General features: G+C 46.2%; 2 protein-coding genes and 1 long non-coding RNA gene across 6 annotated transcripts; 1 reads left to right on the forward strand and 2 right to left on the reverse strand.

The window, feature by feature from the left end:
- Window positions 1-15,325: 15,325 nt before the first annotated feature.
- LOC139358224 (uncharacterized) lies at window positions 15,326-19,221 on the reverse strand. The gene is made up of 2 exons (XR_011612876.1): window positions 18,837-19,221; window positions 15,326-15,554 (listed from the first exon to the last, which is right to left on the reverse strand). It is a non-coding gene; the product is annotated as an uncharacterized lncRNA (long non-coding RNA).
- A 50-nt stretch (window positions 19,222-19,271) lies between these two features.
- Window positions 19,272-46,353, forward strand: LOC105463936 (zinc finger and BTB domain containing 34). Of its 4 annotated transcripts, none has more exons than XM_071078843.1 (3): window positions 19,272-19,372; window positions 22,231-22,351; window positions 38,061-46,353. In XM_071078843.1, exons 2-3 carry the CDS (start codon window positions 22,332-22,334, stop codon window positions 39,583-39,585), a joined length of 1,545 nt encoding a protein of 514 aa, XP_070934944.1. In that variant the 5' UTR covers window positions 19,272-19,372; window positions 22,231-22,331; the 3' UTR covers window positions 39,586-46,353. The 4 variants fall into 4 exon arrangements, with proteins under 4 accessions (XP_070934944.1, XP_070934945.1, XP_011709683.1 ...); XM_011711381.3 differs by lacking the exon at window positions 19,272-19,372 and adding an exon at window positions 19,610-19,859 and having other exon boundaries at window positions 38,061-41,262; XM_071078844.1 differs by lacking the exon at window positions 22,231-22,351.
- A 9,406-nt stretch (window positions 46,354-55,759) lies between these two features.
- LOC105496891 (neugrin-like) lies at window positions 55,760-57,491 on the reverse strand. The gene is made up of 2 exons (XM_071078357.1): window positions 57,311-57,491; window positions 55,760-56,899 (listed from the first exon to the last, which is right to left on the reverse strand). The coding sequence occupies exons 1-2, from the start codon at window positions 57,472-57,474 to the stop codon at window positions 56,278-56,280; spliced, it is 786 nt and encodes a 261-aa protein (XP_070934458.1). The 5' UTR covers window positions 57,475-57,491; the 3' UTR covers window positions 55,760-56,277.
- Between the last annotated feature and the right edge of the window lie 13,084 nt (window positions 57,492-70,575).

The raw sequence follows: 70,575 nt of genomic DNA on the forward strand, positions 1-70,575 counted from the left end.
GCATGCCTGGCCCCATTTCATTTTGAACTTAGGTCTGCTGTGGCACTTGTCACTTTGTAATTTTGTATATACCATCCATTCTTCACTCCCCTCCCTGCCACACACACCCACATGCCCCCTGCTAGACAGCGGGCTCCTCTGAAACAGGAACTATGACTTCATTGTCTGCCCGTTCCTGGCACAGTCCTGATCCACACTCAATCAATACTGCTGAATTTTTTTTTTTTTTTTAATGAATGCAGATTCACTCTTGAGTCTTTTATCTACCAGTTATAGCCATGGACTTTTTGCTTCCAAGATCTTAGGAAGTACAGGCACACGACAATCTTACAAAGTGCCCTCTTCCAACTGAATGTCACCTAAGTGTTGCCAAAATTGCCTGTTAGCTGAGAATTCTGAGATAAGTATGGGTCTTCTTTTCTAACCCAAATGAAAGATTTTATATCTCAGGAGACACTTAGCTGAAATACTGGTCACTGGTTTATGTAAGTCAGGCAGAAGAAGGCAGTGGGATTGATCAGAAAAGGGTTTCTGGTAGAGTCAGTGTGTGTCAAGAGAATGACAGTTGGCAACTAGCTTTGGAGGTAGAACAAATGGAATTGACACATTCTCTATTAAATATACCAGACCTATAGTTGTAAAAAGTGACTAATTTTGTTAATTTCTGCTGGGAAGCTTGTTCTAGAAGGGCATATTTTCAGTGAGGTTTTGGCACAATCTAAAGCAGATGGTTACATGTTATTTGGTGCTTCATCTAATACTGAAATTTGTGGCAATCGATTAAGGACCGAAAGTTGCTTTTGGACAACTTTCAGATTGTGATTTCACCAATCTGAGCTTCAACTAACAGTAGCACGTTGTAGTCAGGAAACACAGAATGTGGGCTAGATAACTTAGGAGGTTATACGTAATAAAAAACTGTTTCGTGTGAATCAGCTCTGAAGAGTATGGTGTGAGCCTGTTCAGACCACCCAAAGTTAGAAAGGGCAGGAGTGAAGTCTGTGACTCACACAAGGAGCTCTGCCAAGAAGATGCCATGCAGTTCTGCTGGCAGGGGTTTCAGAAGCATCTTAGGACAACTGTTTCCAGTCTTTTCAAGTACTGTAGAATGATGGATTTTTATTTATCTATCTATTTATTTATTTATTAATGAGATGGAGTCTCACTCTGTTGCCCAGGCTGGAGTGCAGTGGCATGATCTCGGCTCACTGCAACCTCTGCCTCCCGGGTTGAAGCAGTTCTCATGCCTCAGCCTCCCGAGTGGCTGGGATTACAGGTGCGCACAACCATGCCTGGCTTTTTTTTTTTTTTTTTTTTTTTTTGTATTTTTAGTAGAGACGGGTTTCACCCTGTTGCCCAGGCTGGTCTCGAACTCCTGAGCTCAGACAATCCACCCACCTCAGCCTCCCAAAGTGCTGGGATTACAGGCTTGAGCCACCGCACCCGGCCTGTTTTGGACATTAGAAAATTTTGCAGAGTGTCCCCTCCACCACATAATAGTTGGTCAAGAAAAATTCAAAATCACAAAACTATTATGAATTCAGTAATGCTTAATGCATTTATATTTGTTCTTCAAAAAAATATACAATTGATCAGTAGTAGTGCAAATATATGGGAGACCTCAAAAGTAGCTTTATATCCTTCCAGAGTCTGTTCTTTGGCTTAGTCATTCACTCCTTTATTTACCAAATATTTATTGACCGTCAGCTTTGACTCTGGGCTGGGTCTACAATGGCGATTCCCTGTCTTCAGGGGTTGTGAAAATCACTCCAGTACACAAAGGAGATAGGTCCTTTGCTGTCTGTGTCTCATAATTGGCTAAACCTTAAGACTCCAGACCTTAAATAAAATTTAACCATCAACTTAAAGAGAACAATTCTCAAACAAAGCTAACTGTGCTTGGTAACTAGGACACTCTTTTTTCTTTCTTTTTTTTTTTTTTTTTTTTTTTTTTTAAGACAGAGTCTCATTCTGTTGCCCAGACTGGAGTTCAGTAACGCGATATCAGCTCAGTGCAACCTCCGCTTCCCAGGTTCAAGTGATTCTCCTGCCTCAGCCTCCCTAGTAGCTGGGATTACAGGCATGCGCCACCATGCCTGGCTAATTTTTGTATTTTTTGTAGAGATGGGGTTTCACCATGTTGGCCAGGCCGGTCTCGAACCCCTGACCTCGTGATCCGCCCACCTCAGCCTCCCAAAGTGCTGGGATTACAGGCATGAGCCACTGTTCCCAGCCTAACTGGGACACTCTTAACTGTGAATGTGGTCCAAGCTACTGAACTTAATTGATCTGCAGGACAAGACCAAAGTTAAGGCCACTTCTTGTAATAGCTGTGTAGCTACCTTCAATCACATCTCCTTTGCTGGGCGCTTTCAGTTAACTCATAACTTATCACCTGACTTTGAAAAGGGGCAAAACTTCCCCATCAAAGATTTCTATTTCTGCCTCCTAGGCTTTTGCCATTCCCCTTTTTGAGCAGAACCTTTTTCTTATGTTTCACCTGCCATAGTTCAGCACGTCGACTTCACAAGGGCAGCATGGAAGCTGTAGAATAAATCAGACACTCAAACAGCACTATCCATCTAGTAGGCAGAGTCATGCTTTCAAAAAACCGTAAGAGCCTAATACTATGTGCTGTTCTAAGCACTGGAGATACAGCAGTAAATAAAATAGATTTTTTAAATCCCTGCTGTCCTGGAGTTCACATTCTAAAGACAGATAAGAGTGGTCCCTCTCCAATGCTAATGAGAAGTACCACGCACTCTCATGTAGGAACAGAATACCTAGGAAAGATGCAGGAAGAATGAATGGGTGGAATTCTGACCTTGGGAAATGTGGATTGGAGTGAAGAAGAGGGCATCCACCACCAACACCAAAGTGTGAAGAAAGGCACGGAGGTGGGAAAGTGTGGAGGTAGCTGCGGAAAGAGAGTAGGAAAGGTAGGTTGGGGGCCAGATTGTTACCATAGTAATGGATATCAACTTGCAAGCATTTACTTATGCCAGGCTCTGTGCTACCTTCCAGATGTGTAATATCATTAGGTCCATACTACAACCCAGCTTGACAGGTGTGGGGAAACAGGCTGAGACAGGTTAAGTGATGGAGCTGGAATTCTGAACTAGGTCGTCTGACACTAGCATCCCAGCTCACGATGATGACACCGCATTGCTGCACCAGGTCACGAAGGGCTGCAGATTCCAGGCTGAGGAGCAGTGGACTTGATATCATAGGAGCTCATCAGAGCTGCCAGGAAGATTAGCCTGAATGATAGGATCTAGGACGTGGTGTGTGCGCTGCATTCCCTACGTGGGCTGAGTGGCTAATAATAGGCTTACCAATATGGTCTCCTGGGTGTGGAACAGGTGCCTGGAGGGAGGAGCCACCAGGAGCCCAGGTAGGTCAAATTCAAAGTCAGTGATAAAATGAGGCAAACCCAACTCCTAGTAGCCTAATGGGGGGCTGTTGTTAGCCTAAGTAGGGCCATCTGAGAACAAGCACTGCAGAGGCTCCTAAATCTGGTTTTCTTCCATGGGACTTTTGCCTCTGGCAGTGGTCACCCAACCTTCCAGTCATGTATGCCAGCGAAACTCCAAGGAGCAATTCCTTTCATATAACCCAAGCATTGCTCCACCAGCATCCTCAGGATGAGCCATGCTCATGTCCTCCTTTCCATGAGGCTCACGTAGGGAAGCGCAGCTGGCAGGGAATGTCAAGAACCCCATCCCACACACATACTTCAGAGGTCCAGTCCTTCATACCTGGAAGGTGGCTGTCCCCGTCTATCCTCATTGTCTCTCGCCTGGATGATTGCTGCAGCCTGGCCTCCCTGCTCCACGTCATCCTACACATTCCTATCCGCCTCACTTTTCAAAAACCTCATGCCGCCAGGCTGCTCAGAAACCTCCACGGGTTTCCCAGTTCCTGCCAAAGCATACGTACTGTAGACCTATGCCTAGTCCAGACCATAGGCTTGGACTTTCTTTCTGGTTTGTTTCCTTCCCCACTTCTGCATCCTACTTACTCTACTCTGCAGCCAAATGTCATATTCCTTGAACGTTCCCCTGTGTCCGGAGGTAGGCATTGCTAATGCTGTACCCTTTGGGATGCCCCTTTGCCCTCTCTCCTCCTGCTAGAATCCTACCAGTTAGGCAAAGCTTTTTTTTTTTTTTTTTTTTTTTTTTTTTTTTTTTTTGAGACGGAGTCTCGCTCTGCTGCCCGGGCTGGAGTGCAGTGGCATGATCTCGGCTCACTGCAACCTCCGCCATCCAGATTCACAAGATTCTCCTGCCTCAGCTTCCTGAGTAGCTGGGACTACAGGTATGTGCCATGACACCTGGTTAATTTTTCATATTTTTAGTAGAGACAGGGTTTCACCATGTTGGCCAGGTTGTTCTTCAACTCCTGACCTCAGGTGATCCACCGGCCTTGGCCTCCCAGAGTGCTGGGATTACAGGCATGAGCCACGACGCCTGGCCTATTTTTTATTTTTTGACAGGGTCTTGCTCTGTCTCCCAGGCTGGAGTGCAGTGGCACCATCTTTGCTCGCTGCAACCTCCACCTCCTAGGTTCAAGTGATTCTTGTGTCTCTTCCCAAGTAGCTGGGACTACAGACGCATGCCACCACAGCCGGCTAATTTTTTTGTATTTTTAGTAGAGATGGGGTTTCGCCGTGTTGGCCAGGCTGGTCTCAAACTCCTGGCTTCTAGCAATCCACCTGCCTTGGCCTCCCAAAGTGCTGGGATGACAGGCATGAGCTACCGTGCCCAGCCTAGGCAAGGCTATTTCTCTTTCTTTTTTTTTTTTTTTTGAGGCGGAGTCTCGCTCTGTCGCCCAGGCTGGAGTGCAGTGGCCGGATCTCAGCTCACTGCAAGCTCTGCCTCCCGGGTTTACGCCATTCTCCTGCCTCAGCCTCCCGAGTAGCTGGGACTACAGGCGCCCGCCACCTCACCCGGCTAGTTTTGTTTTTTGTTTTTTTTTTTAGTAGAGACGGGGTTTCACCGGGTTAGCCAGGATGGTCTTGATCTCCTGACCTCGTGATCCGCCCATCTCGGCCTCCCAAAGCGCTGGGATTACAGGCTTGAGCCACCGTGCCCGGCTGGCAAGGCTATTTCTAATGCCAACTCCTCTAAGAAACTTCTGCCCTTCTAGCCTAGCATCATCTGTCCTTCCTTAGAACCCCGTAAAGCTTAGGTTGTGTCCTGCACACAGGCATCATTTAGAGCACATTTCTAGTTCTGTGAGGACCACAGGGCTGCGAGATCAGCTTACTTCTGTTTCCTTACAGCCTAGGGCCTGGCCCCCAACTGGTGCTTGTTCATTTGAGGTCACAGCGGGCTCCTATGGTCTTAAGGCAGGCTTGGGAGTGGCACTAGCAGGGTGAGAGAATGGGGAGATCAAAATACTCCCTGAGATCCAGAGATACCCAATTCCTCTTCTGGTGAGAGCTACAAATGTACGAAACTGCACCCTTACTGGTTGTGTTGCCTCTTGTAAATTCAATCATCCAGTAAATACAGATGTTTCATTACCAGCCACTCCCAAGCCAGGCAGGACCCGCTTCAGAAATTACTGGGTGTTGGCCGGGCGCCGTGGCTCACGCCCGTAGTCCCAGCACTTTGGGAGGCCGAGGTAAGTGGATCATGAGGTGAGGAGGTCGAGACCATCCTGGCTAACACGGTGAAACCCTGTCTCTACTAAAAATAAAAATAAAAAATTAGCCAAGCATGGTGACAGGCACCTGTAGTCCCAGCTACTTGGGAAGCTGAGGAGAATGGCGTGAACCCGGGAGGCGGAGCTTGCAGTGAGCTGAGATCGCGCCACTGCACTCCAGCATGGGCAACAGAGCGCGATTCTGTCTCAAAAAAAAAAAAAAAAAGAAAAGAAAAAGAAATTACTGGGTGTCGCAGGTCAGCTTTGTCACATTCAAGTTTCTCCCCTCTTGGGGACTGAAATGTGCTGAGCCACAAAGAAGCTCCTGCAGCTCCTCCACCAGCCTGGCCCGTGAGCATCTGTCACAGCTGGCGTGCGGCACCTGGGATCAGGAACTGATCACTGTTCACAAGCTAAAGTTGTCTGACCGGGCCGTCCATCAGCCACCCTATACTGCACCCCTAGCCGAGCTGCTTCTGCGCCTCCTGGTCTTTGCACCCTCTGCAAATGGAGGCCCATGGTCATTCAGGCTGGATTTGCTTTTGGAACTTAGAAAAATGACTGGCTTGGCTGACTTTAAAAACAGTCTCTTGTTCTTTGAGTCATCTTATCAGGGTCACAAACCTCCCTTTCAGAAGTCTGGACCCCAGATTGCCTCCCTCTACCTTGGGCAGGATGAAAGCCAACTTGTTATTCTACCAAATGCCTAGGAGGCAGCTTGTCCTGTGATCAGAGTTGGGGGCTGGGGGGATTCTGCCGGGTGGAAGGGCAGCCTCCTTTGTGGTTGGCAGCCCCTCCCCAGATATGACCCTTATCTGCTCCAGGCAAAATTGTTACATGCTCTTACAGATTTTCTCCTGTAACAGCTGCACTTTCCAGCAGCTACTGACCCCTGGCCTCCATCGGGGGTAATGATACGGAACTTGCACAGACAGTGATCCAAGGAAGAGACCCTGGATAAGCATTCCCCCTCCCCCCCACCCCTTATTCACTAGAAAAGGAAGGTTTTCTCTTGGTAGAGTTTAATGACCCCTATGGACACAAGAGAACTGGACTGAATGCACCATTCTTTCCATCGCGCTGTTAGTTTAAACTTAAAGAAATTTACACAAAAGCTTGCATTATCATTGTGTGATTCAGTTATGGACCTCAGGATTTCCTGCTGGCCACATTCACTTTTTTTTTAGTAACTGAAGTATGATCAAGCATAAAAGCACAAATCATAAATGTACAACTCAATGAATTTTCACAAAATGAATGTGCCCATGTCACCAAGTATCTAGATCAAAAAACATGAAGCTCAAAATTTCCCTCCTTCTTCTTTCCAAGGGTAACCTATCCTGACTAGTAGCACTATAGAGTAGTTTCACCTGTCTTTGAACTCCATATAAATGGGATTGTAGTGGCCAGGTGCGGTAGGTCACATATGTAATCCCAGCATTTGGGCAGGCTGAGGTGGGAGGATTGCTTGAGCCCAAGAGTTTGAGACCAACCTGGACAACAAAGGGAGACCCTGTCTCTACAAAATAACCTTTAAAAAAAGTTTGCTAGATATAGTGGTGTGTGTTTGTAGTCCCAGCTACTCAGGAGGCTGAGGTGGGAGGATCGCTTGAGCTCAGGAAGCCAAGGCTTCAGTGAGCAGTGATTGCACCACTTCACTCCAGCAACCGAGTGAGACCTCAACTCAAAAAAAAAATCATTCAGCAAATGCTGTTGCATCTGGCTTCATTTTTCTCAATGTTATGTTTCTGAACTTTGTCCGTGTTGCCTGTGATTGGAATTCCCCACACTCGTTCTGAATTCATTTGTCCTTTAAAGGGGGTGGCCCCCCAAGTTGCAGCTCAAGTTCCATTAGAGTGTCATACTCCACAGCAGACAGTTCCAGCTATGATTAAGATAGTTGTACACAATCTTCATCCTGCTAACCATAGCATTCCTGTCTACAGGAACATGACACAAGCAAGTAACCATAGGTATCTGGGGAGCTGCATGGGCAAAATGATATGGCTTAAACCGTAATGAGCAAAGAAAAGGCCACGTGTACAATTTTGCTTTAAATTCTTTCTCATGAGTTTCTGGGCCTCCATAGCCTCCTGATCAAGAAGGCTATGATCCGACTGTCTTTGGAGTGTGATTTAGAATTCAAGGCCTTTCTGCTGAAGAAGATTTTTGGTTTGTTTGTTTTCTGAGAGTCTCACTGTCATTCAGGCTGGAGTGCAATGGTGCCATCTCAGCTCACTGCAACCTCCGCCTCCCAGGTTCAAGCAATTCTCCTGCCTCAGCCTCCGGAGTAGCTAGGATTACAGGCATGCACCACCACACCCGGCTAGTTTTTGTATTTTTAGTAGAAACGGGGTTTCACCATGTTGGCCAGGCTGATCTCGAACTCCTGACCTCGTGATCTGCCCTCCTTGGCTTCCTAAAGTGCTGGAATTACAGGCATGAGCCACTGCGCCCGGCCTCTGCTGAAGAAGGTTAACTGGTAGAGGAATCTAAAGCTAAGATATCAGCAAACATGAAGAAATGCTCCATCCATTTCACTGAAAAGAATCGCTGTCCAGGCCGGGCACGGTGGCTCACTCCTGTAATCCCAGCACTTTGGGAGGCCAAGGCTTGACCTCCTGAACTCAAGCAATCCTCCCACCTCAGCCTCCTGAGTAGCTGGGACCACAAACACATGCCACTATATCTAGCAAACATTTTTTAATGTTATTTTGTAGAGACAGGGTCTCCCTTTGTCGTCCAGGTTGGTCTCAAGACCATCCTGGCTAACATGGTGAAACCCCGTCTCTACTAAAACTACAAAAAATCAGCGTGGTGTTGGGCGCCTGTAGTCCTAGCTACTCGGGAGGCTGAGGCAGGAGAATGACATGAACCCGGGAGGCGGAGCTTGCAGTGAGCCGAGATCGTGCCACTGCACTCCAGCCTGGGGGACAGAGCGAGACTCGATCTCAAAAAAATAAAAAGAAAAAATAAAAAGAATCGCTGTCCCACAAGTGGGTTTCTGGAACATACTGTGGGTACAAGAGTGATGATGGAGGAGAGGTTGTTGCAGGTGACTCTCCCACGGGGAGAGAGAACGGGGTCAGTTACACCCAGCCCCCCTGGTGCTTCACCGTTGGTTCTCTTACAAGTGGACTCTGCCTGTTTTTCAACTGTATGGAAACGCAGGGTGAGCAGCAGTTTTGAGATGATATTGGCATAAGCACCCAGGAAGGCTGGCGTGGTGGGAGATGGTCTGCCTACAGGCAGGGTGGTTGGAATGCTGCCTAATCCGGAGGGTGCCACGAATCTGTGTTCCCTGGTTCCAAGCCATCTCATCCTAGCGGGAGCCTGACCTCTTTTTGTCCTTCCTTTGTTCCTTATTTTAAAACATTTATTGAACACTTGCCTGTGCCCAGCTTGGTGCTACGCTCAGGAACCACAGTGGGAAATAAGACAGTCCCTGCCCTCAAATCGCAGGATGCCCGTGACAATGGGAGATGCTGGTAACTCCTAAGAACCACGAGAGAGCAAGACAAGGTCCCTGTTGTTAAGCTGCTTATGCCTGACAGCAGATGTCCAGGCTCAGTGTGATAGTTCCCAGGTAAGTTGGGCGTGATAGAGAAGCTGCAGGAAAATAAGACTTCACCTCAATAAACTCCAACCTGGATGTAAGAACTACTGTCTATTGCATGTTTATCACACACTAGGCACTTTGTAAAGCACTGTACAATCATCTCCTAGGGCTACTCCCAACAACCCTGTGGGATCAAACAATTATCTCCATTCTATAGATGAGGAAACAGAAGCTCAGAAAAGTTAAGCATCTTCTTTGTTCCGTGAGTTTTGGCAATGGAAACTGTGTCCTTAATTTATTGCTTGACCAGAAGTTGAACCACCCCTAACTAGACTTCAGGTCTGAAAGTTCTGTTGAAGAGAATGGGTGCAGGTTACCCATGTATCCGAATGTCCTGTGAGTCCTGGAGGCAGGTATTAGGGAAAGTCTTTTAGTATATTTTTGTCAGCTAAGCCAGGCTTCTCTGGGCTTGGAAATTAAAATCTGCTTTGGTTCCAGCCAGGAGGAGGGATTGAAGCACAGATACTGAGATTCTCTCTGCAAAAAAAAAAAGTCCTCTGGATGAATTTAACCTACTGACTAGTTTGGCAGTGAGCACCAAGGTTTCTGGAAGTTCTAAAAGCTACTTACTCTCAGGGAGAAAAACGGTGTCTTGCAAGCCAGGGAATTAGAAATAAAGGAAGAGCCAAGATACCCCAGTCTTCTGGAGTCTTGATTGACAAGGAAGACATCCTCCCCTTTGAACAGAGACAGCTCTTCAGGCTATGAGGTGGGAGGGAGGGAGGGAGCAGATCAGTTGAAGAGTTTTCTCATTGAGTGGCCAGAGGCAAAGATTCCACAGAGCTAAGCTCCATGATGAAAGGGGAGCCCAGAATGACAGCAAGTCAGGGGTGGAGTAGGGGAGGGGGAGGCTTGAAGGAGGGCAGGGGGAAACAAAGCCAGGAGGCATCTCCACACCATGCTGCTCCCTCACTGTCCCCTGCATTGCTACCATCTGCTCTGCCCCTCATATGCCAACAGCTCCTATTGACCCACCACCAACTAAGGGCAAGGTTCTGCAGACCCTTGACCTCTGCTATCTCCTGGGATTCTTCTAACAACCAGCTGGGACAGGTACTGTGATGATGCCCATTTTTACAGAGCAGAAACCTGAGGTTCAGAGAGTCTGATTAACTTGCCCAAAGTCCCATGGTTTTTACCACATGTGCCCAATCTTGGAAATGCAGTGAAAGAAATCAACTGAGTAACAGCAGAAGCACTCAATGTGAAAACAAGGCCAGTGAAACTCAGGCCAGGGATGGGGAGCAGGACTGCAGAGCTGGGACCGGGAGACAAAGGGCACCCAGGAGCTGATGAGGAGCAGATTCCAGCAGAGCCAGCAGAAGGGGACTGATCAGAGCAGGGCAAGTAAACAGGGCTCAAGTAAACCCCAGCTCAACATCAGCAGAGAGGAAGATGGTGAGGAAGGCAGGTAATGGTACCAGGGATCCCTGCTCCCCTGACATCCGTGAGCCTCCTCTTGTTTCATAGAGTAGGGCAAGACTAGAAGAAAAGTAAGAATTCAAACTAGTATTAAAACACCCTCATTGGCAATGTATTTCTTCTCCCGTGTTCCCCTTTCCCAGTTCATTTTTCCCACACCCCTTCTCACCATCTAGCATATCACACACGGTTACTCTATGCCTTTCCTTCCCATGAAAGCATGAGATAGCATGTAAGCTTAAGAGCATGGAGTCTTTCCCCTGTCTAGTTCTTTTTTTTTTTTTTTTTTTTTTTTTTTTTTTTTTTTTTTTTTTTTGGTGAGACGGAGTCTTGCTGTGTTGCCTAGTCTGGAGTGCAATGGCGCGATCTCTGCTCACTACAACCTCCGCCTCTCGTGTTCAAGCGATTCTCCTGCCTCAGCCTCCCAAGTTGCTGAGATTACAGGCATGCGCTACCATGCCCGGTTAATTTTTGCATTTTTAGTAGGGATGGGGTTTCACCACGTTGGCGAGGCTGGTCTCGAACTCTTGACCTCAGGTGATCCGCCTGCCTTGGCCTCCCAAAGTGCTAGGATTTACAGGCATGAGCCACTGCACCACCCTCCCCTGTCTACTTCTATATCCACATTCCTTCTAGAGCAATGCTTGGCCCTTAGTAAGAGTTCAATAAATATTTGTTGAATGAATAAGCATGCAACAGTAGTTTTCATGACAGGCTCTCCCTGGCACCGTAGGCCTCCCTTGCGCAGCAGGGTCTGAGTGCAGCATGGTGATCTCACCTGATTGGGACTCCTTCATTGACTATTTCACAGCCTGAACAAGCAAGGCAAGGATGCATGGGGACTCTAGGAAGCAGAGTTAAAACAGATGCTGAGTACTCTGTTCACGCTCAGCCAGGAAGAAAGGCAAAAGTCAAAAAAGCAAGGTCAGCCAGGCGCAGTGACTCACACCTGTAATCCCAGCACTTTGGGAGGCCAAAGTGAGCGGATCACCTGAGGTCAGGAGTTCGAGACCAGCTTGGCCAACATGGTGAAACCCCGTCTCTACTAAAAATACAAAGATTAACCGGGCATGGTAGCGCATGCCTGTAATCCCAGTTATTTGGGAGGCTGAGGCGTGAGAATTGCTTGAACCTGGGAGGCAGAAGTTGCAGTGAGCTGAGATTGCACCACTGCACTCCAGCCTGGGGAACAGAGTGAGACTCTGTCTCAAAAAAGAAAAAAAAGCAAGGTCATGGTGACAGTGAACAAATGTGTACATTGGTCAAGACTCATCATACCTCATTAAAGTTTATTAAAAGAAAAAAAGCAAAGACAGACTCTCCCTTCTTCACAGTGCTTGGGACAATGATCTCATAGCCCCCTGGGATTTTTATCCCCAAAGGGTTCCTCTCCATTCTGATTCTCTTGTAAGGAGGAAGGGAATAAAGGACTAGCAGAAGGAAAAAAAAAAAAAAGAAAAAGGAAAGAGATTAAAGAGAGACTCCCTCCCCTCCTACCCTCCAGATCCTCACATTTGAAATCTTTAGTGAGGTCTTCAAGCAATCAGATTCCATAACTTTTATTTTTAAATAGCTCTCAGCTCTAAGGAGAGCCCTGAAGTCATGTCTAAGGTCAGTGGAACTATTTGCTCTAGGGAAATTTACTTAGAGGGAAAAGGTTACATCTTCCCAGGTATCTTTATTTAAAAAGCCTTGGTCATCAAAGTCATCCTGCAAAGCCCTCTGACTTCTGAGCGAAGGCGAGCAGTGTTTCTGGTCTCATGTTTGATGGACAGGATGTTGGCTTTAGATTAAACACATGTGGCGGCGTGAATGCTGTTCACGTGCGGTTGGCTTCCTTCACTGAAATCCAGGGTGTGCTCAGCAGGTTTCTGCCTGGTTTCTAACACCTACAGCACAAAGTCACCGCTTTAAACCAGGCTAGATCTTTGAAGATGTCGTCACTTTTCTGACTGCCTGTGAGAAAATGCAATGTGAGTTACATCAGTCCACCCTGAGACATAGCTTTCAAGAATGCCATTGATTCGGAGCTATACTCTGGAAGTAATGACGGCCTTTGGGGCAAAAAACACAACCATATTAAATAGATGCATTGCTTGTAAGTTGTCCTCTGATTCCAGAACAGAAATTCAGTGACATTAGTCCCTGTTTTCAGATGAGTAAGAAAAAGTAAAAAAGATTAAGTGATGCACCCACGGCAACTTTAAAGACCCCTCCACCCTCTTAACCAGCACACAGCACTGCCCACCACAATACTGCGAGTGTGGTTGTGAAACTTTGCAATTAATGGCTCTGATGAAAACTGAGAGGAAACTGCCCTGTGTTGAAAACGTGGGTCCTGTTGAAGGCACCCTTTTTGACCGCGTAAGTGTGTCCTCTGCAGGAACTGGGGTGGAGAGGTCCATGCAGATTTCTTGAAAATCCTATTTTTCTTTTTTTTCTTTCTTTCTTTTTTTTTTTTTTTTTGAGATGGAGTCTTGCTCTGTCACCCAGGCTGGAGTGCAATGGTGCGATCTCGGCTCACTGCAACCTCCGTCTCCCAGGTTCAAACAATTCTCCTGCCTCAGCCTCCTGAGTAGCTGGGACTACAGGCGCCCGCCACCACGCCCGGCTAATTTTTGTATTTTTAGTAGAGATGGGGTTTCACTGTGTTACCTGGATGGTCTCAATCTCCTGATCTTGTGATCTGCCCCACTTGGCCTCCCAAAGTGCTGGAATTACAGACATGAGCCACCGCACCGAGCCTGAAAATCCTGTTTTTCTAATGAGGATTCCCTACAAATGTGGAAGGCATTTCTCTCTCTTCTTACCTATTATCATTATGTGTCAAGGGAAGCTTCCAGGTAGGGGCTGGTTAGGACCAAGAAAGCATTTACAGTGAGGGGAGAACCAGTCTTAAGTGTGATACAGGTAAAAGGGGAAGAGAAATGGGCTTCAGTCTCTCATTCATTCATTCACTTCATTCATTCATTCACTTCATTCATTCATTCACTCACTCACTTTGTTCATTCATTCATTCACTTCATTCATTCATTCACTTCATTCATTCATTCATTCACTTCATTCATTCATTCACTTCATTCATTCACTTCATTCAGCAAATAGTGTTGCCCGCTCAGTACCAGGTTCTCTGTAAGGTGCAGGGAAAATGGAACGATAAAGCAGTCCTTGCCCTCAGGGAACATAGACTTAGAAGAAAAACAGGTAGCCTCTTATTATCTGTTAATCCAACAAATATTTATTAAGTATCAAGCACTGAAGAAATGGCAGGAAAGAAGTCAGACAAGTTCTCATCCTCATGGAGTTTACCGGCTAGTGGTAGGAGACACAGCTATTAAACACATAATTGTACAAGTAATTAATTACCATTGTGATTACTACAAAGAAGTGCAGAGTGCCAGGACAGTCAGTTGCAAAGTGCTGGAGAACCAGCAGGAAACCACGAGGGAGTACACCAGGAAGAAAATTACAGAGGGGAGGAACTTCGGAGGCAGCACCTGGGCCCAGTGGGTGTCAGCAGGACTCAGGTCAGAGAGAGGCAGAACCCACATGGAAGCTGAACAGGGGAGACAGGCGGAGAGTAGAGGGCAAGCCATCTCTCCAGGAAGTGAGGAGTGGCCTCATGGAAATGGGTGGCGGCTCTTGAGACCATCCTTTCTCCTTTTCTTTCCTTCCCTTCCTCCTTTCCTTTTTCCTTTCTTTTCTTTTCTTTTCTTTCTTTTTTTTTTTTTTTTTTTTTTTTTTTTGAGACAGGGTCTTACCCTGTTGCCCAAGCTGGAATGCAGCAGTGCCATCACAGCTTACTGCAGCCTCAATCTCCCAGGCTCAGGTGATCTTCCCACCTCCCACCTCAGCATCCCAGAGTAGCTAAGACCGCAGGTGCTCACCACCATGCCTGGCTAATTTTTGTAGAGAAGGGGTCTTGCCATGTTGCCCAGGCTAGTCTTGAGCTCCTGTGCTCAAGCAATCCTCCCACCTCGGCCTCCCAAAGTGCTGGAATTACAAGCATGAGCCACTGCCCCCGGCCTTCCCTTGCTTTCTTGCTGATCAAAAATATTTATTGAGTATGTCATTCTGAAAACATTAAATTATTATCTTATTTGCCCACTGAGGTAAGTACCATCCCCGTTGCTACATAGACGAGGAGGTCAAGGCTCAGTAGGGTCAAATGTCTTGCCTCATCTCAGGTCACAGAGGTCTTGTGCGGCTGAGCTGGGGTTTAGACCCAGATCCGCCTCATTGCTTAGCCACAGGATTCTCTCCTGCCCGGTCTTGATTATGGAAAGGAAGCTCTTCAAATCACACCCCTCAGTCTCACCATCATCTAACACGTGAAGAAGAGAAGCTCTGAGGGGTCAACCAACCACCTGGTCCCCACTGCAAAGATGGTGAGTGTCAGAGGGTTCTCCAAGGAAGTGCTCTCCCTGAGCCAGGAGGAATGTTCACTCTCCTCTGCAGAGGTGGGCAGGTGGAAGGAACCCTGACCTACTGGAATGATCTGGAAGTCAGTGGACATCTTGGGACTGTTTGGAGAGACGGGCTTCCCCTTCGACGGTACTGTTCAGGTAGTGAGGTAGGTGGAAGAGACACATTAGTGGGTCCTGGTGAGAGGAGGAAGAATGAGGAAACCCCAAATAATTCATATAATATTTTGTTTAAGGGAGACACATGAGTTACATGTGTGTATAAAGACTAACAGGTGCCAACAGTCAACAGGTTTTGCCAAACTCTGAGGATTGCCAGGTGGACCAGAGCCAAGTCCTGCAGCCAGACTTCCGACAGAAAGCGTCCCTGGTGGAGGCCAGAAGGAGAAGCTGGGACCAGTTGTAACCTGGCTCTCTTGGCTCTCCAAGTGCTCAGGAATCTGGAATAAATGAGAAGCGGAGATTCAGGCCGCATCTGTCCAAGGAGGGGGAGAAGAGGAAAGAATGGGAAGGGAATTCACTTTTTTTTTTTTTTTTTGAGACGGAGTCTCACGCTGTTGCCCAGGCTGGAGTGCAGTGGCGCCATCTCGGCTCACTGCAAGCTCCGCCTCCCGGGTTCCCGCCATTCTCCTGCCTCAGCCTCCTGAGTAGCTGGGACTACAGGCGCCCGCCACCGCGCCCGGCTAATTTTTTGTATTTTTTTTTTAGTAGAGACGGGGTTTCACTGTGGTCTCGATCTCCTGACCTTGTGATCCGCCCGCCTTGGCCTCCCAAAGTGCTGGGATTACAGGCTTGAGCCACCGCGCCCGGCCGGGAATTCACTTTTACGGCAGACTCACACATGCCAAGCACCTCACAGGCTACCTCAATTAACACTTGACAATGGTGAGGAGGCTGGAGATGTGTTTTCACCATGTGCTGTGGAAGAAGAGAAGGCAGAACACAAGTATTGGTAAGCTATCAGCCATCACCCCCACATAGCCTGACCCCCACGATGGGAAGCCCCACACCTTTTTTTTTTTTTTTTGTAAGAGACACGGTCTTACACTGATGCTCAGGTTGGAGTGCAGACTGGTGATCACGGCTCACTGCAGCCTTGACCTCCAGGGCTCACGAGATCCTCCACCTCGGCCTCCCAAGTAGCTGAGACCACAGGCACATGGCACCACACTCAGCTTTTATTTTATTTTTTCTTTTTTTGTAGTGATGAGGTTTCACTATATTGCCCAGGCTGGTCTCAAACTCCTGGGCTCAAGTGATCCTCCTGCCTCAACCTTCCAAAGTGCTTGGGATTACAGGCATGAATCACTCTGCCGCCCAGCTAGAAAACCCCGCCTGGATTGAAGGGTAACCCCAAACTTCAACAAAATGTGAATTTGAACATTTCATAAGTGCTGCTGGGGAAAATGGATAACTGTGGAATAAATTAAAATGAGACTCGTGCATCGCTCCGTAGACTTCTTGATTTCAAGGGAGCTAACGGGTTAAATCATTCAAAACTGCCACAAAGATTATGGGAAAACAGAAACACATATGCACCTCAACTGTGGAGGAGTGACAGTTTTTTAACTAAAATTAGTAGAGACCATGACAATCAGCTAAACAACAAGAACAAAAAAAGCAAGGGGCTAGAAAAATATATAAATGATGAGTTTGGTAACCCAGTTAGGTGGGAGAGTAAATATAAACTATGAGGGGGAAATACCCAGCACCCAAAGGACAGACGGATGGCCAACAACTTTGAGACACTTGGCAGTGGAGGGTCAAAAACTCAGGAACTATTTTAGTCTTTTTTTTTTTTTTTTTTTTGAGTCGGAGTCTCCCACAGTTACCCTGGCTAGATTGCAATAGTGAGATCTCGGCTCACTGCAACCTCCACCTCCCCGGTTCAAGCGATTCTCCTGCCTCAGCCTCCCGAGTAGCTGGAATTACAGGCGCGTGCCGCCACGCCCGGCTAATTTTTTTTATTTTTAGTAGAGACTGGACTTCACCGTGTTGGCCAGGCTGGTCTCGAACTCCTGAGTTCGTGATCCGCCCGCCTGGGTCTCCCAAAATACTGGGATTACAGGCGTGAGCCACGGCGCCTGGCCTCTATTTTAGTCTTTACAGTCCTTAATGACATGCAAACACTGTATCACAGTCAAGAAGACCCTCTTACCAACAAATTTAGCAAAAATCAGTTAAAATGATGAGGCCCAAGGCTGATCTGTAGGAAAAACTCTGGGCATAAGAACCAGCTCGCCGGGCGCGGTGGCTCACGCCTGTAATCGCGGCACTTTGGGAGACCCAGGCGGGCGGATCACGAGATCAGGAGATCAAGACCATCCTGGCTAACACGGTGAAACTCCGTCTCTACTAAAAATACAAAAAATGAGCCGGGCGTGGTGGCGGGCGCCTGTAGTCCCAGCTACTCTGGAGGCTGAGACAGGAGGATGGCGTGAACCCGGGGGCCAGAGCTTGCAGTGAGCCGAGTTCGAGCCACTGCACTCCAGCCTGGGAAACAGTGAGACTCTGTCTCAAAAAAAAAAAAAAAAAAAAAAAAAAAAAAAAAAATTCAGCTCAGTAGTCCGGAGTAAACCTGACCTGACAAGATGATGTATTCCTGTGCCCTGGGTGCACACATATTTCACCCTTGGGGACAGATGTCAAGAAAACAACTTAAGTGCAATAGCAATTCAAGAGCGAGACTACCTGTCTGCCCAGGTGCCTGCAGTTGTAGGCGGGTTGCCTAAAATCTTATGCTTGGATGTTCTGTTGCTATAAGAAGGCAGAGAGACAAGGGAGTTCATCCCAAGTCTGCCATTTACTAGCTGTGTGACTTTGGATAAGTCACTCAACCTCTCTGAGCCTCAGTTCCCTCTTGGATTAAAACGGGAATAGATCGCCACCTCCTTAGGTTGTGTTAAATGAGGTCATGGCTGTCAAGTGTCTACACAGTGCCCTGCATGGAGTGTTTGACAAGGGGTAGCTGTTGTTATTGGAGGATGACCACTGGATGGATCCTGGCGAGACAGTTCCTGCTTGCAAAGGATGAAGTAACATCAGGACGTCTCAGCAGCTTTCTATCCTGAATAGGAGCTGGTATCTTTGCCTCCTAGTTTATTTTTATTACAAAGCCAGAAAAAGGAAAATAAACCTATGCCACAACTACTGAGTGCACCAAAATGCAACGGGAAGCTCTTCAAAGGCTGTTACGTTGATCTAAAGCTGAGAGGAAAATGCTGGGTGAGGTTCCCACTCCCACCCAACGGTTTGAAGACTGGGGTGTTCCCAAGGGTCTGGAAATGCACATTTTTTGAGGCATGATCTGTGAAATGGGTTTTATAACAGTGAGCTGGGAATTTTCACCGCCGTTTTGTTTTGTTTTTGAGACAGGCTCTTGCTCTTTCACCACTGCTGAAGTACAGTGACACGATCATGGCTCACCGCAGCCTGGACCTCCCGGACTCAAGCGACCCTCCCACCTCAGCCTCCCCAGCAGCTGGAACTACAGGCATGTGCCACCACGCCTGGCTAAGTTTTAAAAATTTAGATGGGGCCTCCCCATGTTGCCCAGGCTGGTCTCAAACTCCTAGGATCAACTGATCCTCCCGCCTCGCCCTCCCAAAGTGCTGGGATTACAGGCGGGAGCCACCTCCGTTTTGAGAGAAAACTGGCCCAAGGTCGTAAGTCAAGAGACCCCCTATGGCAGTTCCCCAGAGCCCTGCTGCTAACCACTGCACCTTGCTGCCTTCAGCTGCCCTGCCAGGTGCAGCTCCGGTGCGTGGCAAGAGCCTGAAGAGCTGCAGGAGCGAGGGTCTTGGAAGAGAGGGCTGGGCTGGGGGGTCGAGGGCCCTGGGCTCTCTCCCACCCCTTCGATTCCGGGAGCCCCTGAAACGCGCCCCACTGCGCCGCCCTCCTCCCGCCAGCAGGGGGCACCGAGGAGAGCGCGGGCGGAAGGCAGAGCCGACGCCGCTCCCCGGAGTCGGAACTCCGGGGTCCAGACCAAGGCTGCCGCTCGCCCACGGAGAGGCTCTGGGACGACAACCGGGCAGGACTCAGGATCCCAGCTCCTGGCGAGAGGTCCGCCTCGCAGCGCCGCCACCCGGGTCGGCGCCTGCCCGGAAGCGCGGGCGCCCAGGGGGCGGGGCCGGGAAGCGCTTCCGGGGGCGGGGGGCGCGGGCTGGGGCGGCAGCCGGAGCGGCGGGGACGGGCCTGGCGCCGGCGGCGGCGGAGGGGGCGCCGCGGGCGGGCGATGTGAGCGCGGCGCTCTGCGCAGGTGAGGCACGCTGGCCGGGGGCGGCGAGCAGCGGACTAGGCGCGGGCGGGGCCGGCGGGGCGGGGGGCAGTCCCCGGGCCGCTGTCCGGCTCCCTCTGGGTGCGGCGGGGCGGGAGCCTTCGCGCCTGGTCAGTCCCGCGGGCTGGCGGCCGGCGCGGGCGGGAGCTGAGGCCGGGCGCGGTCCGGAGGCCCGGGCACCTGCTGGGGTCAGGCGCGCGCCCCCGAGGGGCCAACTGTGCTCGGTCTTTAGTCCGGGCGCCGCTGGCCCGGCCGAGGGTCGCGCTCGGGCAGCTGCCCTAGGCTCCCCAGCCTCCACCCGGGGCGTCTTGGGATCCCCAGCTTCCGGGCCCCTAGCCCTGGGGGCGCTCCCTTTTGTACGGGGAGGGAGGTCAGATGGTTGAGTTCCCTGGAGAGCCGGCCGGGCAGGGGGTCGGCCCTTCGGGTGGCTGCCACGGAGCCACTGCCTCACGCCACAGCCTTTCTCCAGGTAAACAGGCGGCGGCGACGGGTTGCGCTTGGCCCCAGACGTCTCCATGGTCACTCGCGCTCAGTTGGTCCTGCCATTGCGGAGGGCTGGGCTGGGGCTGACCGGGGGTGTAAACAGTGCCCTTCTAGGCCAAGTGGCTGTGCTTTCAGGGCGGCACTCATCTGGGAGTCTCTGTCTGGAGGCGTTCCGCAAGTCCTTTCCATGCTGGGACTCAGTTTCCCCATGTGATCATTGAGGGTTTCATTTAACTCTCTAAGAAGCCTTCTGGCTCTGCCATTCCGTGTATGTCTCAAATTGGAAGGGCTGTCCCTGGTTCAAGATACTGGGCAGTTTCGCTGAAGACTTTGTCAGTGTGGACTTTTTAAGCCACTTACTGCATTTCGTTTCAGACAGGCTTTAAAATGATTTCAAGAAGCGTTTTCTAAACCTCACCTTAATCCTCATTCATCCCTTGCTTTTGTCCCTAGCAGGAGTTAATCACATTCCGCCGAGTTTTTGCATGCAGAATTTTTTGTTGTTTATATTTGCCCGTTTTCTCTTTGTTCCCTAGTCCAGGCCTTCTTTGCCTCACATCTGGATTATTGCAACAGCTTCTTAGCTGGTCTCTGACTCCAGAGGTTCCCCCCTCCCCCATCCTTCCTTTATGCTAAAGCCAAACTTACTATAGGAAGTCAAAAAATAGTTGAGTGCTTGCTTGCTTATTAAATGTCAAGATGCTGTTCCATGTGGTGGGAAAGTAGTAGAAGGCACGCTTACAGTCTCCAAGCAGCTTTACCCAGGGTGCTGAGACATTACCTATGAGAAGGTAATTTTGATGAGACAAGGCTGTGTGCTGTAGAATTAAGAAGGAGAGATGGAGGTCACTGTAGGCCGAGTGGTTAGGGAGGGCTTAGTGAGGAGGCGGGATTTGAGCCGGTGTTAACGGATGAGTAGCATTCGGATAGGAAAAGAGGAATCAGGCCCAGTGATCCTATGGAGTTCGTGAATAGACCAGTCTCCTGGCAGAGAAGGGTTCATATAGGAGGGAAGTAGGAGGAGAGGTGGGCCGCGGCTAGTTCCTCAAAGAACTCGAACACTAGGTCAAAGTTGAAACTACTGAAGGCATTGGTGAAGAAGCTAGAGGCCAGGAGATCAGTTAAGAGGCCATGGCAGTTATACCACTGTTCAAAGCTGAGTAGTGGCCTCTTGCCTGCCACGGTGTGTCCAGCCACCGCCCACCCCGTCTTTTCAAGACTCTCCGTGGTTTGGCCCCACCCCACCTACCTGAACGCAGTTCTCTGCTTCTCTCCCCTGCAGAACTGAGTTAGTTACGGTTTCTTGGGTTTTGCTTCTGTTGTTCCCCCTTCTGAAGCTCTGACCTCCTTTTTCTCTGTGCAAATTCTCCATTTCACTTCCTTCAAGCCCCTGCTGAAGATACACTTCCTCCAGTGGGTGTTCCCTGACTTCCCTGCCCCCATGGCTTTGTGGCACTCGGATTCAGCACTTGTTCCTTGGCTGTTGAACTTGTTCTTGTCCCAGCCGGAGTGGGAGATTTTTTAAGGGCATTGTGTCTTAATACTCCTTTCGGAGCCCTTATGGTGTCTAATACTGGGGCTGGACTTCTATAATAGGTACTCAAATACTTCCTGATTTTTGTTGGTAAACAACTTGTTGTTTTGTTTTGTAATTTACCTTTTTTTTTTTTTTTTTTTTAAGGAGAATCTGTTTTTGTCAACTTTCTGTGATATGTAATGCTACCATTCAAGGTGGATGTTTTCAGCTTGCCCTCTTAGGGTGTAGAAAGCACAGAACGAATCTTTGAAACTTTAAAACGTTCCCCTCTGATCATGGGAAAAGAGAAAAGTCATGTGATTCTTCATTCGGAGACTGTGGGGAAAGAACAGCAGCTTTGGAATCATGGGTTTGAATCCTGGCAAGTCTACTTCCCAGCTCTGTGAAGATGAGCAGTTTAATGCCTCTGAGCCTCCGTTTCTTATTTGCGGTGTGGAGGATAATAAAATCCATTTCACAGGGTGACTGTGAACTGTAAACGAAAATGGTATATGAACTTCTATATGAAGTAGAAAAATGGGCAGCACTTAGTAACTGCTTAGTACATTTTCATTATTGTTATTGCCATTATTGGGTGTACATTTATCAAGGTGGAGAAGTGATCAGCTGCTGAACGGTGTATCCACCGAGTTTTGGATTTCTGCATCTCTGTGTCCCCCCACTTTTGCCTGCCTTTTGCAGCACTTGTCTAAAATGTCAGTATCATGAATCTAGAATGCCATCTTTATGTTTTATTCCCATTAATGTTCATGTTACTGTAGTTTAAATTCTGCTTAATGTCTTTCAAACTTCTTAATTGTGTCTATTTAATGTTTTGTAGCTGACAAACTGCTGAATTTAGCTTAGTGAAGGTCATCAACTGAACGCAGTTAAATTTCTAATGGTTATTTTCTGGTTGATGTTGATGGCAAGAAAAACCTCATGGAAGGATGCAAGTCCAGGTGAGCTTTTCTAATCCTTTTGTCATAAGAGGCAGGACTTAATGTATTTTCCAGGGCCAGTGCCCCTGAAATGCTAGCTAGCAGTAAGCAGATAAGATGCTGTGCCTTAATATTTTTGAATTCTTTGCCTTAAGAAAGCTTATTCTTTTATCTGAAACAAATCCTCTCAATTAATGATTAAAATATGAAACATCTTTTTGCCTACTTCACTGACAGAAGTAAAAATCATGGACATTTTGCAAAGCAATGGCTGCAGACCACTTGAGGTACAACATATTGTGACCCCTTAATCGTCACAGTGTCAGACCCAGCCTGACTTTGTCTGTGTGGTGGAACATCCTTCAGTGAGAATTCTCTTTCTACTTGGAGACAATCAGTAAGAATCCAGCACCAATAAAAAATCCTACATCTCATCAATATGCCTGGATTAAAATCTTGTAAGAGATAATAGTTCTGAGTCTGAGACTGACAAATCTTGGTCCAAATCCTGGCTCAGCCAGTCATTAGCTGAGTGACCTTGGGTAAGTTTCTCAGCTTCTCTGAGTTTGCTTCCTCATCTGTAGAATGGGGATAACTGCAGCCTCTTAGTGTCTCTTAGTCTAAGAGCTTACTTACCATACTGTATACAGTAGGAGCCTATTGACGGTTAGTCCTTGTCATTGTTAGTAAAATTAAAGAGGCCATTCCTCTCCTGCTTGGAAAGCTCAGAAGAAGCTTCTGATGATGTTTTGCATTGACTAAAAGACAAATCGCACCCTCTTGGAATTAGTGTATCTGAGCAGACCTGGAGAATGTTAACGCCTTGGTAGGAAATGTAACAGTTTGGATAAAAATGTTCTTTCAGGCTCACATGAATTAATGCAGTAAGAACTCTAAACTTGTTTTCTTTTAAATTAGGATGAGTGCTTCATGAATATCCATCACAGAATGCCATTTTATTTATTTTTTTTTCTTGCATTGGGTTTCAGTAGCACCAGAATGTTTCACGCAGCCCTGGTGTTATTTGACTCCTGCTTTCTAAAAGATTCGATTGTAGCTCATGACAGCTCAATTTTGGTTTTAATCTAGACCCAGGCAGAAATACCTAGAAAAGTTATTTTTAATAATTGTTACTTCTGTTACCATGACTTTTGTCTGCAGTGCTTCAATCTGTGGTCTTTTTAATGACTTCGTATGAAAGTGAAAATTAGGGATCTTCAGGTTTCCAGTGCCTGCCAGAGAAAGCCTAGTTTGAGCTGTGTCTCAGGTATCAGCAAGTGACTGAAGCCAGCAGGTGCAAATCTGGGTTTGGAATCATGAGCATCTTGATTGAGAATAATGGGTACCTCCTGGTGCCTTAAACAACTTCCAAATTTGTAACTTTCCTTTCTTTTCTTGGAAGTGTAACTGGATATTTTTAAACAAAGTGTAGCATCTTGTGGAGCAAATTAGAGTGTTTATGGGTTAGGTTGGAATAAGCCACCTTGCTAGATTTTGCCGTTGGCAGAGACTATCCTGCATCTCTGGGGTCTCCAGAAGGAAAAGTTCAGAGCTGAGGGTGCGGCTGTAGTGGCAGTCCATGGATCTTGAGCCACTAGCTTGTTTTAGCTGACATGTACTGAGAGCCTCTCTGCCCCAGACACAGTGCTGGGCTTTGGGCACGCAGTCCCTGCCCTCAGAGAGCTCACCGCCAGGAGTGGAAGCTCAGAAGCGAGGAGTCGCACAGAATCGGCACGTTTCTCATTGTTCAGCTTTTACATTTTTACTTTTGTTCTGGTTGTTGATATATGGAGACAGTTGCAAGGCTTTATCCAAGGAAGTTGTAGAGATTTTAAGGCCCAGGTGGGTGTTTCGCCTAGATGGCATCTGAGAGTCCCTTCTTATTTTTAGGTTCTCTGCAGAATGGGTCAGCAGTGTGAGAGGATGTCATTAGTTTTCCATTGTTTAGTTTCCTCACAGCTTAACAGAATACGTGGTGCCGAATTTTACTTAAAGATACTAGTCAATGGGGCTGGGCGCAGTAGCTCATGCCTGTAATCCTAGCACTTTGGGAGGCTGAGGCAGGCGGATCCCTTCAGGCCAGGAGTTAGAGACCAGACTGGTCAACATGGTGAAACCCTATCTCTACTAAAGACACAAAAATTAGTTGAACGGGGTAGCACATGTCTGTAATCCCAGCTACTCGGGAGACTGAGGCATGAGAATCACCTGAACCTGCAGTGAGCCAAGATTGCACCACTGCCCTCCAGCCTGGGCACAGAGCAAGACTCTGTCTCAAAACAAACAAAAACAAAAACAAAACTAGTCAATGGAAAGGCTTGAGGAGAGGGCTAGGTGAGGAGGTTACCCCTTTCATCGGGTGCTGTTTCCATTCCTCTTTTCTAGGAGCAAACACCCTTTCTATTCTCAGCCTTCTCTCTTTTTTTTTTTTCTCGCTGAGTAACCTCATCTTACCACAACAATCCTCAGTCAGTACATGGTCACTCCCAAATCAGTATCTTCGGGTCTAATGTTTCTCTCTAGCTGCAGCCCCATGTTTCCCACGACCCTGTGGAAAACCTGAGCCCGGCTTGTCCTGGCTGAGCTACGTGGCCTCCAAGTAGACATCATGCCTCAGTCTCCAGGTTCTGCCGCCAGAATTCTGTTCTCTGAGTATTCAAGACCCTCCACCTTCCGACTGTGGCCTTCTCCTTCTGTGGCCCTCCTTGTCCCTGAGCCGGGGCCACTGCACGCTGCCTGCTCTACCCCAGACGCCGTCTGTCTGCTTTCCCCTGTGCCCTGTTCTTGCTTTTCCTTCTGTCTGGAGTGTTCTTTCTTTTCCCTTTGAAATGCAAGGCCTTGTTCAAAAATATCTTCCTCCATGAAGTTTTCCTTTGTTCTATTTTGATTTTTTAAAAATCTTTTTGGTCAAGAGTAATCAGCCTTGTATTGTTCCTTGTAGTTCTTTGTTTCTGCCTCTATAACTGTCTGCTTGATATAATAATTATCCATTTGCAGCCCATCTTTCTCCTCTAGATTCTGTGGTTTAAAAAATTATATATTTGTAGGTACTAACCTACATGTCTTAAAAAAAACTAGTGAGAATAATACAGTTATTTGATTTTTGAAATGCAAAGGTATAAAGTCTGTTTCCCTTCCCTCTCCTTAGTCCTTAGTCCTTCCTCACAGTGACCACCATTAATAGTACCACGTGGTTCCTTCCAGAATGGATACAGCAAGCAACATAATATAATTCCTTTACAAAATGTACATGAAGGGAGTGACATATATGCATACATATTAGTCTACATCTTGCTGTTTTTGGCCAAATCTTAGTGCTCTTTCCATATCAAGGCATATACATCTACCCAGTCTTAATAGTTGCATAGTATTTCATTGTCGATTATATTTTTTGAAACCAGTTTCCTTTGGGGGGTTCTTTTTTTTTTTTTTTTTGCTATAGCAAAGAAAAATTCTTAGTGGTTATTTTCATTATATATCTCCTGCTATACTTTTGTAAGTCCTATATATTAGTAGGCTTAATTCCTCCCCGTTATTTGTGGACCAAATGGTAAATGCCTTTTAAATTTTGATAGATATTACCAAATTATTCATTCCTCAGGACTACACTTGCCAGCTCTTTTAAACTGTGTGCAAAGCTGATGGGTTAAAAATGGTATCTCATTATTTTTTCTTTTTGTATTTCAAACGTCTTTAATCAGAAGTAAATTTTAGCATCTTTGCTTCTTTTTTTGTCATTTTTCTTTTTTTTCTTGAACTGTTTGTATCCTTTGCCCATTCTCCCATAGGGTTTTTTTGTGTATGTCACCTAATTTGATTTATAAATTAAGGAATTTGGAAAGTAGTTCTTTGTCAAATATGCATATATTTTTCTTCAGTATATCATTTATCTTTTGGCTTTTGGGGAGAAGGGGTATTTTTTTTGTCATATACTTTTATGTTGTCGAATGTATTTGTCTTTGCCTTTGTGGCATCTGAGATTTATGTCATGCTTGGAAGGGCCTTTATGTCAGAATTATAAATAAATTCACCCATGTTTTCTTTCATTTTTTTTTTTTTTCGTGATAAATCTTTTTAAAATACTGGCATAGGAATAGAATGGCATTAAAGAGAAAGTAATAAGATCCTCCATACATTCCTTGGTGCTTTATAAGAAATTGGTTAACATGTGACACCTTTGAAAGTTTAGAGGAGCTGTGTTTGCCATTGGTGGGTCATGGTATTTTATGTGACCCTCTAATATTACATATAAGGGCAGTTACTGCCTTTTTGCCTCTTTTATTAACTCAGTGAGGGCGAGGAGCTGAATGGAAGAGCAGGGGCTTGAGTCACTGGTTTCTGTTCACCCTTCTCAGCATCAGCCATGAATGTGACATGATGGTCACTTGCTTTTCCTGTCTTTTTCAAGTGGCTTTTTGTTCTTAAGCCCCTTTGGGTAAAATGCGTTAACCTGGATTGGGGTTATCTCTCCCTTGTGTGTTGTTGCAGAGCAGCCTTTTGCTGTCCTGATGCATGGGCGCAGTGATGGATTCTGTAGCTTTTTTGAGTGGGATCTTGCGAAGATGTCAAGCAGCATTACTTACCAAGCCTGTCGTCATATGGTCTCGCATCAGACCTTAATTTTCTTTTCAGCGCAGCCATGCATGCTTATTTCCAGAGCCCTCGCTTTGGCTTTGGACTTCAGGTCTGTGGGAGGAGTGTCCCAGGATGGCTCGTGCGGTCATTTCCAGGCAGTGCCGCTCTCTCTGTGGCTTGTACCCACAGTGCCTCACTGTGTGAGTGGCCTCCTGCTCTGGTTGCCCAGCCGGCTGTCACTCCGCAGTGTGTGTTCATTTCTCCCAAAGCTGCTCGCCTTCAGCTGCGCTCCCCTTTGCAGTTGGCTTCCCTGTCTGCCGTCCTCTGGTGCTTTCAGACTTGGCTTCGTCACTGCTTGGTCAGTCCTGGAGGGCCCCTCACAGTTTGCTCTTGCTTTCAGGGCGCTGGGCTCAATGCTGCTTTGAATTCTGTTGAACTTGGGCTGAACCCTGTGTCTTCTTGGCAGCATCTGCTCTCTGTGACTTTCACCTTCAAACACCAAAAGGACCGGTTTACTTGAGCCCTAGAGCTGTGGTTTCTAATTAATTGAGGCTTTCGCATGTAAAGATAGCTTTTTATTTAAAGCAAGTAGAATGAGCCAGGGTCCGGGGCTCTGAGGAGGAAAGGGGGATCAAAGCTGTGAATATGGAGGGCATGATACCCGGTGGCCGCAGGGGCCCGCCTGGAACATTTTTCTCCTCATAACCCTTACCTCTGCCGGTGATTCTGGTCTAGAAAAGAGGGAGGTTTTGCTCTACAAAGAGGGTGCTTCACTGAATTCCTACGGCTGAAATTGCTTGGTCACAGTGAATATGCAGATATAATCTTGATGTATATTACTAAAATGCCCTCGTTTGCCCTTCTGTATTCTGGGCAGCAGTAGGGAGGATGTGTGCCCACTTACACCCCCGCCCCATCTCCATCCCTTTCCTTGACACCATCTTAGGGCAGGAATGTAACGTGGGGCAAGCTTGCTAGGAATAAAGGGTTGTTGTGTGGGGGCCTGGATGCGCATACTTCCGAAGGGTCCTGGGAAAGTCAGCTGCTTGGTTTCCTCATCTTTAAAATGGGGGCAGTAGTACCTGCCTTAAGGGACAGGTTGGGAGGATTCAGAGACATACTGCATCCTAAGCCTTTACGACACGCCTGGCATGTATCACATTCAGTAAAAGCTGGTCACGGATGATGATGGTGGTGGAGTGACTCTGCCAAGTAAAGGGGGAAGGCTGAGGGGTGTGGCAGCAGGGGCAGTCATCCCCTTTTATAGTTGCCCAGGCTGGTGTGGGGGCAGCTGGGTGCGTGGAAGTAGGAGAATGTCGGTCCTGCCCACATCAGAGGTGGTCCTTCCCAGAAGCTACCTGGGAGACCAGTGGTGGCCTTATGTGATCACGGCAGAAGCTGTGTGTGAGGTGAAAGCTATTCCACAGGTGTGAAATTATTCTCTTTCTTTGTAAGAAAGTAAGAATTCGGAAGTAAGAAATTAAAGAAATTGAAAGAGCAGAAAGATTGTCTTTCCATCGATTGAGTGAACCGAAGAGACCTGTGAAGAAGTTGAGAAGGTGACAATTTTGAACTTCCCAAAAAACCGTTTCAACAAAGTTCTATCCATGTGTATTTTTTAAAAGAAGTATTTCACATTTTTTTCCCAGAGTGTAGTTTTTACAAACAAAAACAAAATTTTGTTAAATATGTATTAATGATACTGAAAGTAAATTCAGCTTGTATGTGCTTGTTTTTTAAATTAAAATAATAGCAATGTAAATGTCTAATTTGGGTGTGGTTTTTTGCCTAGAATAATGTGACAGAAGCACCTATGATTAATCTTCTGAATTAAAGAATTCTGGTTCTGATGGTTTTAGTGAGTGGAATAATCAAATTCATTATTGTTTTCTGAGGCAGCTGCAAACTTAATCTAAATGAAAAACATATAAATCACTACTCTGCATTATCAAAAATGAATTCCATTCCCATCTCTCTCTGAGTGGTGAGGAATCTGCATTAAGCCTCTATCAAACTGCAAGACTGGGACTTTTATTCATCTTTGAATTCCCTTTGGTTTTCTGTATGTAAGAGATTGATGTTGAGTGAATATTTCCTATAAATGTATGAAAAATAATTTAAATTCCCAGTCAGTGTGCCATTTAGTGATTGCAATTAAATCTAATACTTGCAGCACATATGACAAAAGGCTAATTTCCTTAATTTGCGAAGAGCTCTGACAAATCAATAAAAAAGGCAAATAAGGGCAAAGGATATGAGTAGGCAGTTCAAAGACAAACTTAGACAAATTGCCATTAAACATGAGAAAAGATATCAACCTCATTTATAATTAAACAAATGCAGCCGGGCACAGTGGCTCATGCCTGTAATCCCAGCACTTTGGGAGGCCGAGGTGGGTGGATCACCTGAGGTCAGGAGTTCAAGAACAGCCTGGCCAACATGGTGAAACCTTGTCTCTACTAAAAATACCAAAATTAGCCAGGTGTGATGGCTTACACCTGTGGTCTGAGCTATTAGGGAGACTGAGGCAGGAGAATCGCTTGAGCTTAGGAGGCGGAGGTTGCCTTGAGCAGAGGTTGCACCACTGCACTCCAGCCTGGGCGACAGAGTGAGACTCTGTCTCAAAAAAAAAAAAAAAAAAAAAAAAGCACATCAAAACAATGAGGTACATCTTTCACCTATCAGTTTGGCTGAAAAAGTGAAACGGTTCGATACCCATTGCTGACAGTTATGGGGGAGCAGGCCCTTCCCTGTGAATGGATAATTGCTGCTGCCTCTTAGAGGGTAATTTGGCATTATCAACTGAAATGAAAAATTTACCACAATTCTGCTAGAAGTTGAGACTACAGATTTACTTACATAAGAAAGCCAGATGTAACTGAGGGGTGTGTGTGTGTGTTGTGGGGTGACAGTCTGTGTTTGTAATGGCTATCTTAGTATCAACTGGGTACTGGTTAAGTACGTTGTGATATAGCCATCAATGGAATACTATGAAGTAAGAAAAAAATAGGTCAATGTGTATGTGCTGCTGTGGAAAGATTCTTTTTCTTTTTCTTTTTCTTTTTTTTTTTTGAGACAGAGTCTTGCTCTGTCGCCAGGCTGGAGTGCAGTGGTGCTATCTTGGCTCACTGCAACCTCCGCCTCCCAGGTTCAAGCAATTCTCCTTCATCAGCCTCCCTAGTAGCTGGGATTACAGGCGTGCCGTACCACACCCAGCTAATTTTTGTATTTTTAGTAGTCTTGATCTCTTGACCACGTGATCCGCCCACCTCGGCCTCCCAAAGTGCTGAGATTAAGGCGGAAAGATTTTAAGATATATTAAATACATTTCTTTAAAGTAGGGTATAGAACAGTTTATGCTGATAGATGTTTTGAATTTTCTCTGAAAGAATACCCCAAAACTCCTACCAGTGATTATCTTTGGGAAGAGGGGCTGGGGGAAAGTTTTATTATTTCTGTTCTATGATCTGAAGTTCTACCATATGCATATATTTTATTTTAAAGATAAAATTAATTAAAAATTGACCAGGTGCAGTGGCTCATGTCTGTAATTCCAGCACATTGGGATGCTAAGGTGGGAGGATCCCTTGAGGCCAAGAATTCGAGACCAGCCTGGGTAACATAGTAAGACCCTGTCTCTATAAATTAATTAATTAATTAATTAATTAATTAATTTATTTATTTGAGACGGAGTGAGGCCAAGAATTCGAGACCAGCCTGGGTAATGTAGTGAGACCCTGTCTCTACAAATTTATTTATTTATTTATTTATTTATTTATTTATTTATTTATTTGAGACGGAGTGTTGCTCTTGTTGCCCAGGCTGGAGTGCAATGGCATGATCTTGGCTCACTGCAACCTCCACCTCCCAGGTTCAGTCGATTCTCAGCCTCCAGAGTAGCTGAGATTACAGGCGCCCGCCACCATGCCCGCCTAATTCTTTTTTTGTATTTTTAGTAGAGACAGGGTTTCGCCATGTTGGCCAGGCTGGTCTCAACCTCCCGACCTGAGGTGCTCCACCTGCCTCGGCCTCCCAAAGTGCTGGGATTACAGGTGTGAGCCACTGTGCCCGGCCTACAAAAAAGTTTTTTAAAAGCCGGGTATGGTGGTGTGTGCCTATAGTCCTAGCTACTCAGGAGGCTGAGGTGGGAGGATAGCTTGGGCCCAGGAGGTTGAGGCTGCAGTGAGCCAAGATTGTGCCACTGTACTCCAGCCTGGGTGACAGAGTGAGATCCTGTCTCTAAGAAAAAAATATAATTCAAAATTGATCTAACTTAGGTGTAGACCCACTGACATTCCACACAGGGGAGAAAATCAAGACCTTCAAGAAACCAGTGAGTAGCCCATGTTGCAAAACTGCCAGTACAGAAGGATAGAGGATCACATTTGAACTTGAAGTGTGCCTACATAAGAGGCTCTGACCTCCTCTATCCTGGGATCACTGGACTTGACAAATCCACACATGGGGTGTAGAACTTGTGATCGATGATGAGTTTCTCTCCCTTTAGTCTGGTCATATGGCTCAGACTGAAATTAACTGTAAGTTCACTATGTGCCAGTCATTTAGAAGCTTCTTGTTCAAGAGTGTGGCTTGTTAGCAGCTCTGGGGGGAATCTTTGAATCTCATTGTCACTGTGGAAAGGAAGTGTTAATGTAAGGGAGAGGAGAGCAAAGCACTTCCTTTCTCATATTGCGGAAAAATGGAATCCCTTTCTTAGGTGTTAATCGTGGCGTTCCACTTTTCTCAGTGATTATCTTTCAAGTGTTGTTCTCCACCTTTCTTCTACAAAGCAGATAAGAAAAAACCACACAGAGAAGGAAGCCTCATTGGGAAGCCGTTTTCAGTTGTACATTCTATTTCAGAAATGCTCTGTTGCATTCCTTTCTGTACTGGTTTTCGCCCTGCAGTCCACACCTTTGAAAAGCCCGAACCCACCTTCCTTTTGTCCTTGCATTCCAAAAGTCACTATTTATACACCCCATGTCATGAGAATGCTATGATGAATAGGTAACATTTGACTATTTGTTAGGTGCCAGCTGAGTTGCATTTTTATAAGTTTTGCCAATTTGAGAAAGAAGTATTTTGTCTCATGTTTATGCATTTATTTATTTTTGAGATAGTGGCTCACTCTATCACCCAGGCTGGAGGGTAGTGGCACAATCTCAGCTCATTGTAACCTTGGCCTCCGGGACTCAAGCCATCCTCCCACCTCAGCCCCCCAAGTACCTGGGACTACAGGTGCCCACCACTTTGCCCTACTAATTCTTGTATTTTTAGTATTTACTGGGTTTCACCATGTTGGCCAGGCTGGTCTCAAACTCCTGAGCTCAAGCAATATGCCCAATTTGGCCTCCCGAAGTGCTGGGATTACATGCGTGAACCACTGTGCCTGGCCTCATATTGATGTTGCTTTACTGATAAAGTTGTTAAGCATTTTTTTTTTTCGTTTCTTTTTTTGAGACGGAGTCTTGCTCCGTCACCCAGGCTGGAGTACAATGGTGCGATCTCAGCTCACTGCAACCTCCACCTCCAGGGTTCAAGCATTTCTCCTGCCTCAGCCTCCCGAGTACCTTGGATTACAGGTGCCCGCCACCACGCCCAGCTAATTTTTTAATTTTTAGTAGAGACAGGGTTGCACCAGGTTGGCCAGGCTTGTCTCGAACTCCTGACCTCAGATGATTCACCCGCCTCGGCCTCCCAAAGTGCTGAGATTACAGATGTGAGCCACCGTGCCCGGCCTAAGCATTTTTTCTCTACGTCTAAAGGCTATTTTAATTTCTTTTTAAAAGCGTCTGTTCATAGTCGCTTTTTTCAGTTGTTCCATTTGGCTTTTATTGATTTGTGAGAGCCTGCTGTTTTTTTTTTTTTTTTTTGAGACGGAGTCTGGCTCTGTCCCCCAGGCTGGAGTGCAGTGGCCGGATCTCAGCTCACTGCAAGCCCCGCCTCCCGGGTTCACGCCATTCTCCTGCCTCAGCCTCCCGAGTAGCTGGGACTACAGGCGCCCGCCACCTCGCCCGGCTAATTTTTTTTTGTATTTTAGTAGAGACAGGGTTTCACTGTGTTAGCCAGGATGGTCTTGGTCTCCTGAACTCATGATCCGCCCGTCTTGGCTTCCCAAAGTGCTGGGATTACAGGCTTGAGCCACCGCGCCCGGCCGAGAGCCTGCTGTTTATGTTTTAAGTATTTTTTATTGTTTTCTACCTCTTTTTTTTTTTTGCTAAAAAGTATTTTTTAGACATATAAAAGTTGTATTTCTTCTGTAGTTAAATCTGCATTTCTTCTTCTGGTATCTTTGTGTGCTTAGAAAAACCTCTAGAGGTTATTTTGGGGTATGCTGTGAAGAAGTATCTAAATTTATTATTAATTCAAATTCTCTAAGCAGCATTTATTTCAGTAATTCTCCCCTTTTTACTTGCTTGAAATGGCCCATGAGGCCATCTCAGTCTGATTTCTACCTTGACAACCTCATGTGGCTTCTGTCCTGCCCCTTGCGCCTTGTTCCAGCTGTGTACACACTTCCAGCATGTCCTTCCTCCCCAACCCTTTCTACGTGTGATTCCTTCTGTCTGGACAGGTTCCCTGCAGCACCCTGATACCACATGTATCTGACTAACCTTTACTTGTCCTTTAGTTCTTATTTAAAATAGCAGTTGTTCATGTAGGCTTCTCTGACCACTCCCCCATCGTGAAAGATCTGAGCTTTTATCATGATTTATGATGAGAAAATTAAAACTCCGATGGATCCCTAGTGCCTGACACTTAATACATACTTAGCCGATGACTTATAGCCCAGTCATACATTTTGACATCTGTAAGTTTGGTTGTATTTGTCTATTTCTAACATTTCTTTAGTATTCCAGATCTGCACTATCCAGTTTGGTGGCCACTGACCACATGCGACTATTGAGCACATGGAATGTGGTTAGTCCAAACCGAGCCATGCTGTGTGTAACATACACATCAGAGTTCAGAGACCTAGTGTGAAAAGAATGTCAATGTCTCAGCTTTCTAATATTGATTACATGCTGCAATGATGTGTTGGGTGATATAACATATTACTACAATTTATTTTTTTAACTTTTAAAAAATGTAACTACTAGAAAACATTAAATTACACATGCAGTGTCTTATATTTATGTTGGACCACAGTGTTCTAGATGAATTTTAAAATCATTTTGTCAGGTTTCTAAGAAAAGATTTCATCAGGCTATGTTATATTTATAAATTAATTTTGGGGGTAGAGTGTCTCTCTTTACAGTATCGAATCATCCCGCCAGAACCATGTTCCCTCTCTTCATTTATACAGGCTTTTGTCCGTATTAAAGTGAGTTGTATTTTTCTTGTTGACCCTGTTTTTTGCTTATCTTCCCCCACCCCTAGGTATTTTCTAGTTCCTGTTGCTATATTGTTGGTTGCACCTTATTGTCATTATCTTACCTGTTTTTTATGTGTAATTTTTTGAAACCCTCCACTTAGTAGATGCCGATTCTAATATTTTCCAAGTGATTCTCTTGGGGCTTCTGTGTAAATAATCTGCATGTTACATCTGCACGTAATAGTCATTTTGTCTCTTTTTTAATGGCTGCTTGCCTTAATGTTCCCTTGTCTTGTTGCTTTGGCTAGAAGTTCTAAAATAATGTTAAGTAAGAACATGATGGCAGATAACCTTGTATATCTTCCCAGGCGCTGATGGGAATGACTTTACTAAAGTGTTTACCGAAGTGTGCTCCAGGGAACACTCATTCTTGGGAAATATTAATATGTGTACCTTGAGAGAACAGTTCCACCATTAAATGAGTTTGCGAACTGCTGAGTTAAGCAGGATTCCTGTCTATAGGACTTTTCAGATAGGATATTATGCTAATGTGTGTTTTAATCCCTAGGAGGTGAGGATATTGGGGCCAGCTCTTGGGCTTGGGTTCTACTAAATACATTTTGGGAAATGCAGACATCATGTTTCCTTTTTTTCTTTCCCTCCCTCCCTCCCTCCCCCCCCCCTTCCTTCCGTTCCCTTTTTTCTCCCCCTTCCCCTTCCTTCCTTCCTTCCTTCCTTCCTTTCCTCCCTCCTTCCTTCCCTCCTTCCTTCCTTCCTTCCTTCCTTCCTTCCTTCCTTCCTTCCTTCCTTCCTTCCTTCCTTCCTTCCTTCCTTCCTTCCTTCCTTCCTTTTCCCTATTAAGTATACCAACATACGCAGTGTTTCCTTTTTAAGGATAATGTTGCCATTGGTTTGTAGTAGATACACTTTATTATATTAAGAAACTATTGTTCTGTTTCTAGCCTATTGAGTATTTTCCCCTTACTCTGAAAGGGCATTTAACTTTCTGTCACATGCATTTTTGACATAATATTGATTTGGTCATATGGGTTTTTCTCCTTGACTTATTGATGTTGCAAATTATATTCGTCTATTTATTTCTGAACATGTAGCCATCCTTACATTTGTGAAACAGCTGTTCTTGGTCATAATATATTATTTTAATAGGTTGTATTTGCTAGCATTTCTGTTAGGACTTTAAAATCTATTTATTTAGATGAAGTAGACAGTTTTCTTCTTTCTGCTATTTGTCATCTTCTGCTATCAGATTTGTGCCATATGAACTGAGATGCTTTAAATGTTTTTACATGCATCTAGAACAGTGTGAACGGCCTGAAGATCATTTGTGCCTTGGCACTTCTGTTTCTTATTTAGTTCTGCCAATTTATGTTATCCTAAAAATATGTTCATTTCATACAGATTTCAAATTGATTTCAATCATAAATCTAGGATAAATAAGGGCGCAGTATTCCTCTTTGACTAAAATGTTTTAACTCAAATTTTGATGTGATTTAAAAAAAAGTTCGGACATGATCTAGGCACATTTAACTGATCCTTTCCTGTGAGAGTCTTAGATTTAGTTGCATGTTGTCTTGTCTTGAAATTTAAAAATTCCCTCTGTGATTATGTGCTGTTTTTCTGTATTAGTTATTTTCCTACTGTCTTTGGGCATCATTTGTTTTTCCTTTTCTGACCTCCTGAGTTCAGCCATTTCACTTATTTTTAGTATTGATTGTTTAATGATTAAAACTCTTAAGGCACTGACTTTTCCTGTTACAGCTTTTTTTTTTTTTTTCAAAACTCTCAACATTTCATTTTGAAAAACTTCAAACAGAAAAGGTGCCCAAATATCCACCATGTAGACTCTACAATTGTTAACTTTTTACTGTGTTTGCTTTATCATGTATTTGTCCATCTCTTTTTTGGAGATACATTCTCAAGTAAGTTGAAGACATGAGTAAACTTCACTCCTGAAGCCAGATTTTATGTGTTTTCTCATTGTCTAAGTAGTTTTATTCCATTTAGATTTTTTTCTGATCTAATACTTAGGAGGTATTTACATTTCTGTTGGTCAGGTTTTAAAATATAATTGTTAGATCTGGTTTTGTTGTGTTTGGGTGAGAGGATCGAGCCTGGACTATATATACTTAAGTAGTTCTGAGCAGTCTGGTGCTGCACATGTTTAGGCCACAGGAAGGAAATCTGTTGTAGGTGTACCACAGCTGTGGCACACACCTTTTGATGTGTCCGTCACCCTTTCATTCCTGTTGTCTAAAATAACTACTGTTTAAAAATACTGTCTTGGCCGAGTGCGGTGGCTCACGCCTGTTATCTCAGCACTTTGGGAGGTTGTGGCGGGCAGATCACTTGAGATCAGGAGTTCGAGACCAGCCTGGCCAACATGGTGAAACCCCATCTCTACTAAAAATACAAAAACTAGCTGGGTGTGGTGGCGGGTGCCTGTAGTCTCAGCTACTCAGAAGGCTGAGGCAGGAGAATCACTTGAACCCAGGAGGCGGATGTTGCAGTGAGCCAAGATCATGCCATTGCACTCCAGCCTGTGTGACAGAGCAAGATTCTATCTCAAAAAAAAAAATAATAATAATAATATTAATAATACTGCACTGAAGGAGACTGAGCATACTAAGTCTCAGCCAAACCAACCCAACCCAAAAGAGATATAAAGGTGTACACAGCTGAAGGGCAAACACACAAATCAAGACAGTAATACTGAAAAGGGTTTGGCTCCATTTATTGTATCCAGTGTGCTGCATAGTTGAAAAATACCAATCAGAAATACACAAGTAAGACAGAACATTTTTAGATGAATTTAGTTTTGTTTTTGTTTGTTTGGTTTTTTTTTGTTTTTGAGAAGGAGTCTCATTCTGTCGCCTAGGCTGGGGTACAGTGGTGTACTTTTGGCTCACTGCAACCTCCGCCTTCTGGGGTCAAGTGATTCTCCTGCTGCAGCCTCCCTAGTAGCTGGGATTACAGGTGCACAACACACCAGGCTAATTTTTTTTTTCTTTTTTTTTTTTTCTTTTTTTTTTTTTGAGACGGTCTCTCGCTCTGTCGCCCAGGCTGGAGTGCAGTGGTGCAATCTTGGCTCACTGCAAGCTCTGCCTCCCGGGTTCACGCCATTCTCCTGCCTCAGCCTCCCAAGTAGCTGGGACTACAGGCACCCGCCACCGTGCCCGGCTAATTTTTTTTTTTTTTTTTGTATTTTTAGTGGAGACAGGGTTTCACCATGGTCTCGACCTCCTGACCTTGTGATCCACCCGCCTCAACCTCCCAAAGTGCTGGGATTACAGGCGTGAGCCACCGCACCTGACCACACCAGGCTAATTTTTGTATTTTTAGTAGAGATGGAGTTTCACCATGTTGGCCAGGTTGGTCTCAAACTCCTGACCTCAAGTGATCTGCCTGCCTTGGCCTCCCAAAGTGCTGGGATTACAGGTGTAAGCCACTGCGCCTGGCCTGAATTTAGTTATTTTTCACAAAGTACTTCAAACCCTCAAAAGTACTTGAAATGGGGAAATATTTGTCCTAAAAGAATACCGATTTCTCAGAGCCAAAATAGTCCTACTCTGTGTAAAATATTTTACTTTTGATCAAGATGAATGTTAGGCAACGGTGACACTAGGCTAATTGATCATTAGTTTATTTGGCTTTTGGTGAAGTAACCAAAACGTGAAAGACTAAAACAAGGGGAAGAATGCTTCAGGTAGATTTTAGGAGGTTTGATAGCCACAATGGTATTGTCGTTGTAAGCTTGTGTTTATGCCACTTGTACTTAGTGAGGAGTCACTGGTGAATGATGCCAACTCTCTCTCTCCGCAGAGTACGCTTCATGTCAGTAGAAATGGACAGCAGCAGTTTTATTCAGTTTGATGTGCCCGAGTACAGCAGCACCGTTCTGAGCCAGCTAAACGAACTCCGCCTGCAGGGGAAACTATGTGACATCATTGTACACATTCAGGGTCAGCCATTCCGAGCCCACAAAGCAGTCCTTGCTGCCAGCTCCCCGTATTTCCGGGACCATTCAGCGTTGAGTACCATGAGTGGCTTGTCAATATCAGTGATTAAAAATCCCAATGTGTTTGAGCAGTTGCTTTCTTTTTGTTACACTGGAAGAATGTCCTTGCAGCTGAAGGATGTTGTCAGTTTTCTGACTGCAGCCAGCTTTCTTCAGATGCAGTGTGTCATTGACAAGTGCACGCAGATCCTAGAGAGCATCCATTCTAAAATCAGCGTTGGAGATGTTGACTCTGTTACCGTCGGTGCTGAAGAGAATCCCGAGAGTCGGAACGGTGTCAAAGACAGCAGCTTCTTTGCCAACCCAGTGGAGATTTCTCCTCCTTATTGCTCTCAGGGACGGCAGCCCACCGCAAGCAGTGACCTCCGGATGGAGACGACCCCCAGCAAAGCTCTGCGCAGCCGCTTACAGGAGGAGGGGCACTCAGACCGCGGGAGCAGTGGGAGCGTTTCTGAGTATGAGATTCAGATAGAGGGGGACCATGAGCAAGGAGACCTGTTGGTGAGGGAGAGCCAGATCACCGAGGTGAAAGTGAAGATGGAGAAGTCCGACCGGCCCAGCTGTTCCGACAGCTCCTCCCTGGGTGATGATGGGTACCACACTGAGATGGTTGATGGGGAACAAGTTGTGGCAGTGAATGTGGGCTCCTATGGTTCTGTGCTCCAGCACGCATACTCCTATTCCCAAGCAGCCTCACAGCCAACCAATGTTTCAGAAGCTTTTGGAAGTTTGAGTAATTCCAGCCCATCCAGGTCCATGCTGAGCTGTTTCCGAGGAGGGCGTGCCCGCCAGAAGCGGGCCTTGTCTGTCCACCTGCACAGTGACCTGCAGGGCCTGGTGCAGGGCTCTGACAGTGAAGCCATGATGAACAACCCCGGGTATGAGAGCAGCCCCCGGGAGAGGAGTGCGAGAGGGCATTGGTACCCGTACAATGAGAGGTTGATCTGTATTTACTGTGGAAAGTCCTTCAACCAGAAAGGAAGCCTTGACAGGCACATGCGACTCCATATGGGAATCACCCCCTTTGTGTGCAAGTTCTGCGGGAAGAAGTACACACGGAAGGACCAGCTGGAGTACCACATCCGGGGCCACACAGATGATAAACCATTCCGCTGTGAGATCTGCGGCAAGTGCTTTCCATTCCAAGGTACCCTCAACCAGCACCTGCGGAAAAACCACCCGGGCGTCGCTGAAGTCAGGAGTCGCATTGAGTCCCCCGAGAGAACAGATGTGTACGTGGAACAGAAACTAGAAAATGACGCGTCAGCCTCAGAGATGGGCTTAGATTCCCGGATGGAAATTCACACAGTGTCTGATGCTCCCGATTAAGATGGTAAAGAAGTGCACCCAAACAAAGCACATTAATCAATGCATATTTGTGATTTGCTTTGTTGTAATCTTTGGTTTTCCCAACCATCTGGAAATCTCTTGGTCTCTTGGCAGTTTTTCTAAAGTTTCTGGATGGAACACTTCGTTGTGTTTATCCTTTCCCCTGCCCTCCCTCCCCGAAGGAGCTCAAAGCATGAAGGGCAACGCATCCAGGGAAAACACAGGCTGACAGTATTCCTCTTTGGCTGAACTCTTAATCCAAAACCTGCCAGTGATTTAGCTATGCCAACTGGTTGACCCTCCATTCTCTGCCAAGAGGCATACTCTGTCTCATTGTGTGCGCTGGCAGCAGTGCACTTCCGTGGAGGGAGATTAGGATGCCGTCAGCTGATACAAATGGGTAACCTTTTCTAATTTAAAATTCCTTTTAGGGGGTAGTTAGACAATTTATATATATATATAATAAAACTATTATTATATATATAGTATATATACATTCTCAAATTTGAGTTTATTCTGGTTGAGGTGAATGTAAGAGGAATATATAATTTAATACAATGTGAACAGGGCTTCTGAGTCTGTCTCATCCCTACCTAATATGTTAGGGTTTTGCCCCTTCATTTCCCTTACAAAAGAATGTTAGTAGGTTTATATTAATCATTGTGTCCAAAAGCAAGCAAAGCAAATCACAGTGTTCACAGCTCTGCTTCATAACAAATACATAAACCAAATGCCATAAAATTTCTTCAACTCTAGTTGGAAACCGTTTGGAATTTTTGTTAGTTGTCCAGCAGGTAAGCTGGATGACCTGTGGTGCTGACCTTTTTACATAGTGTAGTGTTATATTAGCCAACCCCAAAGGAGCAGTGGTTTTCAAGGTTTTTACTGGCCTACAAATCTACCTTCATTCCGTACTGTAGAAACATACATACCAGGTAACTAAATCGAATCACTCTCTATCATGAGTTAGTACTCACTCGCACTTAAGGAAAGGGATTTGTAGTTCTCTCTACAAAATTCTCCAAGCAGTGTTGTGGTTTTTTTTTTTTTTTTTTTTTTTCTTTTTTTTCTTTCTCTTTTCAAACAGCCAGTTCAGGTGCACAGCAACTTTTTCTACATGCAGTTCCCAGGGAAACTGCAGAACTTAGAATTTGTACTTTTTGTAAAGCTATACTCTATGGGAATTGCAAGCAATATATCTATCTTAGTATTGTGTGTGCTAATGAGAGCCTCAGTGGCTCCCCCACTCTCTCAGTGTTTCCTGCTTAAAGAACCAACAGTTTAAAAGCCCTCTAAGATATTCTGTGTGTCACCAAATCTGTGTGTCACCATTTTTTGTCATGTGGTGCTATTTTTGTTAAGTGTCTTTTTAGGTCAGTATAGTTGTAGAAAATGTGAAATCTAATGGTAATAATGAATTATAATTGTTTTCCTCTCTTGAGTTCGTAGCTTGAAAAGAGACCTCAAAAGCATGTGCTGGCAAACACATTACTGTATGAAAAGATACCTGAGTCCTATTTGAATAATGTTTTATTAGTACTTTCGGAAATGTCTTCAGTTCTGTATTGTGTTCACGTACACAAACAGGCTTTCCAAGATTGCTTCGGTACTGTAAACTCTGGCAGAGAGTAATTTTATAGGCGGTTTGGTGGTGAGTTTGTGCTGCAGGCTGCCTGTGGGATGTCAGCGTTCTGGTATCTGGCTGAGAACCTGGGGTCTGAGATGCACAACCAGTGCACCTCCGTAGGAGAACAGTGTAGCCACCTAAAAGAAAAACGAACAAAGGACCAGCCTCAGAGGCTAGATGTTAAAGGAATACAGAATTTGATGTTTGCTGGTTTTCTGTGCTTTTTTGGCTCTTAAAATACCAATGGTGGATTGTTATTTTGTTTTTGTTTTTTGTTTTGAGAAAAAAAAGTCATTCAAGCCCTTTGTGTGTAATAGCCCCCAGGGGTGGCAGCTGTGCAGTCGCATCTCTTTAGCACACAGGATCTGTTCACGTGTGAACTGCTGCGCTACACATCAGTGTTAACTCCCTACAGATTACACTCTAATCCCGCTGCTCCCGAGGAGCGGCCTTTGCTAAATCGGGTATATAGTATGCCTTTTTCCTCGTCAAACTGCCTAAGTAGGGGTTTGTTCTCTCCCTGAAGCACTTGTTCAACTCCTGTTAAAGCCGCGTGCCTCAAGGGGAGGCTGGACCCCAAGTGTTTACCCACTTAAATATGTTCTGGGGTTTCAGGTAAATGTTTGTGATTTTTTTTTTCCTTACATGAATAAGTTTGGTTTTGATTTTTTTTTTAATTGAATGCAAAAAATTTGTGTTGTGATACAAATTAAGTTTGTGACAAGAAATGCCCAAATCCAAGGACATAAGAGGTCAAGCTCAGGGAAGGAACCTCCTTTTCACTCAGGCTTGGGGCCTTCAGCGAGGTCTCCAGAGCATTCCGTGGTATGAGAGACAGTGAGGAGGGAGGGCACCTGGTGCGGGCACCTCCAGCGTCCTGGCTCTTGGCATTGTCCGTCTTAACCTTATTTACATGGAGTTCTTTGTATTTGTGAATCTGTTTAACTGGTTTGAGTTTACCAAAGAGTGACTTATCCAAAATTGTCTTTGACAAAAATATCCATTGCTTTGATTGTACAGTTCAGGTTCAAACATTGTAATGGGACTGTTAAGGGGCAGAAAATTGATTGAGTTTCTCTCTAAGAATCATGATTCCACATTTTGCAAGTTCCACTTGCTCCCATTCGTGTTGCTAACACTTTACCCTTTCCACTGCTCGCAGTGTTAAGAATGAATTCTCAAGCCATAACACAGTACTGTAAAGTTCCGCAGGGCTTCGAGGGAGGCAGCGCCTAGGCCAGCACGGAGCTGTGTAGCCTCTCTGAGCGTTCGCACTGTCATGCTTCCCAGGGGCGTGACTGGTGAGAGATTAACTCCATTCAGATCGGGCAGCAGCAATTAATTGTGCCTTGCCGCATGAGGATGTGTCAGGAGGATTAACATGACCACAGAACCGAAACATTCTCTCCCTGAAGTTCACTTCACGTCTCCGCAGACGAAGTACGCTGTGTAACTCCTTAGAGCAACTCTTTTTGGAAAGCAAAGTCCCTATTTCTGTACAGTTTTAGGTTAGGTGTTTCATTTATAACAGATGCAGAAATCAATTAAGATAAAGTGATATGTGAAGAAATCTTTTACGGTAAAATATATCCTGAATTCATATAGGCTTGTTCATAATTGAGTCTCTTCTTGAGCTACCTTTTCACTATTAGACAATGTGAAGACAGTGACAGCGTCCTTTTCTAGAGATACTTAGCCCGTTATTACAAACTGTGAAGACAAAGAATTTTATACTTTTACTAATGTTTGTGGTTTTAAACAGTTATTTTCATTCTAATCAGTTCTCTACCCTCTAATTTCTACTAAAGCTGTAAATACATTTAGAAATTATATTTGTAAATACAGTATATGGAGACAAGTTAATTTTTTGGTCAGTGGAAAAAGCCTCCCAACCAATTGGCTCTGCCTTGGCAGTTGTGGTTTTTTTTTTTTTTTAGTTTAGGTGTTTTTGTTTTTTTGTTTTTTCTTAACAGCAGAAAGGATACTGTCGGTTCACTGTTGAGCAGAATATACTGTAGAACGAAATTGATAATTTTTAAATCTTCCAGAGCATGAGTAAATGTCTTTTCTAATGCTAGCAAATATAACCAACTCTTTGTTTTTCCCTTAGCCCAGACCATATATAGGCCTGCATATTTTGTGTGTGGTTTTGTTTTTATTTTTGTTCTTACAGCCTAGACTCTAGGAAAAATTTGCAGGAACACAAAACAAGGGCTGGGGGGAATATCATCTATGTGAATGAGCTTTACTTTAAAGAGATCAATGTATTTTATTTTATCAACTTTTTCTCTTAGTTACTGTGATTTTTGTTGTTGTTGTCCTCGTTATTGTTAAATTCTGTAATGGTTTCCTGTGAAGCCTCCACTGAAAGGGACTCAAATATGCAACACCTAAACTATTTTCCAAGGGCACATGCCCCTTGAATGGTGCTTCTAGACTGGTCAGGGTTATTTATTAAATTTTATATATGAAAGTATTGGGGAATTATGTAAATTCTTTATATGAAACTATCTAGTTCATAAATCATAGATTTCATATTACTCAGTGCAACTGAACTAAAAGTTCAGAAAAGTCATTCACATTGTTCCAAATTTGTAATGGTTGTCACATGTCACATGCGTCTTTTTCAGTAAGTGCCAGAGTGTTCCCACTGTTTCTGCCCAGTGCTTGACTTCTCGGCCCAGAAGGGAACCTGCTTTCTCTGGTTTCCTCCCTGGGTCTGGCACAGACAGGGCTATTGTAGTTCTTGATCAAGTCCTGGAGTCAGCCTTGCCTGGCTCTCCTTGTAGCAGATTCAGTCCACAGACCTCTTGCTGCCCCTCAGTGACAAGTATGCTGTGAATTCAACCTTTGGACTTGCTGCCCAAGCCTTTGGTTGCTGCCCTGACTATTGTAAGAGGTAAACTTACCTGGTTTGTTTGAGAATGACCATTTTCCTAATGTGAAAACCATCTCTCTCACCACTTTTATTAGTAGGGCTAACATTTTTTTCCGTTATAAATGGTTGAGCAATTTGAATGACTTAACACAGTGTCATTATCTTGCAATATAAACTGGTAACCTCACAACTCCACACTTCATCACCATATGAAGTAAATGAAGCTAGCTAAGCGGATGCTGTATCAACTAGTAACTTGCCATTAAGGATTATTTTATAGCATGAATTTAAGACTATTTATTCAAATGATATTTTACTCTTGTATTCACTTTGTTTTAGATTTGTGACATGAATATTTCAGTGCTGCTTAATTTTGTTCTGAATTCTTGTTTCTTGCTTGTAAATGGCTTTTTTATGGTATAAATAAAGTCAATGGACATTGCTGTTTGTAAATAAAAATGCTGCTAGAGCACATGTGCTGTGGTCTCCCTCTGCATGGGCCCCCTGAGCTTTGGTGAGTGTCACTGGCTCTGACAAACATCTGCAGTGTCATAGTTTCTGTAATCACTGTTTTTGAAAGGTTAGGGTTTCCTAAGAAGCTCTTGTGCCACTATCGTGCTGAGAAGAAGAGAAAGAAGTGAGTGTATTTCTGACCTCTTGTGTGGCGACTGCATTGTCGGCCTTGGTCTGCACCCAGGCGCCCCCAGAACGAATCGCTGGTGAATGCCTTCCCCTCGCGCCTGCAGAGAATGTGCCTTGCTCAGTCGTCCACAAAGTGTGGGGTTGCACAGGCTCATGTCTCCACTAAGCCAGTTAACTCCCCCTCCTCCTCCAGGTTCCAGCCCAGGGCCCCCTCTTCCCGCCAGCAGCCCTCCAGGTCAGGCCTCTCTAACATAGCACTTGTTGAATTGTGTTCCTGCTCTCTGGAGCACCTATTTCAGTTTGTAATTGGATATTCATTAGCGAGATGATTCAGTTAGTATTTCTCCCTCTAACCTGGAGGCTCCCTGACAGCAGGGTTTATAAACTCTTTTCTCTCCCTCGAGTATCCTTAGCACAGGACCCGGCACCACAGTAGGCACTCGGCAGTGTTTGTTGAGTGAATGAGCTAATGCGTGTCTCCCGAAGGGTCGCACAAGGCAGTCTGGCTGGGATGCAGGCAAGATTGACCTCAGCTCCTGTGGGACTGCGAGGTGACCTGCTCCTTACCCATAAGTAAGGGCTGCTGTTAAGCGAATTCTCACCAGGCCTCTGGGGTGAGATGGGCGGTGAGATGGGGCACAGGAGGAAAGGTCTGTACAGGAACCGGCTTCACCTGCTAGCTGGGGACCCGGGGATTCCTGAGGGAGGCAAGGGAATGATGGAGAAAGTGCATGGGCTAGCATAACTGAAGGTCTGGCTTTCATCCTTGCCTTTGACTGTGACTTTTAGCAAGCCACTTGCCTTCGTTAGCCCCAGTTTGACTCTGGTGACTCTGAGATGTCAGGCAGTGGCTTCTGATGAATTTGCTTACTCCGTAAGGCTGGAAAAATAGCCCAACATCAAGAAACGGGTGAGCTTCTCCTCCAGCAGGGTTCGAGGATTATCCCAAGGGGGTGGAGTCCTGGAAATAGGAGCATCAACTGAGGCCAACGCACTGAGTCAGAGCAGATGTTGTGTAGACCACATTGAACTGCATTGCTGGCAAAGGCCATTGGCAGTCATTGGCTCATCTTTCATTTGTCCTGATGTCAGACCCATCCTTACTCTGGTTTCTTCCAATTATAATTCCTACAATTGTTGGCCAAGCCTGGGTGGCTTCAGGGGTGTTTACGAACATTCTTTATAATGTCACAGAACAACCACTAATCCCCAGTTGTCTTCTAGTCTTCACCTCTGTTTCCTGGACCATTTCCTTCAAAGCTCTTCAATCCTCAGTGGCTTTTTTTTTTTTTTCTTCTTCTTTTTTGTCCTGAGACAGAGTCTTGCTCTGTCACCTGGGCTGGACTGCAGTAGCATGGTCAAAGCTCTCTGCAACCTTGACCTCCAGGACTGAAGCGATCCTCCCACGTTATCCTCTTGAGTTGCTGAGACTACAGGTACACGCCACCATGCCTGACTGATTTTTTATTTTCGTAGAAATGGGGTCTTACTATGTTGCCCAAGCTGGTCTCAAACTCCTGGGCTCAAGTGATCCTCCTGCCTTGGCCTCCCAAAGTGTTGGGATTATAGGTGTGAGCCACCTTCCTGGCTGAATGGCACTTACTCAACATCTTCTATGATGTTTTCCTTCGGTTTTTCTTTTTTTTTTGAGACAGAGTCTCGCTCTGTCACCCAGGCTGTAGTGCAGTGGCCGGATCTCAGCTCACTGCAAGCTCCGCCTCCCGGGTTTACGCCATTCTCCTGCCTCAGCCTCCCGAGTAGCTGGGACTACAGGCGCCCACCACCTCGCCCGGCTAGTTTTTTGTATTTTTTAGTAGAGACGGGGTTTCACCGTGTTAGCCAGGATGGTCTCTATCTCCTGACCTCGTGATCCGCCCGTCTCAGCCTCCCAAAGTGCTGGGATTACAGGCGTGAGCCACCGCTCCCGGCCTTCCTTCAGTTTTTCACAGCAGACCTACCTTGCACATCTTTTGTCAGCATATAGGGCTTACAACTTCAGAACACAAAAGAAATGGCAGAGAGGTGACGGTGAAGGAAAGGCATTACAGACCACATCAACTTGGGATCATGTGTGGGGCCCGTGCTGTGTGGTTGCTGTGCATTGCCTGGCCAAAGATATACAATAAACCTCACTGTTCTAGCACTCACTAGTGCCTGCATATGTGTGTGTGTGTGTGTGTGTGTGTGTGTGTGTGTGTGTGTGTGTGTTTTATTTTTTGAGACAAGATCTCACTCTATCATTCAGGCTGGAGTGCAGTGGCATGATTGTGGCTCACTGCAGCCTTGACCTCCCTGGCTCAATTGATCCTCCCACCTCAGCCTCCCAAGTAGCTGGGAGTATGGGCACGGACCACCCTGCCTCGCTAATGTTTTAATTTTTTGTAGAGACAGGGTTTTGCCATGTTGCCTAGGCTGGTCTTGAACTCCTGTCTCAGTGATCCTCCTATCTCAGCCTCCCAAAGTGCACAGCCTATGTGTGCATTTTAGGTGTACCAGTGAGAGTGAAGATCCTTTTGAATTCTGTTCCCTTTTCCAGAGTGCTGGAAGTAGAAGGGGAAGACCTTGCAGTTTCCTAACGGTGGGAAAAGGACCTCACAGGTGAGTTACTACCTGGCCTGCCAGTACTGGGGCTCCTACAGTCCTCCACGTACGTAATCTCCAGTTTCGGAAACCAGCTGCCTCCCAAGGGACTCTGCAAATTTGACAGTTTTGGATGAGCCCCAAATCTGCCTCCCTGGAGCTTGCACCTCTGCTCTCTGTTCTACTCCATGGGACCACAACGTGTTTTAAATCTTCAGTGATGGCTGGGCATGGTGGCTCACGCCTGTAATCCCAGTGCTTTTGGAGGCCGAGGCAGGCGGATCATGAGATCAAGAGATCAAGATCATCCTGGCCAACATGGTGAAACCCTGTCTCTAGTAATACAAAAATTAGCCGGGCGTGGTGGCGGGCGCCTGTGGTCCCAGCTACTAAGGAGGCTGAGGCAGGAAAATCGCTTGAACCTGGGAGGCGGAGGTTGCAGTGAGCCGAGATTGTGCCCCTGTACTCCAGTCTGGCGACGGAGCAAGACTCTGTCTTTAAAAAAAAAAAAAAAAAAACCTTCAGTGACAAAATCCAGTCTGTCTGTCTAGCCATTTCTTTGGGCTTCACTAGGCAAAATGTGTCTCTGGGCTATCGCCTTTTCCCTGGAGTCCAGGCTGTGGGGACAGATCTGCCCTTTGTCTCTGCCCAACCCCCTCCAGTTTAGGGACCTGTTTCCAACAGAATTTTCTTGGAACCGAGGTGGTGGAACCCATAACTTGGAGGAACACTTCTTTGGCAAGCAAATTACGTTTATGTGACTGTTATTTTAACTAGCCTGTCCCTGCCAGATGATCTGTTCATCACACATCTGGGGACGGGTACTGTCTTCAGGGTTTTTTTCTAAATCCTCTTTTTTTCCTCTTCAGCCCATTCCCTCTCTCCCCTTCCCTCTCCAGATATTCAGGTGAGAATCAGAAGCCAGCCATCACCTTTACTTTCAGAGATCTGGGCTCTGAGCGTCTTGCATCCGAATTTCCCCCAGGCCTCTCATGCCATCCATTCCCTTTGAGAGCTTCCTCTCGCTTTGATCACTGATTCTGCCTGCTCTCCGGGGTGCTCGGGCTTCCTCAAGGAGCTGGGCCTCAGCTCCCAGGCGTTGGTGCCACCTCAGCTGAGAAAAGGGTTTCCTGCCTTGCTTGGGTATCACCTTTGCAGAGGGAAGGCGCTTGGGACGGTTGCTAGTCTCACCCTCCTCTTTGCCCTTTCATCACAGTGGCTTTTCCAGGTTCTGGTCTCTCTCTCTCCTTCTTGCCCTGTCTCTCTCCTGTGCCCTGGTCAGGCTGGTGGTAAAATGGGAATGCTATTAGGTTCCATAGCTAAACTACTAGTTCCCTTCTTTTCTTCCACTGTGTTGCCCGTCCCCCCGCCCCCCCGCCCTGACTTTCCCCCAGAACGGGCCTCCAGGAACCTCCTGCCACCAGGCTCTGTTGAAAGACCCCACTTCCGACCGTAGTCGGGGCATGGCCATCTGCAGGCCTTGTGAGTGTTAGAGCCTTCCACCATGAAGATAAAGCCACAACTCTCTGTGATTGTACTCGTGGAAGTGGTTCCCAGGCCAGCACCCCTGTGAAGTGTCAGGCATTATCTGAATAGAATGGTCTGGCCCAGATGGAAAGGGTTAAGTGGTTCCCTTCCTGGTGGCTCTGTGTGGAAGATAAGGCCCACAGAACCTCATCAACGGCCCCCACAGGGCTGGCAAAGGCCTGGCAACCCTGAGAGATCTAAAGAGGGCAGAGGATTCAGGAACAGGGTATTCTGTACCTGGGACTTGCCCTGGCACAACGATGGTCACTCGCTTGGGTCCTGGAGGGCAGAACAAAGGGAGAGCCAGTGCATACCTCCTGTAAGTGGAGGCCTCAGCCTAGGGCTGAGATTGCCTGGGGCTAATCTGGAGGTCCCTTTAGAACTTATATCCTGCTGGATGGAGGAGGGACCAGAAGAGTCCTAGTCTGAGGGAGGAGGCCCAGCTAGGTGAAGAAAGAACAGGACCGTGAAACAAAATTCTGGTGAATTAAACCGTTAATTATAGAAAAATAAAACCATAAACTAGTTTTTAAAAACATTTTATTTATTTATTTATTTATTTATTTATTTTCATTTATTTTTTGAGATGGAGTCTTGCTCTGTCACCAGGCTGGAGTGCAGTGGCACGATCTCGGCTCACTGCAACCTCCACCTCCCGGGTTCGAGCAGTTCTCCTGCCTCAGCTTCCCAAATAGCTGGGACTATAGGAGTGCACCACCACATCAGGCTAATTTTTGTATTTTTAGTAGAGACAGGGTCTCACCGTGTTGGCCAGGATGGTCTTGATCTCCTGACCTCGTGATCCACCTGCCTCGGCCTCCCAAATTGCTGGGATTACAGCGGTGAGCCACTGCGCCCTGCCTATTTTTTATTTTTATTTTTTGGAGATGGCATCTTGCTCTGTCGCCCAGGCTGGAGTGCAGTGGCATGATCTCGGCTCACTGCAACCTCCACCTCCCCAGTTCAAGCGATTCTCCTGCCTCAGCCTCCTGAGTAGCTGGGACTACAGGCACCACCATGCCTGTCTAATTTTTTTTTTTTTTTTTTGTATTTTTAGTAGAGATGGAGTTTCACCGTATTGGCCAGGTTGGTCTCGAATTCTTAACCTTGTGATCTGCCCACCTCAGCCTCCCAAAGTGCTAGGATTACAGGCGTGAGCCACTGTTCCCAGCCTAGTTTTTTTTTTTTTTTTTTTTAAGGAGTTGAAGATTTACTTGGTTTTGCAGTAGGGAAGATATTATTAAGGAGAAGACCAAAAAGAAGAAATCCTAAGGGGAAAAATAGATTTGACTATATACAATGTAAAATGTGTTTAGTAAAAGCAAAACAAAAAAACCCCCACATAATTGAAATGTAAACTATACATTTAAGACAAAAAAAACTTTGCAACATATAGAACAAAGAGCTTATAAAATTAATAAGAAAAAAGGTGAATACTCCCATTTAAAAGGGGAAAGAACATGAAGCAATCCACAAAAGAAATACTGAAGGCTAATAAATATAATCCACGGTAAAGATGTTTTACCTCACTAGAAAACAATTAAAGCAACAATGAAAGCCGACTTTCCTACCCATTCAGTTGGCAATACCCAGCATTGACAAGGGTAGGGGAAAATGGGACATTCATATCCTGCTGTTGGAAACATAAGCTGGTATAACAAGTTCTGGAAGGTAATTTCATATCATATTTCAAAATTGTAAATGTATCACTCCCTTGATATAGCAGTACTACTTTTAAGAATTCAATCTAGGAGATACTCTAAGTAACTGAAGATGTACAAATTTATTCATCCTAGTGTTGATTATAATATTGAAAAGCGGCCGGGCGCGGTGGCTCAAGCCTGTAATCTCAGCACTTTGGGAGGCCGAGACGGGCGGATCATGAGGTCAGGAGATTGAGACCATCCTGGCTAATACGGTGAAACCCCGTCTCTACTAAAAAAATACAAAAAACTAGCCGGGCGAAGTGGCGGGTGTCTGTAGTCCCAGCTACTCGGGAGGCTGAGGCAGGAGAATGGCATGAACCCGAGAGGAGGAGCTTGCAGTGAGCTGAGATCCGGCCACTGCACTCCAGCCTGGGTGACAGAGCAAGACTCCGTCTCAAAAAAAAAAAAAAATATTGAAAAGCTGGAAGCCACTATAATGTCTATCTATAAATCTGGTACATTCCTACAATGCTATACTAGGGAATCATTAAAAATAATGTTGTAAGCTCGGCGCGTGGCTCGTGTCTGTAACCCCAGCACTCTGTGAGACCAAAGTTGGAGGATCACTTGAACCCAGGAGTTTGAGACCAGCCTGGGCAACATAGCAAGACCCCATCTCTATAATTAATAATAATGATAATAAAATGACTTATACATGTGTAAATAAACCTCTATGGCATGGGGAAATATCCATGACGCATTGTTGAGTGTGGAAAAGCAACTTAAAAAAGAACTTGTGTTGTGTGAGACTATTTAAGTCAAAGTATACACATGTGGTCAGGCGCAGTGGCTTACGCCTGTGATCCCAGCACTTTGGGAGGTCAAGGTGCATGCATGACTTGAGGTCAGGATTTCAAGACCAGCCTGGCCAACATGGTGAAAATACAAAAATTAGCCAGGCGTGGTGGTGCACGCCTGTAGTCCCAGCTACTCGGGAGGCTGAGGCAGGAGAATCGCTTGAACCGGGGAGTCAGAGGTTGCAGTGAGCCAAGATCACACCACTGTGCTCCAGCCTGGTGAGAGTGAGACTCCGTCTCAAAAAACTTAAAATAAATAAATAAAATAATGTATACATATGTATATGCAAGATATGCTGTTACATTACATAAAGTATAAATAATGGTCTCTATATTTGATACCTATAGGTATCACTTTTTTTTCTTTTGGAGACCGAGTCTCGCTCTGTTGTCCAGGCTGGAGTGCAGTGGAGTGGTCTTGACTCACTGCAACCTCTGCCTCCCGGGTTCAAGCGATTCTACTGCCTCACCCTCCTGAGTAGCTGGGATTACAGGCGCGCACCACCACACCTGGCTAATGTTTGTATTTTTAGTAGAGACGGGGTTTCACATTGTTGGCCGGGCTGGTCTCAAACTCGTGACCTCAGATGATCTGCCTGCCTTGGCCTCCCAAAGTGCTGGCATTACAGGTGTGAGCCACTGCGCCCGGCATATAGATATCTATTTTTATTGAATGAGATAATGAGATAGTATATTTCATGAGATAAAATTTAGTGAACACTTTGTAAATGCTGGCAATTAGGAAATGAGGGTGGGTAGGGTGGCTAGAGCCAGATATTAAGGTGTATTTTATTTCAAGCTGAGAAATTTGGATTTTACCCTGTGACCATGGGGAGGCAGTAGAACTCAATTCAGTGAACACTTACAGAGTGTCTACTGTAGAAATGTCTAAGTTAAAAGGATATTGCTGCAGAGAATGCCATTTGTATCAAGGGCAGGTCAATAAATTGGATCTCCAAGGTAGATGGCCTTGGGAACTTCATCAGGGTCTGGGGCTAGTCCTCAGCCTTGTAGACCTAGAAATCTATCTTTGAGACACAGGGAAAGTGGATCTGAATCTGTCACTGACTTATAGTCACTACGTGTAAAACTGACATATAGAATTAGAATGCCACCGTGTTAAATTTCAGAGACCTAGTGGAATGCAAAAATCAGACATATTTACCACATTCTTTTCAGCCACTTCTAGTAGTACTAACATGAATGGCTACCATTTATTAGACATTTAATGGGCACTGAGCAGTTTGTTTGTTTGTTTGTTTGTTTGTTTTGAGATGGAGTCTCGCTCTGTTGCCCAGGCTGAAGTACAGTGGTGTGATCTCGGCTCACTGCAACCTCCACCTCCTGGGTTCAATTGAATCTCCTGCCTCAGCCTCCCAAGTAGCTGGGATAACGCCACCACTATGCCTAGCTAATTTTTGTATTTTTAGTAGAGAGAGGGTTTCACTATGTTGTCTAGCCTGGTCTTGAACTCCTGACCTCAAGTGATCCACCTGCCTTGGCCTCCCAAAACGCTGGGATTACAGGCATGAGTCACTGTGCCTGGCCAAACAATATACTAAGCACTTTTCATGCATTATTTCCTTGCGTCCTCAGAACAACTCTGTGAGGTAGATACTGTTATTCTATTCATTTTACAGAAGCGGAAACTGAGACTTCTGGAGATTCAGTTGGGCAGGGTTGTACAACATTGAGGTGGTGTGAAGTGGGATGTGGCTTCATAGCTTGCCCTATATATATTGTCAGTCATGTCCCAAACCTGTGCTAAGCATTAGGGATACAGTAGAGAGCAAAGCTGACAGCCTGTTGGCCGTCATGGAAGCTTTGAGTTTAGCGGTGGAGAAACATCAGTCACATGAATCACATGGCCAGAATAGCACATAATCACAAAATGCAATGAAGAAAAGGTGGAGGGAACCAGGAGAGCCTATGACAGGAGGATCTGACCCCATGTGGGAGCCACAGGAAGTGACACTTGAAAGAAACCTGATGGTAAGTTACTAGGTAAGGGGGGTGGCAGGGAAGGAAAAGCATTTCAAACAGAGGGAACAGCACGTGCAAGGGACTTGAGGCTGGAAGAATCCTGACACATACAAGGAACTGAAAAAGGCTAAAGTGGCTGGAGCACAGGAGAGTGGCCTGAGATGACACACACACGGAGGGCCCGTTCCTGGTGTTCAGCTCTGCATTTCCAATGTGAACCTTGATGACCCTTTTACAATGCTTCTGTGACCAAGCAACCTGCCTGCCTTCTTTTTTTTTTTTTTTTTTGGAGACAGTCTCACTCTGTTGCCCAGGCTGGAATGCAGTGGTGCGATCTTGGTTCACTGCAAGCTCCGCCTCCCAGGTTCACACCATTCTCTCACCTCAACCTCCTGAGTGGCTGGGACTACAGGCGCCCGCCACCATGCCTGGCTAATTTTGTTTTTTGTATCTTTAGTAGAGACAGGTTTTCACTGTGTTAGCCAGGATGGTCTCGATCTCCTGACCTCGTGATCTGCCCACCTCGTACTCCCAAAGTGCTGGGATTACAGGCGTGAGCCACCGCGCCCGGCCGCAACATGCCTTCTAAAGAATCCACTCCTCCGTTAGAGTGGTTATGTTTTTCTTTTTCAGAGGACAGTCAAGTTTTCTTAGCCTGAGGGTCAACTTGTCTGTTTTTTTTTTTTTTTATGAGACAGGGTCTCACTCTGCCACCCAGACTGGAGTATAGTGGTCTGTGATCACATCTCACAGCATCCTTGACCTCCCAGGCTCAAGCGATCTCCCTCAGCCTCCCAAGTAGCTGGGACTAAAGGTGGGTGTCACCACACCTGGTTAATGTTTTTTTTTTTTTTTTTTTTAGAGGTGGGGTCTCACTGTGTTGCCCAGGTTGGTCTTGAACTCCTGGGCTCAAGTGATCCCCCTGCCTTGGCCTCCCAAACTGCTGGGATTACAGGCATGAGCCACTGCTCCTGGCCAACTTGTCTCTTTAAGGTGTCTTTGCGTATCATAATTCTGCTTGCTTCACTTGGTTTTAAAGTTGGAGTTTCAGAAGACAGTCTGACTTCCTTTGTAGTTGTGTTTTTGGATTGTGCCTCTCTCTAGACCCAGATGATATTATTACTGGTCTTCGAGCAAGGAAAGGCTTTTTCTCTCAGACATGGGAGGGCAAGCTGCATCCCTCCCACAGAAGGGAAGGAAGCTCTGAGAGATTCAGGGGTCCAGGCTTCTCAAATTTATCTGAGTCCACTTGGATAGTTAGGCTTGTATAAAGAGTCTGTCTTTAGCCCCACTAAAATGCAGTGCTTGGTGCTTGCTAAGGCCCTAGGCCACGGACATAAAGTCTTTATGGTCCCCGCCCCTGAACAGCTCACAGCCTCAGTTGTCACTTAGATTTAAAAAATGACTGGTGGTGGGGCCTGGAGCAGTGGCTCACGCTTGTAATCCCAGCACTTCAGGAGGTGGGTGGATCACTTGAGGTCAGGAGTTCAAGACCAGCCTGGCCAACATGGCAAAACCCCGTCTCTACTAAAAATACAAAAATTAGCTGGGTGTGGTGGTGCATGCCTGTAATCACAGCTACTCAGGAGGCTGAGGCAAGAGAATTGCTTGAACCCAGGAGGTGCAGGTTGCAGTGAGCTGAGATTGCACCACTACACTCCAGCCTAGGTAACAGAGCAAAACTCTGTCTCAAAACAAAACAAAACAAAACAAAAAACACTCAGCAAACTATACATTTAAAGTGGGAATATTTTATTTTAATTATACCCTAATAAAGTTGATTTTAAAAAGAAAAATATATTAATATGGCAATACTGGTAGAGAAGTATAACCTATTTTCCCAGTATTAAGCTGGGTCCCTTCTTCGAACCTCTAAATCCTAGTAACCCCAAACGCTTGCCTTTTATTCACCCAGCCCAAGGGAGGGTAGCTTCCTTCCACAGTTATTGCCTCTCACAGTCTAGTGATCCCTTTTCATTTTTTCTTAGACTGCCAGTACAGTTTTAACCCATTGCTTAAGTTATCTCTGCTGAAGTCACCGGTGCAATTTCTGTTTTTGGTTTGTTTTTTTTTTTTTCTTTTTTTCTTTTTTGAGAAAAGGTCTCACTCTGTCGCCCAGGCTGGAGTGCAGTGGTGCAATCATGGCTCAGTGCCACCTTACCGCCGCCTCACCCTCCAGGGCTCAATCAATCCTCCCAGCCTGCCCTCTCGAATAGCTGGGACTACAGGTGCACACCACCACACCTGGCTAATTTTTGTATTTTTTGTAGAGATGGAGTCTTGCTATGTTGCCCAGACTGGTTTTCAACTCCTGGGCTCAAGCAGTCTACCCACTTTGGCCTCCCAAAGTGCTGGGATTACAGGTATGAGACACCACACCTGGCTGATTTCTTTTTCTTTCTTTCTTTCTTTCTTTTCTTTTCTTTTTTTTTTTTTTTTTTGACTGCTACATTTTACTTTATTTTGCTTGTAAGCAAAACAATTGACTAAGTTGTCCCAAAAATGTTAGTGTTCACTGATCAAGAAGGAAATGAGGTCAGAAGGCAAACTTTCCACTTCCTCTCAAATATAAATTGCAAGTATCACAGAAAATTGTAACAACACATGCAACATGGCTGGTTTTCAACATACAGAGTGTCCAAGCAAGAAGAGTGAGTACTGAAGATCAACAGAGGTCAGATTGGGGGCACTACTACAGGAAGTCTGAATCTATCCACGCAGTTTTTTCCTCCCACAGTCCAGGCTCAACACTTCTTCCTATTCTAAGGTGGCTTCTCCATATGTAGAAATCCAGGCTGTTCCATATATATTCCTTGCCCAGCTGTGTTTCACAAGGCATCTCCACAAGCCAAGCCCCGACTCAAATTCTGTACAGGAAGTTCCCGTTGCTGTCAAAGAACTCTCGGCCCCTCTGCACTACTTTGCTGCTGAAGTTACCCGGCTCCTCTGCCTTCACCTCCTCCAGCTTCTCTGATCACTTGGCAATGCACCACTGCCAGTTCTTCTGGTGCTCTCAGAATCACTGGAGTACTTCTGTAGCTCTCTTGGATGACCTAGGGGTACAGCAACAGGCACAAAGCTCTCCTCCAGGTGCTGGATTTCTTTATTTCTTCCCTTCCATCTCCTTGGTATATTTGTCCTGTGACTGTCTGACTCTATCACTTTCAAAGCTGTGCTGTGATTCGCGTCTTTGGATGAGGCTTCATGCCCTGGCATAAGCAAAGAGCCTGATACAGAGTGGCCTGCAGGGAGCAGCTTTGAGGTATTTCCAGCGCCCCGGAGCTGCTGGAGAGAGTGGGCAAGCCCAGCTTTCTTAAGGACTTTTTGATCCTGCTTCAGCTTCTGCTCCAATGTGGGTACAAACTTGCTTTTTAAAACTCTTCGGATCACATCAGTGCTGACATTAAAGCCTTCAGCCAACTTGGGAACTGACCAGGACTCTGGAAATTCCTCCCGTAAATACCGGATCTGCTCCATGGCTTCCCGAGTCAGGGTTCTGGGCGGGGCACCAGGCGCCTCCATTTGCCTCCGAATTTTCTGGAATCGGATTGCTTTTTTCTGTCCTTTCAGGGTGCTGGGGGAAGAGAACCAATGGCACAAGCCATGCGTGGAAGCAGAATGGATGTTTGAAGAGCCTCAGGCTAAATCATGGAGCGCCCAGCCCTCTTCTCTTTGATCGCAAGGGCAACCGGGCCGTGTTGCCGGCTTAGAGCTGCTCTGTACACCCAGAAAGCTAACACCTAGAACAATAACTGCCTGTAAGCATGCCGAACTCTCTAAACTAATGATGAAATACGTCACTAATGAAGGGACCAGTGGTCCCTGGGGAGCTGAACGCCTCACGCTGCGCGACTAACAACGGGTAAGAGGAAACGAGGGCCGCCGCGCAAGCAGCGGCAGGACACTCGGCGCCAAGGGGGCGCAGCCTGGGGCGCCGGGGCGCGAGGCCCAGCTTCAAGCTGAGGGCCCGAGGAGAAGCCGGTACCTCTCCACCTCCTGCAGCTCCCGTTCCTCCGGCTCCCAGTCGGAATCGGGGTCCGGCTCCCGGCCGATAGGGCCTGGGCCCGCCACCCCCCGGGTCGCGAACCCACAGCGAGCGACGGCAGCGCAAACGCGCCCCCCCAGCAAGACACTCAGGGAAACCGCCATGTCGACTCAAACCAGCCTTCAGCCTTTTTTTTTTTTTTTTTTTTCTCCCAGGTTCACGCCATTCTCCTGCCTCAGCCTCCCAAGTAGCTGGGACTACAGGCACCCACCACCACACCTGGCTAATTTTTTGTATTTTTAGTAGAGACGGGGTTTCACCATGTTAGCCAGGATGGTCTTGATCTCCTGACCTCGTGATCCGCCCGCCTCGTCCTCCCAAAACTCTGGGATTACAGGTGTGAGCCACGGTGCCCGGCCACACCTGGCTGATTTCTTTCTCTTGCCTAGGCTCTGGCTGGTCTCTCCAGGATGGGACTCTGGGACAGGTTTGGTTGTTCTCCTAGTCTTGAATGCACTGCTGCCTCACTTGCCAATGGGAAAGCACAAGTTGGAAACGCACAGCATATAGCAGCATCGTGACTCATGAAATGATCCTCTGAAGTTGATGTTGATGAAATGTGGCTGCCACTTTTACCGATAGGCAGGAATACGAACTTCAAGGGCTGAGAAAGGAATGGCTTTCTCTGACTGCACTAGAGCACTTACAGAAAGAAAATGGGAAGCTTCAGGCTCGAGTCATGGTTAGAGAATCCACGGCTTTTATGATGGGTCTGAGTGCATCTCTTCTTTCTTGAGGTGTGGGTCAACCTCAGTGAAAACCAGACCCAAACTTTGTGGGCTGCAGGATTAAAATATTAGTTGAACTCACAGCCTTGCCACATGTCTCATGAAAAATGTAGAGCATTGATTCAGAAAGACTGGAATCCTGAGAGCCTGAGTGGGGCATCCAGGCAGACTCAGATACATCTGAGAATCCCCAAACCCCTGAATGTCTGTGAGCCTCCCTCCCTTCTGTGGGAGGGACACGGTTTGCTTTCTCATGTCTGAGAGGAAAATCCCTTCCTTGCTTGAAGGCCGGCAATCATCTCACCTGGGACAGTGGCCTTGTATGGAGGTGTCCATTCTCTCCAAGACCCACTCCATCTACCGCTTCATCACCCCTACGATTGTATCTAGCATCAGATTTCAGCATGCTTCAGAATACAAAGTGTGACCTGGAAGGAGGTAGTAAATACTACAAAATGATCTTGCCGTGTATTGAAATAATTTTGCCATTTATATCACAAAAACCTAAGGAGTGTGTTTGGCAGTGGTTAGACCAAGGAGGACAGAATGGAACACTGGACAGGGCTGAATTTATTTTATTTTATTTTATTTTATTTATTTATTTTTGAGACGGAGTCTCGCTCTGTCACCCAGGCTGGAGTGCAGTGGCCAGATCTCAGCTCACTGCAAGCTCCGCCTCCTGGGTTTACGCCATTCTCCTGCCTCAGCCTCCCGAGTAGCTGGGACTACAGGCGCCCGCCACCTTGCCCGGCAAGTTTTTTGTATTTTTTAGTAGAGACGGGGTTTCACCGTGTTAGCCAGGATGGTCTCGATCTCTTGACCTCATGATCCGCCCGTCTCGGCCTCCCAAAGTGCTGGGATTACAGGCTTGAGCCACCGTGCCCGGCCCAGGGCTGAATTTATGTATATGGGTGCCCTGACCGGACAGCCTGGATTCACTGTGCCAGCTCGTGCAGCTAGAAGTGGCACAGTTTGCCAGGTTACTTGGCTGAAACTTGGATTCACTGAGGATGATGGGACTCATGGTGACAAAAGTCAAGTGGCAGGCAGCCCTTAAAAACGAGGCAGAGGCCGGGCGCGGTGGTTCACACCTGTAAACCCAGCACTTTGGGAAGTTGAGGTGGGTGGATCACCTGAGGTCAGGAGTTCGAGACCAGTCTGGTCAACATGGTAAAACCCCATCTTTACTAAAAATACAAAAAGAAAAAGAAAAACAAAAACAAAAAATGCTGGGCGTGGTGGCTCATACCTGTAATCTCAGCACTTTGGGAGGCTGAGGCGGGTGGATCACCTGAGATCAGGAGTTTGAGACCAGCCTGGCTAATATGGTGAAACCCCATCTCTACTAAAAATACAAAAATTAGCCGGGCGTAGTGGTGGTGCCTGTAATCCCAGCTACTCAGGAGGCTGAGGCAGGAGAATACCTTGAACCTGGGAGGTGGAGGTTGCAGTGAGCCGAGATTGCGCCATTGCACTCCAGCCTGGGGGACAGGGTGAGACTCCATCTCAAAAAAAAAAAAAAAAATACACACACACACAAATTAGCCAGGAGTGGTGGTGCACGCCTGTAGTCCCAGCTGCTCAGGAGGCTGAGGCAGTAGAATCACTTGAATCTGGGAGGCAGAGGTTGCAGTGAGCTGAGATTGCACCACTGTGCTCCAGCCTGGGCGACAGAGGAAGACTCCATTTCAAAAAAAAAAAAAAAAATACCAGACAAGGTGGACATAAGGACCACCATGGGCAACAAGAACACAGTGGCAATCAGAATGTTATGACCTGTAGGGAATCTCATGGGTGATTAATTAATCATGGCATCCCCAGGGATGAAACAGGTAGCTTATTGAAATATTATTTGATTCATCATTATAACAGAAAATATTTCTAATTGTAGACACTCGACTTGGTCGGGTGCGGTGGCTCACGCCTCTAATCCCAGCACTTTGGGAGGCCGAGGCAGGTGGATCACAAGGTCAAGAGATCAAAACCATCCTGGCCAACATGGTGAAACCCCGTCTCCACTAAAAATACAAAAATTAGCTGGGCATAGTGGCACGAGCCTGTAGTCCCAGCTACTCAGGAGGCTGAGGCAGGAGAATCGCTTGAACCGGGAGGCGGAGGTTGCAGTAAGCTGAGATGGCACCACTGTACTCCAGCCTGGCGACAGAGCGAGACTCCATCTCAAAAAAAGAAACTCAACTTAAGTGCCCATAATAGGAAGTTGTAACTTTTCACCTAGGTGGACTGAAGCCAGTTCATAGCCCTAGAGCCCCATAGTGGAAAGGGGATCAGGTTTCCTTGAGAAAGGATTCTCCAGTGCTGGCACCCAAGGTACCTGTAACTATTTACTAAAGTGACTGTGTGTCTTTTGAGGAGTGCTAGATACTGGCTCTGTCTTGGTCTGTTCGGGCTGCTATAACAAAATACCATAGATTGGGCGGCTTATAAACAATAGATATTTATTTCTCACCGTTCTGGAGGCTGGGAAGTCCAAGATCAAGGTGTTGGCAGAGTCAGTGTTGGGTGAGGGCCTGTTCCTCAGAGACAGCCATCTTGTCACTATAGCTTTACATGATGAAAGAGGCAAGGCATCTCTCTGGGGATCTCTTTTATAATGGCACTAATCCCATTCGTGAGGGCAGGGCCCTCATGACCTCATCACCTGCCAAAGGCCTTCCAAATGCCATTACCTTGGGGGTTTGGTGGCTCATGCCTGTAATCCTAGCACTTTGGGAGGCCGAGGCGGGCAGATTGCCTGAGCTCAGGAGTTTGAGACCAGCCTGGGCAGCATGGTGAAACCCCATCTCTGCTAAAATGCAAAGAAAAAGCCAGTTATGGCCGGGCGCGGTGGCTCAAGCCTGTAATCCCAGCACTTTGGGAGGCCGAGACGGGCGGATCACGAGGTCAGGAGATCGAGACCATCCTGGCTAACACGGTGAAACCCCGTCTCTACTAAAAAATACAAAAAACTAGCCGGGCGAGGTGGCGGGCGCCTGTAGTCCCAGCTACTCGGGAGGCTGAGGCAGGAGAATGGTCTAAACCCGGGAGGCGGAGCTTGCAGTGAGCTGAGATCCGGCCACTGCACCCCAGCCTGGGCAACAGAGCAAGACTCTGTCTCAAAAAAAAAAAAAAAGAAAAAGCCAGTTATGGTGGCGTGCGCCTGTAGTCCCAGCTAGTCAGGAAGCTGAGGCAGGAAAATCACTTGAACCCGGGAGGCAGAGGTTGCAGTGAGCGGAGATCATGCCACTGCACTCTAGCACTCCAGCCTGGGTGACAGAGCAAGACTCCGTCTCCAAAAAAAAAAAAAAAATTTCAGCTTATGAGGCCAGGCGCGATGGCTCATGCCTGTAATCCCAGCACTTTGGGAGGTTGAGGCAGGCGAATTACTTGAGGTCAGGAGTTCGAGTCCAGCCTGGCCAACATGGAGAAACCCCATCTCTACTAAAAGTATGAAAATTAGCTGGGCTTGGTGGCATGTGCCTGTAATCCCAGCTACTTGGGAGGCTGAAGCATGAGGATCACTTGAACCCTGGAGGCAGAGGTTGCAGTGAGCAAAGATTGCACCACTGCACTCCAGGGCGATAGACTGAGACTCTGTCTGCAACCCCCCTCCAAAAAAAAAAAAAAAAGGGCCAGGAGAGGTGGCTCACACCTGTAATCCCAGCACTTTGGGAGGCCGAGACAGGCAGATCACTTGAGTTCAGGAGTTTGAGACTAGCCTGGCCAACATGGTGAAACCCCGTCTCTACTAAAAATACAAAAATTAGCTGGGCATGGTGGTGCACGCCTGTAAGGCCAGCTATTCAGGAGGCTAAGGCAAGAGAATCACTTGAACCCAGGAAGCAGAGGTTGCAGTGAGCTGAGATTGCGCCACTGTACTCCAGTCTGGGTGACAGAATGAGACTCTGTCACAAAAAGAAAAAAAGATTTCAGCAGATGAATTTTGGGGGAACATAAACATTTAGTCCGTTGCAGGGTCTAATTAGATGATGATAATTTCTGCGAACACAAAATACCACTGTAGTCCACGTGTCACAAACTAGGGGCTTATGGTGAGTAGGTAAAAAAAAAAAAATGGAGTTTTGGCCAAAGTCTGTCCCACTGTGGGCCCGGCAGATCCATCGACCACCTATGGTCATTTCCGCAGTTCTTGACTGTATGATTGGAATAGACATACTCAATAATCCACATTGACTCCCTGATCTGTGGAATGAAGATTGTTAATGGTAGGTAGAGCCCACCAGAAGCCCTTGGAATTTCTCTTCTTTACTAGGATAGTTTTTTTTTTTTTTTTTTTTTGAGACGGAGTCTCGCTCTGTCACCCAGGCTGGAGTGCAGTGGCAGGATCTCGGCTCACTGCAAGCTCCGCCTCCCAGGTTTATGCCATTCTCCTGCCTCAGCCTCCCAAGTAGCTGGGACTACAGGTGCCTGCCACCTCGCCTGGCTAGATTTTTTTTATTTTTTAGTAGAGACGGGGTTTCACCGTGTTAGCCAGGATGGTCTCAATCTCCTGACCTCATGATCCGCCTGTCTTGGCCTCCCAAAGTGCTAGGATTACAGGCTTGAGCCACCGTGCCCGGCCCTTTACTAGGATACTTAACCAAAAGTAGTATCATTTTCCCAGAGAGAATTGCAGAGAATAATGACCTTAAAGACTTGAAATACATAGGGGTGGTAATTCCTGTCTCATTCCCATTTAAATTACCTGTTTGAACTGTACAAAAGGCATGATCTTGGAGAATATCTGTGGATTAGATGTACTGTGGTCTATTTCTACTCATACTTCTGACACCAAATGCATGGGTTTTTTTTTTTTTTTTTCCATACTGACAACCAATTCTCCAACTTTCTAGACACCAGCTGGGTGTAAAGTGATTTGATTCTATTCCAATACTAACTACTTGGAGTTAATGCAGACCCCACAGGTTAAGGGCACAGTCCCACAATACTGCCCCTACTTCACATGTCCGTCACAAGTCTGGGCCTCCCATACCCCTGACCAATCAGCTAGCAATTGAAGATTCCCACAATCCCGTTCTTATGTTTAATGATTTACTAGAATAGCTCACAGAACTCAGAAAGGCACTTTGCTTACTAATACTGCCTTAATATAAAGTATACAACTCAGGGACAGCCAAATGGAGGAGAATGGGATGAGGCATGTGGGAATGAATGTTCCTGGAACCGAGCCGGGTCCAGCTGCATTTTCTTGTGACACAATAACAAGAAGCAGACAAACTAAGAAAGAAGGGAAGTTATTGCTGTAACTGGATACAGGGAGAACGCTGGAGATAATTCCACCAGACCAACTCAAAGTATTACGATTTTCTTAGTTCTTATACAGGTTGGGGTTATGTGCCTATGTGCAGCATAACATTTGCCTAAGTCTATAGATAACTAATTTTGTTTCAATTAGAAGGTCAGAGGCCAAGAAGAATGCTTGCTAAGTCCAATTAAGAGTCACCAGTACCTTCAAGGCCTGTCTACTGTGGTACCGGAGTGATTATTTCTATCTTATCTCATTAACAGCTTGGTCCAGAGAGCTGCCTTAGACGGTCCAATAAATCTAGTCACACAGTTGCCTCTGTTACCTTGACTCGTCTCAGATTTCATTGACCTAAGATGGGTCCTGGCACTAGGAATGGAAGGCTGTCTCCGTTATTTTGGCTTGCTCCAAGTTAGGGAGAAGCCCCTGCAAGGCTCCTACTGACCATATGTTTCATATCTAGCTTTGATATCTGGGCACCGATTTCTCTAGGTTTAATTATTTGCTCAATGTTAAGGCAGCTCTGTGGAAATTTGTCTGAGTAACTGGAGGGCTACGCAGCCTGTCTGTGTGACTGTCATGGAGGCCTGTTTATGTGATTGTCAAGGAGAACTGTCCTGCCACAGGAAGGCCTGCTCTCTGTGGGCACACCACCCTCCCAGCACCTTGATGTGTTCAACCTAGAACCTCTCTGAAGCCCACAGTTTAGGGGACTTTATAGAGGCTTTATTACATAGGCATGATGGATTACATCATTGGCCACTGGTGATTGAAGTCAATCTCCAGCCCTTCTCTCCTGTCTGAGAGTTGGGGGTCAGGGTTGAAAGTTCCAACCCGCTAATTACAAGGTTGGTTCCCCAGGCAATTAGTGCCCAACCCCAACCCCGATGCTATCTAGGGGCCCACCAAGAGTCATCTCATTAGCATAAACACAGGTATGGTTGAAAGGAGCTTATTATGAATAACAGAAGATGCTCCTCTCACCTCTGTTACTCAGGAAACTACAAAGATTTTAGGAGCTCTCTGCCAGGAACCAGGGATGAAGGCCAAATATATATTTTTTATTATGTTGCAGTGTCTCAAGATGGTTACTTTCATTGCAGCTACTATCCCAGATATGGAATCTATTGCAGCAAATCAGCATAGTCCTTGGTACTTGGTATGCAGATACCGATTTAGAAAAATGTCCTTTTTCTTCTTTTTTTTTTTTTTTTGAGACGGAGTCTCACTCTGTCATCCAGGCTGGAGTGCAGTGGCACGATCTTGGCTCACTGCCACCTCCACCTCCCAGGTTCAAGCGATTCTCCTGCCTCAGCCTCCTGAGTAGCTGGGATTGCAGGTGCCTGCCACCACGCCTGGCTAATTTTTGTAATTTTAGTAGAGACAGGGTGTCACCTTGTTGGTCAGGCTGGTCTCAAACTCCTGACCTCGTGATCTGCCTGCCTCGGGCTCCCAAAGTGCTGGGATTATAGGCATGAGCCAGCGCGCCTGGCCAAAAAGTCCTTTTTGTTTATGCAAAATTGCAGGGACCACCAGAAGTAATTTGCTTTAACCTAACATAGTCAACTATATACCTTTTTCATCTCTCCTCAGGGCTTTCTCAACTCTCTTGCCCTCTTTCATAATCTAGTCCACGGAGATCTTGATTGTCTTGATATCCCGTAGAACGTCACACTGGTGGACTACATTGATAAGTCATGTGTATTGGTGTCAAGCATACAGGATAAAGCAAGGTCAAGACCAAGGTGTGATTGATAACTGACAAAGTTACAATAAGCCACTTTTAGATTGTTTATTACTCAGACAGCAAAAAGAATAGCTCATGGGGAGCCAACATCTTTGGCGACTAAGAAGCTGATAGTAGGCTGCAGCTAAGCAGTTTGCAGGACTGATTGTGTAGCTCTATCTATTCTGAGGGGTTGATCTGGGAAGTCTCATACCTCATCAGAACCTGGGAGCAATGAGAAACTGTCTCATGATAGCCTATGGAAGATAGGAAGGTGAGTCCTCACAAGCTTTCCATCTTATGTTCCAAGAGGATTTCAAGGCATTCTTCCAGGACTTAGGTAAGCTGCCATTCCAGCTTTTTTTTTTTTTTTTTTTTTTTTTTTTTGAGACAGAGTCTTGCTCTGTTGCCGGGCTGGAGTGCAGTGCCATGATCTCAGCTCACTGAAACCTCTGCCTCCTGGGTTCAAGCAATTCCCCTGCCTCAGCCTCCCAAGTAGCTGGGACTACAGGCGTGTGCCACCACACCTGGCTAATTTTTTGTATTTTAGTAGAGACGGGGTTTCACCATGTTGTCCAGGCTGGTCCCGATCACCTGACCTCATGATCCACCCACCTCAGCCTCCCAAAGTGCTGGGATTACAGGCGTGAGCCACTGCGCCCGGCCGCAATTCAAGCTTTTAATGCATGGCCTCTGTGGATAAGTGCACGTTGCCAGAGTGCCATGGAGGAGCCATTCCTCTACAATTGGATTACAGGGCAGGAAATAGCAAGTACCTTAGATATCTTAGACACATGTGAGCCAAAGAGTGGGAAATAAACCCCCCAAAGATTCAGGGGCCCACTACCTCAATGAAGCTCCTGAGGGTCCAGTGGTTTGGGAGAATGTTGGGATATTCCTCCTAATGTGAAATAAGATGTTTCACCATACACTGCTTGTCATTAAAAAGAAACACAATGCTTGGTGAGACTTTTTGGATTTTGGATACAACATATATTCTATTTGAGTGAGCTGCTCTGACCCAGTTACCAGTAACCTGTTGAGCTGCTGGTTTTGAGTGGGACCTATAGCAAGAGAAAGGTCTGGAGAAATCCAGACTGCAGTACCAGGTTTTCTGCCACTTGGGCCTTATGACTAAGTAGATTCTTTGATGCTCCATGTGCATATGGTTAATAGGAGTGCTCCATGGAGCCTCTACCAAGCCCCAATAGGAGGATACAGACCTCCGCAAAGTCATACCCTTGTCTGTAGACAAGTTTCTCCTTTTGAGAAACATCTCATGTCTTGCTACTGAGCCCTTGTTGAAATTGAACACCTGATGCGGGAACGGTGGGTGACTATGTGACTGAGCTGCTCATCATGCATTGAGTATTATCTGATCCACCAAGCTGTAAGGTTGAGCGTGGGCAGCCGCAATCCATCATCAAGTGGAAATGGTGTGGCTGGGCGCGGTGGCTCATGTCTGTAATCCCAACACTTTGGGAGGCTGAGGCGGGCAGATCACGAGGTCAGGAGTTGGAGACCAGTCTGACCAACATGGTGAAACCCCGTCTCTACTAAAAATACAAAAATTAGCTGGGAGTGGTGGTGCATGCCTGTAATCCTAAGTACTTGGGAGGTTGAGGCAGGAGAATTGCTTGAACCTGGGAGGCAGAGGTTGCAGTGAGCCAGATTTCACCATTGTGCTCCAGTCTGGGCTACAAGAGTAAAACTCCATCTCAAAAAAAAAAAAATATATATGTATCAATATATAATGATATTTTATGTGTTTCTGTTTAGAGATACCTTGTTAATATACACTGTTGATTTGTTAACATTAAACTCAGCTGGGCGTGGTGGCTCATGCCTGTAATCCTAGCACTTTGGGAGGCTGAGATGGGCGGATCACTTGAGGTCAGGAGTTTGTGACCACCCTGGCCAACATGGTGAAACCCCATCTCTACTAAAAATACAAAAATTAGCCGGGCGCGGTGGCAGGTGCCTGTAATCCCAGCTACCTGGGAGGCTGAGGCAGGAGAATCACTGGAACCCAGGAGGTGGAGGCTGCAGTGAGCTGAGATCGCATCACTGCAGTCCAACCTGGGCTACAGAGTGAGACTTGGTCTCAAATAAACAAGCAAACAAACAAACAAAAACACACGGACACACATGAAACTCACACCCAGCAGCACTATAACTTATGCCTGAATGAAGCTTTATCTAACTCATATATGTTCTCAGTAAGGTCCCACTATAGCCGGCTCGTGCTCAGGAACACCAGAGAGCATTTCAGCGCTATACCCGGGGCCAGTTTAATCAGTGCAATCACCCAGAAAAAGCAAAAAAATATGAAAAATATAGCACTAAATAGATGGAGAAAGGATATTTATTTATAGCACAAGAGTTGGAACAAGAAGACAGAGTGTTGTTTGACCTCAGCCGGGAACGTATATATCGACTGACTCAAATTTTTACTGCTCTGTGCATGTCCATGAATGACCACAAAAGTGCTGTGAGTATTCATTCTGGGATACAAATAAATTGTAGTGAGCAGGCTAATTCACAAATATGGAACTGGAATCCATGAATAATGAGGACCAACCGTATGTCTGTTTCAGCATGCCCACTTCTGCCATCTGCCAGGGTAGAGGAAGATGGTAGAGAATTTCCACTTCACTGAGAATTGGCCATTGTTTTCGCCAGGCTTCTGAGAGCCACCCCAGTAGCTGTATTCCTCACTGGGGTATTAAATCCCTTGTCCTGGCCGGGCACGGTGGCTCACGCCTGTAATCCTAGCACTTTGGGAGGCTGAGGTGGGTGGATCACTTGAGATCAGGAGTTCGAGACCAGCCTGTCCAACATGGTGAAAACCCATCTCTTAAAAAAAAAAAAAAATCAGCTGGGTGTGGAGGTGTGCGCCTGTAGTCCCAGCCACTCAGTAGGCTGAGACAGGAGAATCGCTTGAACCCAGGAGGCAGAGGTTACAGTAAGCTGAGATTGTAGCACTGCACTCCAGCCTGGGCAACAGAGTGAGACTCCTGTCTCAAATAAATAAATAAATAAATACATCCCTTGTCGGGAGAAAGTGTCCCTAAGTGAATGATTTCTTGCTTATCCAATCTTACATTCCAGCTTCCTTGATTGAGTACCCGCCAAATCCAATCTCAGGGGTACTCCCCTGGCTTGTGCCAGTACAAACCGGTTAATTTTTGCAATCTAGGGAGGGGATCTCTGTTCTCCCTTGTTTGGTCCAGTCTATCCCCAGCCAGGTTACCTTGGGATTTAATCCTAGTTTCCAGCCTGGCAGCCAGGAGTGGAAGCAGGGGCACCACCCACGGGGGCATGTGTCACCTGTGGCAGAAGAGCCTCAGTAGCATCTTCCAGCACAGCAGTGGCTCCAGTCCTAACTCAGCTTGGGAAGCCCAGAGAGGCCTGGGGTTTATCTCGTGGAGTCAACATCCTCAGGGATATCCATCCAGATGTCCTTATCCCGTTTTAGAATCTTTGGTTTACCCCACCAGGGGATCCTGACCTTCACACAATAGACCTTCCTTGCCTGAATATTCAAACATCTCTGGGCCTCTTCAGCCTGCAACTCAATTGTGTCTGTCCTCCACCACCACAGGTGATAAGAGCCTTTTTATAAGCTACCATCCAGCTCTCTGGCTCTCATGCTTAGCCCTTAACTGCCCCTGAACAGCTCTCAGTCTCTCCTTATCCTTCTCCAACACAGCCAGTCAACTAACTTCTTCTGTCTTTGTCCACATTGTTCTCCCCATATTTTTCAGACTCTGGAAAATATGTGCCCAGCACAGCATTCTCCTCCATGGGGCTATTTTCCCAGGTTGCTGTCAGTGAAATCTTTAGCACGTGAGCCACCACCTTGTTCCAGGGACTATCTGTGCTCCAGCAGGAGGGTATTCTCTGTACCTATTGAGCAGTGGGTAAATCATCCCAAATCCACATCTCACCACCTATTTTTGCTGCCTATTCCTGGTGCTTCTTGTGTTGTCCAGGTTCACTAAGAAGCAGGTGCCACAACAGAATTAAACATGCAAGGATTGGCCGGGTGTGGTGGCTCGCGCCTGTAATCCTGACACTTTGGGAGGCCAAGGCGGGCAGATCACGAGGTCAGGAGTTCGAGACCAGCCTGGCCAATATGGGGAAACCCCATCTCTACTAAAAATACAAAAATTAGCCGGGTGTGGTGGCGTGTGCCTGTCATCCCAGCTATTCAGGAGGCTGAGGGAGGAGAATCACTTGAACCGAGAGGCGGAGGTTGCACTGAGCGGGGATCGCACCACTGCACTCTAGTCAGGGAGACAGAGTGAGATGCTGTCTCAAAAAAACAAAAACCATGCAAGGATTTTATCAGGGGGAAATGGGCGGGGAGCTGGGACAGGTTGAGAGAGCCATCAGACTGTGAATCAAGTCTGACCTCAAGTAAAGAAGAGAGGGAAGGGGGTGTGTGGAAGCATTCCATACTACCACACACAGTCCAACAAAGGGTCAGCAAGGCTGTCGGGCTGTCTTTGAGCCAAAGATTATCTATCACCAGAGGACTCCCATTGTCACCCGGGGACAGGCCTGCCTTAGTATTCCTGCCATGGTCAGTCGTTGGGTGCAGCCCACGGGTAACATGGCTTTGGTGCCAATGCTTTGATGGATTTCAGGGTGCAGAAGCTGAACCCTTGGTCAGATAACCTCCCTGTAGTTGGAAGTCTGCCAGGTGCATTCTCATGGTCACGACAGGATGAACTCAGTTTTCCTCAGGAGCACCCTGCAAGATAGGTGCTCTGGATATTATCTTCTCAGAAATGAGAAAACAGAGGCATAAAGAGCTTTGGATACTTGTCCAAGGCCACATAGATGGGAAGTGGAAAAGCCAAGATTGTTTCCTAGAACTGACCAAATTCAAAATTTCACTCTCAGTCCCTATTCTTCCACCTCCTTCCTGTTTCCCGTTATTGATGGCTGCTTTCCCTGACGCCCCTTGGTGGCACCTCACCATTGTACCTTTTTGCACAGGAAAAGCATCTGTGTCCCTAATGACAGTGCTCTTTCCTGCGCCCTATTTTCTGTCTTCTGATGCCCCCAGAGATACCAGCCGCCAGGATCTGGAGGATACTTTATTCCAGAATCCTTATAACACTTCGGTGTCGATGGCCTCTGAGCAGGAGCTACCTCTTAGGCAACAGAAAAGAGTGGGTTGTGGCCTGTATTAGTTCTTTTGCTGTGTAACAATTTTATCCCAAATGTGGCAGCTTAAAATAACACACATTTATTATCTCAGTGTTTCTATAGGTCAGGGACAGCTTTGCTAGACCCTCTTCTTCAGAGTCTCACAGGCTATAATCAAGGTGTTGGCTGTGACTGCAGTCGCATCTGAGGCTCAACAGGTGAAGGATCTGCTTCTGAGCTCATGCGATTATTGGCAGCATTCTGTTCCTTTCAGGCTGCTGGGCTGAGGGCCCCAGTTTCTTTTTTCCCTCCCTCCCTCACTCCCTCC

Source organism: Macaca nemestrina, chromosome 14 (assembly GCF_043159975.1).
Source record: "Macaca nemestrina isolate mMacNem1 chromosome 14, mMacNem.hap1, whole genome shotgun sequence".
Classification (NCBI taxonomy): Eukaryota; Metazoa; Chordata; class Mammalia; order Primates; family Cercopithecidae; genus Macaca; species Macaca nemestrina.

Bases quoted from the DNA above. Each gene is read 5' to 3' on its own strand.
- LOC105463936 (XM_071078843.1), top strand. From the start codon at position 22,332: ATGGAAGGATGCAAGTCCAG. The intron at 22,352-38,060 runs GTGAGCTTTTCT...CTCTCTCCGCAG, and splicing joins ATGGAAGGATGCAAGTCCAG to AGTACGCTTCATGTCAGTAG.
- LOC105496891 (XM_071078357.1), bottom strand. From the start codon at position 57,474: ATGGCGGTTTCCCTGAGTGTCTTGCTGGGGGGGCGCGTTTGCGCTGCC. The intron at 56,900-57,310 runs GTACCGGCTTCT...CTCTTCCCCCAG, and splicing joins GAGCTGCAGGAGGTGGAGAG to CACCCTGAAAGGACAGAAAA.